General features: G+C 57.3%; 3 protein-coding genes across 3 annotated transcripts in view; 2 read left to right on the top strand and 1 right to left on the bottom strand.

Moving 5' to 3' along the window:
- The first annotated feature begins 20,799 nt into the window (after window positions 1–20,799).
- Window positions 20,800–31,127, top strand: cav4b (caveolin 4b). The gene is made up of 3 exons (XM_043705235.2): window positions 20,800–21,052; window positions 25,776–25,963; window positions 30,404–31,127. The coding sequence occupies exons 1-3, from the start codon at window positions 20,903–20,905 to the stop codon at window positions 30,552–30,554; spliced, it is 489 nt and encodes a 162-aa protein (XP_043561170.1). The 5' UTR covers window positions 20,800–20,902; the 3' UTR covers window positions 30,555–31,127.
- An 8,275-nt stretch (window positions 31,128–39,402) lies between these two features.
- Window positions 39,403–57,311, top strand: LOC122544861 (caveolin-3-like). The gene is made up of 2 exons (XM_087985276.1): window positions 39,403–39,610; window positions 55,216–57,311. Exons 1-2 carry the CDS (start codon window positions 39,512–39,514, stop codon window positions 55,555–55,557), a joined length of 441 nt encoding a protein of 146 aa, XP_087841402.1. The 5' UTR covers window positions 39,403–39,511; the 3' UTR covers window positions 55,558–57,311.
- Window positions 57,312–65,091: 7,780 nt separating this feature from the next.
- Window positions 65,092–69,679, bottom strand: part of LOC122546180 (uncharacterized) — a 71,183-nt gene continuing 66,595 nt past the window's right edge. The window contains exons 4-6 of the mRNA XM_087985228.1: window positions 68,718–68,879; window positions 67,221–67,371; window positions 65,092–65,870 (exon numbers count right to left, since the gene is read on the bottom strand). Coding sequence (XP_087841354.1) covers window positions 65,613–65,870; window positions 67,221–67,371; window positions 68,718–68,879 — 571 coding nt within the window. The 3' untranslated portion in view covers window positions 65,092–65,612. The remainder of the gene's footprint in view (window positions 65,871–67,220; window positions 67,372–68,717; window positions 68,880–69,679) is intronic.

Here is a 69,679-nt window from a genome sequence, read left to right as displayed (position 1 = left end):
TAGTGCCCAGGGATGTACAGGTTAGGGTGGATTGGCCGTGCTAAATTGTCCCGTAGTGCCCAGGGATGTACAGGTTAGGGTGGATTGGCCGTGCTAAATTGTCCCGTAGTGCCCAGGGATGTGCAGGTTAGCGTAGATTGGCCGTGCTAAATTGTCCCCGTAGTGCCCAGGGATGTGCAGGTCAGGGTGGATTGGCTGTGCTAAATTGTCCCGTAGTACCCAGGGATGTGCAGGTTAGGGTGGATTGGCCGTGCTAAATTGTCCCGTAGTGCCCAGGGATGTACAGGTTAGGGTGGATTGGCCGTGCTAAATTGCCCCGTAGTGCCCAGGGATGTGCAGGTTAGGTGAGATTGGCCGTGCTAAATTGTCCCGTAGTGCCCAGGGATGTGCAGGTTAGGGTGGATTGGCCGTGCTAAATTGTCCCGTAGTGCCCAGGGATGTGTAGGTTAGAGTGGATTGGCCATGCTAAATTGTCCCATAGTGCCCAGGCATGTGCAGGTTAGGGTGGATTGGCCGTGCTAAATTGTCCCGGTAGTGCCAAGTGATGTGCTGGTTAGGGTGGATTGGCCGTGCTAAATTGTCCCGTAGTGCCCAGGGATGTGTAGGTTAGAGTGGATTGGCCATGCCAAATTGTCCCATAGTGCCCAGGGATGTGCAGGTTAGGGTGGATTGGCCGTGCGAAATTGTCCGGGTAGTGCCAAGTGATGTGCAGGTTAGGGTGGGATTGGCCGTGCTAAATTGTCCCGTAGTGCCCAGGGATGTACAGGTTAGGGTGGATTGGCCGTGCTAAATTGTCCCCGTAGTGCCCAGGGATGTACGGGTTAGGGTGGATTGGCCGTGCTAAATTGTCCCGTAGTGCCCAGGGATGTGCAGCTTAGGGTGGGATTGGCCGTGCTAAATTGTCCCGTAGTGCCCAGGGATGTGCAGGTTAGGGTGGATTGGCTGTGCTAAATTGTCCCGTAGTGCCCAGGGATGTGCAGGTTAGGGTGGGATTGGCCGTGCTAAATTGTCCCGTTGTACCCAGGGATGTGCAGGTTAGGTTGGATTGGCCGTGCTAAATTGTCCCCGTAGTGCCCAGGGATGTACGGGTTAGGGTGGATTGGCCGTGCTAAATTGTCCCCGTAGTGCCCAGGGATGTGCAGGTTAGGGTGGATTGGCCGTGCTAAATTGTCCCGTTGTACCCAGGGATGTGCAGGTTAGGGTGGGATTGGCCGTGCTACATTGTCCCCGTAGTGCCCATGGATGTGCAGGTTAGGTTGGGATTGGCCGTGCTAAATTGTCCCGTAATGCCCAAGGATGTGCAGGTTAGGGTGGGTTGGCCGTGCTAAATTGTCCCGTAGTGTCCAGGGATGTGCAGGTTAGGGTGGGATTGGCCGTGCTAAATTCTCCGCGTAGTGCACAGAGATGTGCAGGTTAGGGTGGATTGACCGTGCTAAAATGTCCCCGTAGTGCCCAGGGATGTGCAGGTTAGGGTGGATTGGCCGTGCTAAATTGTCCCCGTAGTGCCCAGGGATGTACGGGTTAGGGTGGATTGGCCGTGCTAAATTGTCCCGTAGTGCACAGGGATGTGCAGGTTCGGGTGGGATTGGCCGTGCTAAATTGTCCCATGGTGCCCAGGGATGTGCAGGTTAGGGTGGATTGGCCATGCTAAATTGTCCCATAGTGCCCAGGGATGTGCAGGTTAGGTGGATTTGCTGTGCTAAATTATCCCCGTAGTGCCCAGGGATGTGCAGGTTAGGATGGATTGGCCGTGCTAAATTGTCCCGTCGTGCCCAAGGATGTGCAGGTTAGGGTGGATTGACCGTGCTAAATTTTCCCGTAGTGCCCAGGGATGTGCAGGTTAGGGTCGATTGGCCGTGCTAAATTATCCCCTTAGTGCCCAGGGATGTGCAGGTTAGGGTGGATTGGCCGAGCTAAATTGACACGTAGTGCCCAGGGATGTGCAGGTTAGGGTGGATTGGCCATGCTAAATTATCCCCTTAGTGCCCAGGGATGTGCAGGTTAGGGCGGATTGGCCGTGCTAAATTGTCCCCGTAGTACACAGGGATGTGCGTGTTAGGGTGGATTGGCCGTGCTAAATTGTCCCATAGTGCCCAGGGATGTGCAGGTTAGGGTGGATTGGCCGTGCTAAATTGTCCCCGTAGAGCCCAGGGATGTGCAGGTTAGGGTGGATTGGCCGTGCTAAATTGTCCCGTAGTGCCCAGGGATGTGCAGGTTAGGGTGGATTGGCTGTGCTAAATTGTCCCGTAGTGCCCAGGGATGTGCAGGTTAGGGTGGGATTGGCCGTGCTAAATTGTCCCGTTGTACCCAGGGATGTGCAGGTTAGGGTGGGATTGGCCGTGCTAAATTCTCCGCGTAGTGCACAGAGATGTGCAGGTTAGGGTGGATTGACCGTGCTAAAATGTCCCCGTAGTGCCCAGGGATGTGCAGGTTCGGGTGGATTGGCCGTGCTAAATTGTCCCCGTAGTGCCCTGGGATGTGCAGGTTAGGGTGTATTGCCCATGCTAAATTGTCCCATAGTGCCCAGGGATGTGCAGGTTTGGGTGGATTGGCTGTGCTAAATTGTCCCCGTAGTGCCCAGGGATGTGCAGGTTAGGGTGGATTGGCCGTGCTAAATTGTCCCGTAGTGCCCAGGGATGTGCAGGTTAGGGTGGATTGGCCATGCTAAATTGTCTCTGTAGTGCCCAGGGCTGTGCAGGTTAGGGTGGATTGGCCGTGCTAAATTGTCCCGTAGTGCCCAGGGATGTGCAGGTTAGGGTGGATTGGCCATGCTAAATTGTCCCGTAGTGCCCAGGGATGTGCTGGTTAGGGTGGGATTGGCCGTGCTAAATTGTCCCGTAGTGCCCAGGGATGTGCAGGTTAGGGTGGATTGGCCGTGCTAAATTGTCCCCTTAGTGCTCAGGGATGTGCAGGTTAGGGTGGATTGGCCGTGCTAAATTGTCCCGTAGTGCCCAGGGATGTGCAGGTTAGGGTGGGATTGGCCGTGCTAAATTGTCCCTCAGTGCCCAGGGATGTGCAGGTTAATGTGGATTGGCCGTGCTAAATTGTCCCCTTAGTGCTCAGGGATGTGCAGGTAAGGGTGAATTGGCTGTGCTAAATTGTCCCGTAGTGCCCAGGGATGTGCAGGTTAGGGTGGATTGGTCATGCTAAATTGCCCCGTAGTGCCGAGGGATGTACAGGTTAGGATGGATTGGCCGTGCTAAATTGTCCTGTAGTGCCCAGGGATGTGCAGGTTAGGGTGGATTGGCTGTGCTAAATTGTCCCGTAGTGCCCAGGGATGTGCAGGTTAGGGTGGATTGGCCGTGCTAAATTGTCCCGTAGTGCCCAGGGATGTGCAGGTTAGGGTGGATTGGCCGTGCTAAATTGTCCCCGTAGTGCCCAGGGATGTGCAGGTTAGGGTGGATTGGCTGTGCTAAATTGTCCCCGTAGTGCCCAGGGATGTGCAGGTTAGGGTGGATTGGCCGTGCTAAATTGTCCCGTTGTACCCAGGGATGTGCAGGTTAGGGTGGGATTGGCCGTGCTAAATTCTCCGCGTAGTGCACAGAGATGTGCAGGTTAGGGTGGATTGACCGTGCTAAAATGTCCCCGTAGTGCCCAGGGATGTGCAGGTTCGGGTGGATTGGCCGTGCTAAATTGTCCCCGTAGTGCCCAGGGATGTGCAGGTTAGGGTGTATTGCCCATGCTAAATTGTCCCATAGTGCCCAGGGATGTGCAGGTTCGGGTGGATTGGCTGTGCTAAATTGTCCCCGTAGTGCCCAGGGATGTGCAGGTTAGGGTGGATTGGCCGTGCTAAATTGTCCCGTAGTGCCCAGGGATGTGCAGGTTAGGGTGGATTGGCCGTGCTAAATTGTCTCTGTAGTGCCCAGGGCTGTGCAGGTTAGGGTGGATTGGCCGTGCTAAATTGTCCCGTAGTGCCCAGGGATGTGCAGGTTAGGGTGGATTGGCCATGCTAAATTGTCCCGTAGTGCCCAGGGATGTGCAGGTTAGGGTGGGATTGGCCGTGCTAAATTGTCCCGTAGTGCCCAGGGATGTGCAGGTTAATGTGGATTGGCCGTGCTAAATTGTCCCCTTAGTGCTCAGGGATGTGCAGGTTAGGGTGAATTGGCCGTGCTAAATTGTCCCGTAGTGCCCAGGGATGTGCAGGTTAGGGTGGGATTGGCCGTGCTAAATTGTCCCTCAGTGCCCAGGGATGTGCAGGTTAATGTGGATTGGCCGTGCTAAATTGTCCCCTTAGTGCTCAGGGATGTGCAGGTAAGGGTGAATTGGCTGTGCTAAATTGTCCCGTAGTGCCCAGGGATGTGCAGGTTAGGGTGGATTGGCCGTGCTAAATTGTCCCCGTAGTGCCCAGGGATGTGCAGGTTAGGGTGGATTGGCCGTGCTAAATTGTCCTGTAGTGCCCAGGGATGTGCAGGTTAGGGTGGATTGGCCGTGCTAAATTGTCCCCGTAGTGCCCAGGGATGTGCAGGTTAGGGTGGATTGGCCGTGCTAAATTGTCCTGTAGTGCCCAGGGATGTGCAGGTTAGGGTGGATTGGCCGTGCTAAATTGTCCCCGTAGTGCCCAGGGATGTGCAGGTTAGGGTGGATTGGCCGTGCTAAATTGTCCCCGTAGTGCCCAGGGATGTGCAGGTTAGGGTGGATTGGCCGTGCTAAATTGTCCCGTAGTGCCCAGGGATGTGCAGGTTAGGGTGGATTGGCCGTGCTAAATTGTCCCCTTAATGCCCAGGGATGTGCAGGTTAGGGTGGATTGGCCGTGCTAAATTGTCCCCGTAGGGCCCAGGGATGTGCAGGTTAGCGTAGATTGGCCGTGCTAAATTGTCCCCGTAGTGCCCAGGGATGTACAGGTTAGGGTGGATTGGCCGTGCTAAATTGTCCCGTAGTGCCCAGGGATGTACAGGTTAGGGTGGGATTGGCCGTGCTAAATTGTCCCGTAGTGCCCAGGGATGTGCAGGTTAGCGTAGATTGGCCGTGCTAAATTGTCCCCGTAGTGCCCAGGGATGTGCAGGTCAGGGTGGATTGGCTGTGCTAAATTGTCCCGTAGTGCCCAGGGATGTGCAGGTTAGGGTGGATTGGCCGTGCTAAATTGTCCCGTAGTGCGCAGGGATGTACAGGTTAGGGTGGATTGGCCGTGCTAAATTGCCCCGTAGTGCCCAGGGATGTGCAGGTTAGGGTGGGATTGGCCGTGCTAAATTGTCCCGTAGTGCCCAGGGATGTGCAGGTTAGGCTGGATTGGCCGTGCTAAATTGTCCCGGTAGTGCCAAGTGATGTGCAGGTTAGGGTGGGATTGGCCGTGCTAAATTGTCCCGTAGTGCCCTGGGATGTGCAGGTTAGGGTGGATTGGCCGTGCTAAATTGTCCCGTAGTGCCCAGGGATGTGCAGGTTAGGGTGGATAGGCCGTGCTAAATTGTCCCGTAGTGCCCAGTGATGTGCAGATTAGGGTGGATTGGCCGTGCTAAATTGTCCCGTAGTGCCCAGGGATGTGCAGGTTAGGGTGGATAGGCCGTGCTAAATTGTCCCGTAGTGCCCAGGGATGTGCAGGTTAGGGTGGATTGGCCGTGCTAAATTGTCCCCGTAGTGCCCAGGGATGTGCAGGTTAGGGTGGATTGGCCGTGCTAAATTGTCCCGTAGTGCCCAGGGTTGTGCAGGTTAGGGTGGATTGGCCGTGCTAAATTGTCCCCTTAATGCCCAGGGATGTGCAGGTTAGGGTGGATTGGCCGTGCTAAATTGTCCCCTTAGTGCCCAGGGATGTGCAGGTTAGGGTGGATTGGCCGTGCTAAATTGTCCCCTTAGTGCCCAGGGATGTGCAGGTTAGGGTGGGATTGGCCGTGCTAAATTGCCCCGTAGTGCCCAGGGATGTGCAGGTTAGCGTAGATTGGCCGTGCTAAATTGTCCCCGTAGTGCCCAGGGATGTACAGGTTAGGGTGGATTGGTCGTGCTAAATTGTCCCGTAGTGCCCAGGGATGTACAGGTTAGGGTGGGATTGGCCGTGCTAAATTGTCCCGTAGTGCCCAGGGATGTGCAGGTTAGCGTAGATTGGCCGTGCTAAATTGTCCCCGTAGTGCCCAGGGATGTGCAGGTTAGGGTGGGATTGGCCGTGCTAAATTGTCCCGTAGTGCCCAGGGATGTGCAGGTTAGCGTAGATTGGCCGTGCTAAATTGTCCCCGTAGTGCCCAGGGATGTGCAGGTTAGGGTGGATTGGCCGTGCTAAATTGTCCCGTAGTGCCCAGGGATGTGCAGGTTAGGGTGGATTGGCCGTGCTAAATTGTCCCGGTAGTGCCAAGTGATGTGCAGGTTAGGGTGGGATTGGTCGTGCTAAATTGTCCCGTAGTGCCCAGGGATGTACAGGTTAGGGTGGATTGGCCGTGCTAAATTGTCCCCGTAGTGCCCAGGGATGTACGGGTTAGGGTGGATTGGCCGTGCTAAATTGTCCCGTAGTGCCCAGGGATGTGCAGCTTAGGGTGGGATTGGCCGTGCTAAATTGTCCCGTAGTGCCCAGGGATGTGCAGGTTAGGGTGGATTGGCTGTGCTAAATTGTCCCGTAGTGCCCAGGGATGTGCAGGTTTGGGTGGGATTGGCCGTGCTAAATTGTCCCGTTGTACCCAGGGATGTGCAGGTTAGGTTGGATTGGCTGTGCTAAATTGTCCCCGTAGTGCCCAGGGATGTACGGGTTAGGGTGGATTGGCCGTGCTAAATTGTCCCGTAGTGCACAGGGATGTGCAGGTTCGGGTGGGATTGGCCGTGCTAAATTGTCCCATGGTGCCCAGGGATGTGCAGGTTAGGGTGGATTGGCTGTGCTAAATTGTCCTTTAGTGCCCAGGGATGTGCAGGTTAGGGTGGGATTGGCCGTGCTAAATTGTCCCGTAGTGTCCAGGGATGTGCAGGTTAGGGTGGGATTGGCCGTGCTAAATTCTCCGCGTAGTGCACAGAGATGTGCAGGTTAGGGTGGATTGACCGTGCTAAATTGTCCTGTAGTGCCCAGGGATGTGCAGGTTAGGGTCGATTGGCCGTGCTAAAATGTCCCCGTAGTGCCCAGGGATGTGCAGGTTAGGGTGGATTGGCCGTGCTAAATTGTCCCCGTAGTGCCCAGGGATGTGCAGGTTAGGGTGGATTGGCCGTGCTAAATTGTCCCATAGTGCCAAGTGATGTGCAGGTTAGGGTGGATTGGCTGTGCTAAATTGTCCCCGTAGTGCCCAGGGATGTGCAGGTTAGGGTGGATTGGCCGTGCTAAATTGTCCCGTCGTGCCCAAGGATGTGCAGGTTAGGGTGGATTGACCATGCTAAATTTTCCCGTAGTGCCCAGTGATGTGCAGGTTAGGGTGGATTGGCCGTGCTAAATTATCCCCTTAGTGCCCAGGGATGTGCAGGTTAGGGTGGATTGGCCGTGCTAAATTGTCCCGTAGTGCCCAGGGATGTGCAGCTTAGGGTGGGATTGGCCGTGCTAAATTGTCCCGTAGTGCCCAGGGATGTGCAGGTTAGGGTGGATTGGCTGTGCTAAATTGTCCCGTAGTGCCCAGGGATGTGCAGGTTAGGGTGGGATTGGCCGTGCTAAATTGTCCCGTTGTACCCAGGGATGTGCAGGTTAGGTTGGATTGGCCGTGCTAAATTGTCCCCGTAGTGCCCAGGGATGTACGGGTTAGGGTGGATTGGCCGTGCTAAATTGTCCCGTAGTGCACAGGGATGTGCAGGTTAGGGTGGGATTGGCCGTGCTAAATTGTCCCATGGTGCCCAGGGATGTGCAGGTTAGGGTGGATTGGCTGTGCTAGATTGTCCCGTAGTGCCCAGGGATGTGCAGGTTAGGTTGGGATTGGCCGTGCTAAATTGTCCCGTAGTGCCCAGGGATGTGCAGGTTAGGGTGGGTTGGCCGTGCTAAATTGTCCCGTAGTGTCCAGGGATGTGCAGGTTAGGGTGGGATTGGCCGTGCTAAATTCTCCGCGTAGTGCACAGAGATGTGCAGGTTAGGGTGGATTGACCGTGCTAAAATGTCCCCGTAGTGCCCAGGGATGTGCAGGTTAGGGTGGATTGGCCGTGCTAAATTGTCCCCGTAGTGCCCAGGGATGTGCAGGTTAGGGTGGATTGGCCGTGCTAAATTGTCCCGTCGTGCCCAAGGATGTGCAGGTTAGGGTGGATTGACCGTGCTAAATTTTCCCGTAGTGCCCAATGATGTGCAGGTTAGGGTGGATTGGCCGTGCTAAATTATCCCCTTAGTGCCCAGGGATGTGCAGGTTAGGGTGGATTGGCCGTGCTAAATTGTCCCGTAGTGCCCAGGGATGTGCAGGTTAGGGTGGATTGACCGTGCTAAAATGTCCCCGGAGTGCCCAGGGATGTGCAGGTTAGGGTGGATTGGCCGTGCTAAATTGTCCCCGTAGTGCCCAGGGATGTGCAGGTTAGGGTGGATTGGCCATGCTAAATTGTCCCATAGTGCCCAGGGATGTGCAGGTTAGGTGGATTTGCTGTGCTAAATTATCCCCGTAGTGCCCAGGGATGTGCAGGTTAGGGTGGATTGGCCGTGCTAAATTGTCCCGTCGTGCCCAAGGATGTGCAGGTTAGGGTGGATTGACCGTGCTAAATTGTCCCCGTAGTGCCCAGGGATGTACAGGTTAGGGTGGATTGGCCGTGCTAAATTGTCCCGTAGTGCCCAGGGATGTACAGGTTAGGGTGGATTGGCCGTGCTAAATTGTCCCGTAGTGCCCAGGGATGTGCAGGTTAGCGTAGATTGGCCGTGCTAAATTGTCCCCGTAGTGCCCAGGGATGTGCAGGTCAGGGTGGATTGGCTGTGCTAAATTGTCCCGTAGTGCCCAGGGATGTGCAGGTTAGGGTGGATTGGCCGTGCTAAATTGTCCCGTAGTGCCCAGGGATGTACAGGTTAGGGTGGATTGGCCGTGCTAAATTGCCCCGTAGTGCCCAGGGATGTGCAGGTTAGGTGAGATTGGCCGTGCTAAATTGTCCCGTAGTGCACAGGGATGTGCAGGTTAGGGTGGGATTGGCCGTGCTAAATTGTCCCATGGTGCCCAGGGATGTGCAGGTTAGGGTGGATTGGCTGTGCTAGATTGTCCCGTAGTGCCCAGGGATGTGCAGGTTAGGTTGGGATTGGCCGTGCTAAATTGTCCCGTAGTGCCCAGGGATGTGCAGGTTAGGGTGGGTTGGCCGTGCTAAATTGTCCCGTAGTGTCCAGGGATGTGCAGGTTAGGGTGGGATTGGCCGTGCTAAATTCTCCGCGTAGTGCACAGAGATGTGCAGGTTAGGGTGGATTGACCGTGCTAAAATGTCCCCGTAGTGCCCAGGGATGTGCAGGTTAGGGTGGATTGGCCGTGCTAAATTGTCCCCGTAGTGCCCAGGGATGTGCAGGTTAGGGTGGATTGGCCGTGCTAAATTGTCCCGTCGTGCCCAAGGATGTGCAGGTTAGGGTGGATTGACCGTGCTAAATTTTCCCGTAGTGCCCAATGATGTGCAGGTTAGGGTGGATTGGCCGTGCTAAATTATCCCCTTAGTGCCCAGGGATGTGCAGGTTAGGGTGGATTGGCCGTGCTAAATTGTCCCGTAGTGCCCAGGGATGTGCAGGTTAGGGTGGATTGACCGTGCTAAAATGTCCCCGGAGTGCCCAGGGATGTGCAGGTTAGGGTGGATTGGCCGTGCTAAATTGTCCCCGTAGTGCCCAGGGATGTGCAGGTTAGGGTGGATTGGCCATGCTAAATTGTCCCATAGTGCCCAGGGATGTGCAGGTTAGGTGGATTTGCTGTGCTAAATTATCCCCGTAGTGCCCAGGGATGTGCAGGTTAGGGTGGATTGGCCGTGCTAAATTGTCCCGTCGTGCCCAAGGATGTGCAGGTTAGGGTGGATTGACCGTGCTAAATTGTCCCCGTAGTGCCCAGGGATGTACAGGTTAGGGTGGATTGGCCGTGCTAAATTGTCCCGTAGTGCCCAGGGATGTACAGGTTAGGGTGGATTGGCCGTGCTAAATTGTCCCGTAGTGCCCAGGGATGTGCAGGTTAGCGTAGATTGGCCGTGCTAAATTGTCCCCGTAGTGCCCAGGGATGTGCAGGTCAGGGTGGATTGGCTGTGCTAAATTGTCCCGTAGTGCCCAGGGATGTGCAGGTTAGGGTGGATTGGCCGTGCTAAATTGTCCCGTAGTGCCCAGGGATGTACAGGTTAGGGTGGATTGGCCGTGCTAAATTGCCCCGTAGTGCCCAGGGATGTGCAGGTTAGGTGAGATTGGCCGTGCTAAATTGTCCCGTAGTGCCCATGGATGTGCAGGTTAGGGTGGATTGGCCGTGCTAAATTGTCCCGTAGTGCCCAGGGATGTGTAGGTTAGAGTGGATTGGCCATGCTAAATTGTCCCATAGTGCCCAGGCATGTGCAGGTTAGGGTGGATTGGCCGTGCTAAATTGTCCCGGTCGTGCCAAGTGATGTGCAGGTTAGGGTGGATTGGCCGTGCTAAATTGTCCCGTAGTGCCCAGGGATGTGTAGGTTAGAGTGGATTGGCCATGCCAAATTGTCCCATAGTGCCCAGGCATGTGCAGGTTAGGGTGGATTGGCCGTGCGAAATTGTCCGGGTAGTGCCAAGTGATGTGCAGGTTAGGGTGGGATTGGCCGTGCTAAATTGTCCCGTAGTGCCCAGGGATGTACAGGTTAGGGTGGATTGGCCGTGCTAAATTGTCCCCGTAGTGCCCAGGGATGTACGGGTTAGGGTGGATTGGCCGTGCTAAATTGTCCCGTAGTGCCCAGGGATGTGCAGCTTAGGGTGGGATTGGCCGTGCTAAATTGTCCCGTAGTGCCCAGGGATGTGCAGGTTAGGGTGGATTGGCTGTGCTAAATTGTCCCGTAGTGCCCAGGGATGTGCAGGTTAGGGTGGGATTGGCCGTGCTAAATTGTCCCGTTGTACCCAGGGATGTGCAGGTTAGGTTGGATTGGCCGTGCTAAATTGTCCCCGTAGTGCCCAGGGATGTACGGGTTAGGGTGGATTGGCCGTGCTAAATTGTCCCGTAGAGCACAGGGATGTGCAGGTTAGGGTGGGATTGGCCGTGCTAAATTGTCCCCGTAGTGCCCAGGGATGTGCAGGTTAGGGTGGATTGGCCGTGCTAAATTGTCCCGTAGTGCCCAGGGATGTGCAGGTTAGGGTGGGATTGGCTGTGCTAAATTGTCCCCGTAGTGCCCAGGGATGTGCAGGTTAGGTTGGGATTGGCCGTGCTAAATTGTCCCGTAGTGCCCAAGGATGTGCAGGTTAGGGTGGGTTGGCCGTGCTAAATTGTCCCGTAGTGTCCAGGGATGTGCAGGTTAGGGTGGGATTGGCCGTGCTAAATTCTCCGCGTAGTGCACAGAGATGTGCAGGTTAGGGTGGATTGACCGTGCTAAATTGTCCCCGTAGTGCCCAGGGATGTACAGGTTAGGGTGGATTGGCCGTGCTAAAATGTCCCCGTAGTGCCCAGGGATGTGCAGGTTAGGGTGGATTGGCCGTGCTAAATTCTCCCCGTAGTGCCCAGAGATGTGCAGGTTAGGGTGGATTGGCCATGCTAAATTGTCCCATAGTGCCCAGGGATGTGCAGGTTAGGGTGGATTGGCTGTGCTAAATTGTCCCCGTAGTGCCCAGGGATGTGCAGGTTAGGGTGGATTGGCCATGCTAAATTGTCCCATAGTGCCCAGGGATGTGCAGGTTAGGGTGGATTGGCTGTGTAAATTGTCCCCGTAGTGCCCAGGGATGTGCAGGTTAGGGTGGATTGGCCGTGCTAAATTGTCCCGTCGTGCCCAAGGATGTGCAGGTTAGGGTGGATTGACCGTGCTAAATTTTCCCGTAGTGCCCAGGGATGTGCAGGTTAGGGTGGATTGGCCGTGCTAAATTATCCCCTTAGTGCCCAGGGATGTGCAGGTTAGGGTGGATTGACCGTGCTAAAATGTCCCCGTAGTGCCCAGGGATGTGCAGGTTAGGGTGGATTGGCCGTGCTAAATTGTCCCCGTAGTGCCCAGGGATGTGCAGGTTTGGGTGGATTGGCCATGCTAAATTGTCCCATAGTGCCCAGGGGTGTGCAGGTTAGGTGGATTTGCTGTGCTAAATTATCCCCGTAGTGCCCAGGGATGTGCAGGTTAGGATGGATTGGCCGTGCTAAATTGTCCCGTCGTGCCCAAGGATGTGCAGGTTAGGGTGGATTGACCGTGCTAAATTTTCCCGTAGTGCCCAGGGATGTGCAGGTTAGGGTGGATTGGCCGTGCTAAATTATCCCCTTAGTGCCCAGGGATGTGCAGGTTAGGGTGGATTGGCCGTGCTAAATTGTCCCCGTAGTACCCAGGGATGTGCGTGTTAGGGTGGATTGGCCGTGCTAAATTGTCCCGTAGTGCCCAGGGATGTGCAGGTTAGGGTGGATTGGCCGTGCTAAATTGTCCCCGTAGAGCCCAGGGATGTGCAGGTTAGGGTGGATTGGCCGTGCTAAATTCTCCGCGTAGTGCACAGAGATGTGCAGGTTAGGGTGGATTGACCGTGCTAAAATGTCCCCGTAGTGCCCAGGGATGTGCAGGTTAGGGTGGATTGGCCGTGCTAAATTGTCCCCGTAGTGCCCAGGGATGTGCAGGTTAGGGTGGATTGCCCATGCTAAATTGTCCCATAGTGCCCAGGGATGTGCAGGTTAGGGTGGATTGGCTGTGCTAAATTGTCCCCATAGTGCCCAGAGATGTGCAGGTTAGGGTGGATTGGCCGTGCTAAATTGTCCCGTAGTGCCCAGGGATGTGCAGGTTAGGGTGGATTGGCCATGCTAAATTGTCTCTGTAGTGCCCAGGGCTGTGCAGGTTAGGGTGGATTGGCCGTGCTAAATTGTCCCGTAGTGCCCAGGGATGTGCAGGTTAGGGTGGATTGGCCATGCTAAATTGTCCCGTAGTGCCCAGGGATGTGCAGGTTATGGTGGGATTGGCCGTGCTAAATTGTCCCGTAGTGCCCAGGGATGTGCAGGTTAATGTGGATTGGCCGTGCTAAATTGTCCCCTTAGTGCTCAGGGATGTGCAGGTTAGGGTGGATTGGCCGTGCTAATTTGTCCCGTAGTGCCCAGGGATGTGCAGGTTAGGGTGGATTGGCCGTGCTAAATTGTCCCCGTAGTGCCCAGGGATGTGCAGGTTAGGGTGGGTTGGCTGTGGGAAATGCAGGATTACAGGGATAGGGTTGGGTGATGGGTACTGGTGGGATGCGCATCGAAGGTTCAGTGTGGACCCGATGGGGCAAATGGCCTGCTTTCACACTATCGGGATTCTGTGATGTGTCGATGTGCTTCCTAACATCTCTCCTGAACAGTCCGGCCCTAGTTCATAAAACTATGCCCCCTAGTGCTAGAGTCTCCAATCTGTGAAAATAGTTTATCCTTGTCTATCCTGTCTTTTCCTGTTAATATCTTGAAGACCTCGATCAGTTCACCCTTTAACCTTCTAACACTAAGGCAAACAGGCCTCCTTTGTATAATCTCTCCTCATAACGTAACCCAGGAAGTCCAGGTTTCGTTTTTTGCAAACCTACATTATACTCCCTCCTAGGCTGGTATACCCAGAGCGTGGCGGATATGTGGAATGCTCTGCCCCAGAAGGCTGTGGAGGCCAAGTCTCTGGATACTTTCAAGAAAGAGATGGATATAGCTCTTAAAGGTAATGGAATCGAGGATTATGGGGATAAGGTAGGACCAGGATACTGACTGTGGATGATCAGCCATGGTCATAATGAATGGTGGTGCTGGCTTGAAGGGCCAAATGGCCTACTCCTGCATCTATTGTCTATCCTTCTGAAGGTGCAGTGCCCAGATCTGCTCGCGGTACTCCAAGCAGGGGCTAGTCTGGGGTTTGTATAACTGCAGCACTTACAGAGTCACAGAGATGTACAGCATGGAAACAGACCCTTCGGTCAAACCCGTCCATGCCGACCAGATATCCCAACCCAATCTAGTCCCACCTGCCAGCGCCCGGCCCATATCCCTCCAAACCCTTCCTATTCATATACCCATCCAAATGCCTCTCAAATGTTGTCATTGCACCAGCCTCCACCACTTCATCTGGCAGCTCATTCCATACACGTACCACCCTCTGTGTGAAAAAGTTACCCCTTAGGTCCCTTTTATATCTTTCCCCCTCTCACCCTAAACCTATGCCCTCTAGTTCTGTGTCATTGTACTGCCATCCTCCAGATATAAAGACCAGCATTCCATCAACTTGCTTAATTACTTTCTGTACCTGTTTGTGACATTTTAAAGATCTATGCACCTGAACACCAACCCCCAATCTATTCCCCCTCCCCCACCCATCTATTTGGATGTCCACTGTATTTAACTGTATCATGTCTAGAAAGTACCCTTACTCGGTATAAAATGGATAGCCTCACACTTACTGACGTTAATTATCGCCAAACAATTCATCCAAAGACCCAGGAATTCATTATTCACTTGTGGGACATGGGCGTCACTAGCTGGCTAACACTTACTGCCCCGTCCCTAGTTGCCCCCACTTGAGATAGTATTGATGTGCTGCCTTCTTGAACCGCTGCAGTCTGCTTGCTGTGGGTTGACCCCCAATGCCCTGAGGGAGGGAATTCCAGATTCTGACCCAGCGACAGTGAAGGAACGGCGATATATTTCCGAGTCGGGATGGTGAGGGGCTCGGAGGGGAACTTGGAGGTGGTGGTGTTCCCATGTATCTGCTGCTCTTGTCCTTCCAGTTGGAAGTGTTCGTGGATTTAGAGAGAGCTTTGGTGAATTTCTGCAGAGCATCTTGTAGATGGTACACACTGTTTCCACTGAACGTCGGTGATGGAGGAAGTGAATCTTTGTGGATACGGTACCAATCAAGCAGGAGCTGCTTTGTCCTTGGATAGTATCGAGCTTCTTGAGTGTTGTTGGAGCTGCTCCCATCCAGGCAAGTGGGGAGTCTTCCCTCACCCTCCGGACTTGTGCCTTGTAGGTGGTGGACAGGCTTTGGGGGGAGAGTCAGGAGGAGAATTACTAGCTACAGTATTCCAAGCCTCTGACCCGATCCTATAGTCACTGTCTCTATGTAGCAAATCCAGTTGAGTTTCTGGTCAATAGTAGCCTACCAAGATGATGATACTGGGGGCAGTCAGAGATGAATGTCAAGGTGGTGATAATTAGATTGTCTCTGGTTGGAGATGGCCACCCCAGGATGTTGGTAGTGAAGGATTTGGTGATCATGACACCATTGAACGTCAAGGGGGTGATGGTTAGATTTTCTCTTGTTGGAGATAGTAACCCCCAGATGTTGATAGCGGGGGGATTCAGTGACGGTAACACCATTGAATGTCAAGGGGGCGATGGTTAGATTCTCTTTTGTTGGAGATGGTAACCCCCAGGATGTTGATAAAGGGGGGATTCAGTGATGGTAACGCCTTTGAATGTCAAGGGTTGGTGGTTGGAATCTCTCCTGTTGGAGACGGTAACCCCCAGGATGTTGATAGTGGGGGAAGGGGAATTCAGTGATGGTAACGCCATTGAACATCAAGGGGACGATGGTTAGATTCTCTCCTGTTTGAGACGGTAACCCCCTGGATGTTGATAGTGGGGAAGGGGGATTCAGTGACAGTAACGCCATTGAATGTCATGGGGGCAATAGTTAGATTCTCTCCTGTTGGATACGGTAATCCCCTGGATGTTGATGGGGGGAGGAAGGGGGATTCAGTGATGGTAACGCCATTGTATGTCAAGGGGACAATGGTTAGATTCTCTCCTGTTGGAGACGGTAACCCCCTGGATGTTGATGGGGGGAGGAAGGGGGATTCAGTGATGGTAACGCCATTGTATGTCAAGGGGACAATGGTTAGATTCTCTCCTGTTTGAGACGGTAACCCCCTGGATGTTGATAGTGGGGGAGGGGGATTCAGTGATGGTAACACCATTGAATGTCAAGGGGGCGATGGTTAGATTCTCTCCTGTTTGAGACGGTAACCCCCTGGATGTTGATAGTGGGGAAGGGGATTCAGTGATGGTAACGCCATTGTATGTCAAGGGGACAATGGTTAGATTCTCTCCTGTTGGAGACGGTAACCCCCAGGATGTTGATCGTGGGGGGAGGGGGATTCAGTGATGGTAACACCATTGAATGTCAAGGGGGCAATGGTTAGATTCTCTCCTGTTGGAGACGGTAACCCCCTGGATGTTGATAGTGGGGGGAGGGGGATTCAGTGATGGTAACACCATTGAATGTCAAGAGGGCAATGGTTAGATTCTCTCCTGTTTGAGACGGTAACCCCCTGGATGTTGATAGTGGGGGGAGGGGGATTCAGTGATGGTAACGCCATTGAATGTCAAGGGGGCAATGGTTAGATTCTCTCCTGTTGGAGACGGTAACCCCCTGGATGTTGATAGTGGGGGGAGGGGGATTCAGTGATGGTAACACCATTGAATGTCAAGGGGGCAATGGTTAGATTCTCTCCTGTTTGAGACGGTAACCCCTTGGATGTTGATAGTGGGGAGGGGGATTCAGTGATGGTAACACCATTGAATATCAAGGGGGCGATGGTTAGATTCTCTCCTGTTGGAGACGGTAACCCCCTGGATGTTGATAGTGGGGAGGGGGATTCAGTGATGGTAACACCATTGAACATCAAGGGGGCGATGGTTAGATTCTCTCCTGTTGGAGATGGTCATTGCCCGGCACCTGTGTGGCACGAATGTAGTGGGTAATGGGGACCAAGATTCAAATCACCCCATGGGCAGATGAATTAGACGAAAAATCTGGGATTGAGACTCTGATGACAGTTGTTCTCAGGGGTAGGCCTATCTGGTTCACTAATGTCCCCTTCAACGAAGGAAATCTGCCATCTTCACCCAGTCCAGGCCTACACATGACTCCAGACCTCACAGCAACATGGCTGACTCTGGACAGTGAGAGATGGGACAATGAATGCAGGCCCAACCAGTGATGCCCAACACTCCATGAATTAACTAAAAAACAGTTCATCTCTGACTCTGTTTCACAATAAATCCCGACTTCCACAACCTTCTTTCCCAAGGAAGGGTAAACTGATTACAGGTGGGCAACAGAGGACAGAGGTCTCAAGGATTTGTATAACCTTCTCCTCATGCTGACCCTGACTTCAATTGCGTGCCCCAAACACCGGGGGGCAGTCCTTATCAATTTAACTGATCAATGCTGAGGGAGGAAGCAACAACAACTGGTGTTTCTATAGCACCTTGAGTGCAGCAGAACGTCGCACAGCCCTTTGGGAAATCAGACCTTGAGCCCCACATCGGCGCGAGTCAACACAAGCTCCATCACGGAGCTCAGTTTGAAGGGACATCTTAAAGGAGAGCGAGAGAGAGAGACAGAGAGAGAGAGAGAGAGGGTTAGGGGTGGGAATGCCGGAGTTTGGATAGCCACCCCAGCAGCAGGCAGCTGAAGGCAGGGCCAGTGAAGGCAGGGGAGCATTGGGAATCGGGGGAAATGCAAGACGCCGGGATCGGAGGAGCGCAGAGATCTCGGAAAAACGGACAGAGATAGGGAGGGGATGAAGATGGCTGGAGGAGGGGACGGAGATAGGGAGGGGATGAAGAGGGCTGGAGGAGGGGACGGAGATAGGGAGGGGGTGTAGGGGGCTGGAGGAGGGGATGGAGATAGGGAGGGGGTGTAGGGGATGGAGGAGGGGACAGAGATAGGGAGGGGATGTAGGGGGCTGGAGGAGGTGACAGAGATAGGGAGGGGGTGGAGGGGCTGGAGGAAGGGACAGAGATAGGGAGGGGGTGTAGGGTACTGGAGGAGGGGACGGAGATAGGGAGGGGGTGTAGGGGCTGGAGGAGGGGACAGAGATGGGGAGGGGGTGTAGGGGCTGGAGGAGGGGAGGGAGAAAGGGAGGGGGTGTAGGGGCTAGAGGAGGGGAGGGGGTGTAGGGGCTGGAGGAGGGGACGGGGATAGGGAGGTGGTGTAGGGGCTGGAGGAGGGGACGGAGATAGGGAGGGGGTGTAGGGGCTGGAGGAGGGGACGGAGATAGGGAGGGGGTGTAGGGGCTGGAGGAGGGGACGGGGATAGGGAGAGGGTGTAGGGGCTGGAGGAGGGGACGGAGATAGGGAGGGAGTGTAGGGTACTGGAGGAGGGGACAGAGATAGGGAGGGGGTGTAGGGTACTGGAGGAGGGGACGGGGATAGGGAGGGGGTGTAGAGGCTGGAGGAGGGGACGGGGATAGGGAGGGGGTGTAGGGGCTGGAGGAGGGGACGGAGATAGGGAGGGGGTGTAGGGGCTGGAGGAGGGGACGGAGATAGGGAGGGGGTATAGGGGCTGGAGGAGGGGACGGGGATAGGGAGGGGGTGTAGGGGCTGGAGGAGGGGACGGAGATAGGGAGGGGGTGTAGGGGCTGGAGGAGGGGACGGAGATAGGGAGGGGGTGTAGGGGCTGGAGGAGGGGACGGAGATAGGGAGGGGGTGTAGGGGCTGGAGGAGGGGACGGGGATAGGGAGGGGGTGTAGGGGGCTGGAGGAGGGGACGGGGATAGGGAGGGGGTTTAGGGGCTGGAGGAGGGGACGGAGATAGGGAGGGGATGTAGGGGCTGGAGGAGGGGACGGAGATAGGGAGGGGGTATAGGGGCTGGAGGAGGGGACGGAGATAGGGAGGGGGTGTAGCGGCTGGAGGAGGGGACGGTGATAGGGAGAGGGTGTAGGGGACTGGAGGAGGGGACGGAGATAGGGAGGGGGTGTAGGGGCTGGAGGAGGGGACGGAGCTAGGGAGGAGGTGTAGGGGACTGGAGGAGGGGACGGAGATAGGGAGGGGGTGTAGGGGCTTGAGGAGGGGACGGAGATAGGGAGGGGGTGTAGGGGCTGGAGGAGGGGACGGGGATAGGGAGGGGGTGTAGGGGCTGGAGGAGGGGACGGAGATAGGGAGGGGGTGTAGGGGCTGGAGGAGGGGACGGGGATAGGGAGGGGGTGTAGGGGCTGGAGGAGGGTACGGAGATAGGGAGGGGGTGTAGGGGCTGGAGGAGGGAACGGAGATAGGGAGGGGGTGTAGGGGCTGGAGGAGGGGACGGGGATAGGGAGGGGGTGTAGGGGGCTGGAGGAGGGGACGGGGATAGGGAGGGGGTTTAGGGGCTGGAGGAGGGGACGGAGATAGGGAGGGGATGTAGGGGCTGGAGGAGGGGACGGAGATAGGGAGGGGGTGTAGGGGCTGGAGGAGGGGACGGAGATAGGGAGGGGGTGTAGGGGCTGGAGGAGGGGACGGAGATAGGGAGGGGGTGTAGGGGCTGGAGGAGGGGACGGAGATAGGGAGGGGGTGTAGGAGCTGGAGGAGGGGACGGAGATAGGGAGGGGGTGTAGGGGCTGGAGGAGGGGACGGAGATAGGGAGGGGGTGTAGGAGCTGGAGGAGGGGACGGAGATAGGGAGGGGGTGTAGGGGCTGGAGGAGGGGACGGAGATAGGGAGGGGGTGTATGAGCTGGAGGAGGGGACGGAGATAGGGTGGGGGTGTAGGGGCTGGAGGAGGGGACGGAGATAGGGAGGGGGTGTAGGGGCTGGAGGAGGGGACGGAGATAGGGAGGTATTGGTTGAGAGAATGTGAGCAGTAGTCTGGATGAGGGGGAGCCAGCGGATGTTGTTAATTTGAACTTCCAGAAGACTCTCAATAATGTCCCATTTAAAGTCCACGTGTAAAATTCGAGCATATGGGGAGGGAGGGCCTATGGTGGGTATTGAGTTGGACAGAACGTCTTTTGGCAGACAGCAAACAAAGAGTTGGGATAGAGCGGGTCTTTTTTCTGAGTGGCAGGTAGCGACTAGTGGGGTACCACAATCCTGAGTGCTGGGACCTGGCTATTGACAGTAATTTATTCATGATGTTCATGAGTGAAGTCCACGTAACGTTTCCATGTTTGGAGGGTGAGGGTGTCAGGGAGGATAACCTAAAGTGGGGTTTGGATAGGTTGAGAGAGTGGGCAAACGCAGGGCAGATGCAGTTTCATGTCGGTCAGTGGGAGGTGATTATCCGATCAGCGAGAGATTGGGAAAGGGGCTGCGGTTGGTTGTTACGATGAGGTCGGGTGTTCCTCACACACCCCTCGCAGAACGTAAACATCGCTGAGGGCGAGGAAGGCTAACGGAAGCGCTGGACTCCGTCAGGAGAGTGTTGGAGCCCAGGAGCGAGGGATGTCCCACTGTGGTTGATTGTACAGGGAAAAGACCACCGCTCCCAGAGCATTGTGGGGGCAGTGTCGGGGGGTCTCTGTATCTGAGGGAAGGTAGTTCTGGCTCCAGAGGAAGGCTGATTCATGGGACAGACCGCAGGGAGAGAGACTGGATCAGTCCGGGATTATGTTCACTGGTGTTATTAGAAGAACGAGGAGGGGGATCTGATCAAACTGATCTAATTCTAACAGGACTAGACGGGGGAGTGGTTGGCAGCGCAGCAAGGTTGTTCCTCACCACCTCAGACCCAGGGGGGGCTGAAGGAGACAGGGTTGGACTGAGATGGGGAGAAGCATCTTCACCCAGAGAGTGGGGGGGAGGGAGCCTGTGGGATTCTCTGCGGTCGGGGGCTGGAACATTGCACATTTCCCAGACGGAGTTGGATACAAGGGAGAAAGCGGATAGATAATCAGCCATGATCCTATTGATCAGGCTTGAGGGGCTGAATGGCCTGACTCCTGCACCTGTTTCCCCACAATTATACGACTGATTCCTTGTCAGGCTTCGGGAGTGAAATGCTTGAGTCCCTTTAAGTTGTTTCGAATCCTGGGCCCCTCTGTGTCAGCAAAATGTTGGGAAGTATTGAATTGGTCTCTCAGAATAGAACAGGGTTCATTCCAAAGAGAGAGAGAGAGAGAGAAAGAGAGAGAGAGTGTGGGAGCAAGTCAGCTGAAAGGCAAGGCCCAAGTTGGACTTACACATCAGAGATCCACGCTCTGGTGCTCCCTCTGTTTGCCCTCTGCCCTTTGCGCAGCCTAGTGAGGGCACGTTCTGAACCATGAAGGCCGAGGATTATACAACGGTCAACCTGGAAGGTCAAACCCCAGAGCCTGAGGGCGGGAGGGAACTGAGACCGGAACATCCCCAGCACACTGGCTCCTCGGACAAAGAGGACAGAGACCCCACCGGGATGAATCAGCACCTCAAGGTACCCGCTCTCCTTCTCCAATCCCCGCCCCCCGCCCTCTGGGATGGGAGGGAGGATTCAGGCTGGAGGCTTCAGAGGTGGGGGTGTGGGCAAAACAGCTGAACGCCTGAGGGAGCCTGTAACTGGTGGGGTGGAGTTGGGCGGTGGGATCGGGATCGACGTGGGAATCACACCTGCCGATCTGTGGGGTCACACCCAGGGATCTGTGTGGGGTCGTCCCAGGGGATCTGTGTGGGGTCACCCCCAGGGGATCTGTGTGGGGTCACACCCAGGGGATCTGTGTGGGGTCGTCCCAGGGGATCAGTGTGGGGTCGTCCCAGGGGATCTGTGTGGGGTCACACACGGGGGATCTGTGTGGGGACGTCCCAGGGGATCTGTGTGGGGTTGTCCCAGGGGATCAGTGTGGGGTCACACCCAGGGGATCTGTGTGGGATCGTCCCCAGGGGATCTGTGTGGGGTCACACCCAGGGGATCTGTGTGGGGTCGTCCCAGGGGATCAGTGTGGGGTCACACCCAGGGGATCTGTGTGGGATCGTCCCCAGGGAATCTGTGTGAGATCGTCCCAGGGGATCAGTGTGGGGTCACACCCAGGGATCTGTGTGGGGTCGTGCCAGGGGATCAGTGTGGGGTCACACCCAGGGGATCTGTGTGGGGTCACACCCAGGGGATCTGTGTGGGGTCGTCCCAGGGGATCAGTGTGGGGTCACACCCAGGGGATCTGTGTGGGATCGTCCCAGGGGATCAGTGTGGGGTCACACCCAGGGGATCTGTGTGGGGTCATCCCAGGGGATCTGTGTGGGGTCGTCCCAGGGGATCAGTGTGGGGTCACACCCAGGGGATCTGTGTGGGATCGTCCCAGGGGATCAGTGTGGGGTCGTCCCAGGGGATCTGTGTGGGGTCACACCCAGGGGATCTGTGTGGGGTCATCCCAGGGGATCTGTGTGGGGTCACACCCAGGGGATCTGTGTGGGGTCACATCCAGGGGATCTGTGTGGGGTCACATCCAGGGGATCTGTGTGGGGTCATCCCAGGGGATCTGTGTGGGGTCATCCCAGGGGATCTGTGTGGGGTCACACCCAGGGGATCTGTGTGGAATCGTCCCAGGGGATCAGTGTGGGGTCACACCCAGGGGATCTGTGTGGGTCACCCCCAGGAGATCAGTGTGGGGTCACACACGGGGGATCTGTGTGGGGTCACACACGGGGGATCTGTGTGGGGTCGTCCCCAGGGGATCTGTGTGGGGTCGTCCAAGGGGATCAGTGTGGGGTCACACACGGGGGATCTGTGTGGGGTCGTCCCCAGGGGATCTGTGTGGGGTCACTCCCAGGGGATCTGTGTGGAGTCACACCCAGGGGATCTGTGGGGTCGTCCCAGGGGATCTGTGTGGAGTCACACCCAGGGGATCTGTGTGGGATCGTCCCAGGGGATCAGTGTGGAGTCACACCCAGGGGATCTGTGTGGGGTCATCCCAGGGGATCTGTGTGGGGTCACACCCAGGGGATCTGTGTGGGATCGTCCCAGGGGATCTGTGTGGGGTCACTCCCAGGGGATCTGTGTGGGGTCGTCCCCAGGGAATCTGTGTGGGGTCGTCCCCAGGGGATCTGTATGGGATCGTCCCAGGGGATCTGTGTGGGATCATCCCAGGGGATCTGTGTGGGGTCACTCCCAGGGGATCTGTGTGGGGTCACTCCCAGGGGATCAGTGTGGAGTCACACCCAGGGGTTCTGTGTGGGGTCGTCCCAGGGGATCAGTGTGGGGTCACACCCAGGGGATCTGTGTGGGATCGTCCCCAGGGAATCTGTGTGAGATCGTCCCAGGGGATCAGTGTGGGGTCACACCCAGGGATCTGTGTGGGGTCGTGCCAGGGGATCAGTGTGGGGTCACACCCAGGGGATCTGTGTGGGGTCACACCCAGGGGATCTGTGTGGGGTCGTCCCAGGGGATCAGTGTGGGGTCACACCCAGGGGATCTGTGTGGGATCGTCCCAGGGGATCAGTGTGGGGTCACACCCAGGGGATCTGTGTGGGGTCATCCCAGGGGATCTGTGTGGGGTCGTCCCAGGGGATCAGTGTGGGGTCACACCCAGGGGATCTGTGTGGGATCGTCCCAGGGGATCAGTGTGGGGTCGTCCCAGGGGATCTGTGTGGGGTCACACCCAGGGGATCTGTGTGGGGTCATCCCAGGGGATCTGTGTGGGGTCACACCCAGGGGATCTGTGTGGGGTCACATCCAGGGGATCTGTGTGGGGTCACATCCAGGGGATCTGTGTGGGGTCATCCCAGGGGATCTGTGTGGGGTCACACCCAGGGGATCTGTGTGGGATCGTCCCAGGGGATCAGTGTGGGGTCACACCCAGGGGATCTGTGTGGGTCACCCCCAGGGGATCAGTGTGGGGTCACACACGGGGGATCTGTGTGGGGTCACACACGGGGGATCTGTGTGGGGTCGTCCCCAGGGGATCTGTGTGGGGTCGTCCAAGGGGATCAGTGTGGGGTCACACACGGGGGATCTGTGTGGGGTCGTCCCCAGGGGATCTGTGTGGGGTCACTCCCAGGGGATCTGTGTGGAGTCACACCCAGGGGATCTGTGGGGTCGTCCCAGGGGATCTGTGTGGAGTCACACCCAGGGGATCTGTGTGGGATCGTCCCAGGGGATCAGTGTGGAGTCACACCCAGGGGATCTGTGTGGGGTCATCCCAGGGGATCTGTGTGGGGTCACACCCAGGGGATCTGTGTGGGATCGTCCCAGGGGATCTGTGTGGGGTCACTCCCAGGGGATCTGTGTGGGGTCGTCCCCAGGGAATCTGTGTGGGGTCGTCCCCAGGGGATCTGTATGGGATCGTCCCAGGGGATCTGTGTGGGATCATCCCAGGGGATCTGTGTGGGGTCACTCCCAGGGGATCTGTGTGGGGTCACTCCCAGGGGATCAGTGTGGAGTCACACCCAGGGGTTCTGTGTGGGGTCGTCCCAGGGGATCTGTGTGGGGTCACACCCAGGGGATCTTGTGTGGGATCGTCCCAGGGGATCTGTGTGGGGTCACTCCCAGGGGATCTGTGTGGGGTCACACCCCGGGGATCTGTGTGGGGTCACACACGGGGGATCTTGTGTGGGATCGTCCCAGGGGATCTGTGTGGGGTCACTCCCAGGGGATCTGTGTGGGCTCACACCCAGGGGATCTGTGTGGGGTCACCCCCGGGGATCTGTGTGGGATCGTCCCAGGGGATCTGTGTGGGGTTACTACCAGGGGATCTGTGTGGGGTCGTCCCAGGGAATCAGTGTGGGGTCACACCCAGGGGATCTGTGTGGGGTCACTCCTAGGGGATCTGTGTGGGGTCACTCCCAGGGGATCAGTGTGGGGTCGTCCCAGGGGATCAGTGTGGGGTCACACCCAGGGGATCTGTGTGGGGTCACTCCCAGGGGATCTGTGTGGGGTCGTCCCAGGGGATCTGTGTGGGGTCACACCCAGGGGATCTGTGTGGGATCGTCCCAGGGGATCTGTGTGGGGTCACACCCAGGGGATCTGTGTGGGATCGTCCCAGGGGATCTGTGTGGGGTCACACCCAGGGGATCTGTGTGGGGTCACACCCAGGGGATCTGTATGGGGTCACACCCAGGGGATCTGTGTGGGGTCACACCCAGGGGATCTGTGTGGGGTCATACGCGGGGTGCTGTGTGGGATCGTCCCAGGGGATGTGTGGGGTCACACCCAGGGGATCTGTGTGGGATTGTCCCAGGGGATCAGTGTGGAGTCACACCCAGGGGATCTGTGTGGGGTCATCCCAGGGGATCTGTGTGGGGTCACACCCAGGGGATCTGTGTGGGATCGTCCCAGGGGATCTGTGTGGGGTCACTCCCAGGGGATCTGTGTGGGGTCGTCCCCAGGGAATCTGTGTGGGGTCGTCCCCAGGGGATCTGTATGGGGTCACACCCAGGGGATCTGTGTGGGGTCATACGCGGGGTGCTGTGTGGGATCGTCCCAGGGGATGTGTGGGGTCACACCCAGGGGATCTGTGTGGGATTGTCCCAGGGGATCTGTGTGGGGTCACACCCAGGGGATCTGTGTGGGGTCACTCCCAGGGGATCTGTGTGGGATCGTCCCAGGGGATCTGTGTGGGGTCACACCCAGGGGATCTGTGTGGGATTGTCCCAGGGGATCTGTGTGGGATTGTCCCAGGGGATCTGTGTGGGGTCACACCCAGGGGATCTGTGTGGGGTCACTCCCAGGGGATCTGTGTGGGATCGTCCCAGGGGATCTGTGTGGGGTCACACCCAGGGGATCTGTGTGGGATTGTCCCAGGGGATCTGTGTGGGGTCACACCCAGGGGATCTGTGTGGGGTCACTCCCAGGGGATCTGTGTGGGATCGTCCCAGGGGATCTGTGTGGGATCGTCCCCAGGGGATCTGTGTGGGATCGTCCCAGGGGATTTGTGTGGGATCGTCCCCAGGGGATCTGTGTGGGGTCACACCCAGGGGATCTGTGTGGGGTCACACACGGGGTGCTGTGAGATTCCAACTGATTCTGACCGAGGGTGTTCCTGACCCAGAACATGGGGAGGCGAGAGAGAGAGAGAGGGAAGGGCACAGTGGCTCAGGGAGAGAGGAATAAATGCCAAGGACAAGAGGGACAACTGGGGAACGAAGTGGAGAGGGAGAGAGGGTGAAAGGACATGCATGGACCCTTCACTGAAGAGGCTGTGCCTAAAGTCTCTCCACCCTTGTTACAGGTGGATTTCCCGGAGATTATTGCTGAACCTTCCACCACTCACAGTTTCGACAGGGTCTGGGCCTGGAGTAATGTTAGCTTCGAGGTCTGCAAACTGTGGAGTTATCGGATCATCTCTCTGCTCTGTGCAATCCCCGCTTCCATCCTCACCGGCTGCCTCTTCTCCTTCGTCACTTGTCTACGCATATGGTGAGTGTTTGTCCCCAGGGAGACCGGGCCCGAGGCCTCACGCGGGACAGGTAGACCAGGCCCGAGGCCTCACGTGGCAGGGAATCCAGGCCCGAGGCCTCAGGGTTCAGGGAATCCAGGCCCGAGGCCTCAGGGGTCAGGTAGACCAGGCCTGAGGCCTCACGGGGCAGGGAGTCCAGGCCCGAGGCCTCACAGTGCGAAGAGACCAGGCCCGAGGTCTCACAGGGCAGGTAGACCAGGCCCGAGGCCTCACAGGGCAGGGAGACCAGGCCTGAAGCCTCACAGAGCGAAGAGACCAGGCCCGAGGACTCACAGGGCAGGTAGACCAGGCCCAAGGCCTCACAATGCATGGAGACCAGGCCCGAGGCCTCACGGCGCATGGAGACCAGGCCCCAGGCCACACGAGAAAGGAAGACCAGGCCCGAGGCCTCGTGATGCAGGGAGACCAGGCCCGAGGTCTCACAGTGGTGAGACCAGGCCCGAGGTCTCATGATGTAGGGAGACCAGGCCCCAGGCCTCACGATGCAGGGAGACAAGGCCCCAGGCCTCACAATGCAGGGAGACAAGGCCTGAGGCCTCACAGGGCAGGGAGACCAGGCCCGAGGCCTCACGGGGCAGGAAGACCAGGCCCGAGGCCTCGTGATGCAGGGAGACAAGGCCCGAGGCCTCATGGGGCAGGGAGTCCAGGCCCGAGACCTCACTGTGCAGGGAGACCAGGCCCAAGGCCTCACGGGGCAGGGAGACCAGGCCGGAGACCTCACGGTGCAGGGAGACCAGGCCCGACGCCTCACAGTACAGGGAGCCTAGCCCGAGGCCTCACGATGCAGGGAGACCAGGCCCTAAGCCTCACAATGCATGGAGTCCAGGCCCGAGGCCTCACGGTGCAGGGAGACCAGGCCAGAGGCCTCACAGGGCAGGGAGACCAGGCCCGAGGCCTCACGGGGCTAGGAGACCAGGACCAAGGCCTCACAAGGCAGAGAGACCAGGCCCGAGGCATCACGGGGCAGGGATAACAGGCCCAGTCCTTACGGGGCTAGGAGACCAGGCCCAAGGCCTCACAAGGCAGAGAGACCAGGCCCGAGGCCTCACGGGGCAGGGAGCCCAGGCCCGTTGCCTCACGGGGCAGGGGGACCAAGCCCAAGGCTTCACGGGGCAGGGAGAGCAGGCCCAGGCCTTACGGGGCTAGGAGACCAGGACCAAGGCCTCACAAGGCAGAGAGACCAGGCCCGAGGACTCACGGTGTAGGGTGTCCAGGCTGGAGGCCTCACAATGCAGGGACACAAGGCCTGAGGCCTCACAGGGCAGGGAAACCAGGCCCGAGGCCTTACGGGGCAGGGAGACCAGGCCTGAGGCCTCATGCAGAAGGGAGACGAGGCCCGAGGCCTCATGGGGCAGGGAGTCCAGGCCCAAGACCTCACTGTGCAGGGAGACCAGGCCCGAGGCCTCACGGGGCAGGGAGACCAGGTCTGAGGCCTCATGCAGAAGGGAGACGAGGCCCGAGGCCTCATGGGGCAGGGAGTCTAGGCCGGAGACCTCACGGTGCAGGGAGACCAGGCCCGACGCCTCACAGTACAAGGAGCCTAGCCCGAGGCCTCACGATGCAGGGAGACCAGGCCCTAAGCCTCACAATGCATGGAGTCCAGGCCCGAGGCCTCACGGTGCAGGGAGACTAGGCCTGAGGCCTCACAGGGCAGGGAGACCAGGCCCGAGGCCTCATGGGGCAGGAAGACCAGGCCCAAGGCCTCGTGATGCAGGGAGACCAGGCCCGAGGCCTCACGGGGCAGGGAGACCAGGCCCGAGGCCTCATGCAGAAGGGAGACGAGGCCCGAGGCCTCATGGGGCAGGGAGTCTAGGCCGGAGACCTCACGATGCAGGGAGACCAGGCCCGACGCCTCACAGTACAGGGAGCCCATCCCGAGGCCTCACGATGCAGGGAGACCAGGCCCTAAGCCTCACAATGCATGGAGTCCAGGCCCGAGGCCTCACGGTGCAGGGAGACTAGGCCTGAGGCCTCACAGGGCAGGGAGACCAGGCCCGAGGCCTCATGGGGCAGGAAGACCAGGCCCGAGGCCTCATGGGGCAGGAAGACCAGGCCCGAGGCCTCGTGATGCAGGGAGACCAGGCCCGAGGCCTCACGGGGCAGGGAGACCAGGCCCGAGGCCTCATGCAGAAGGGAGACGAGGCCCGAGGCCTCATGGGGCAGGGAGTCTAGGCCAGAGACCTCATGATGCAGGGAGACCAGGCCCGACGCCTCACAGTACAGGGAGCCTAGCCCGAGGCCTCACGATGCAGGGAGACCAGGCCCTAAGCCTCACAATGCATGGAGTCCAGGCCCGAGGCCTCACGGTGCAGGGAGACTAGGCCTGAGGCCTCACAGGGCAGGGAGACCAGGCCCGAGGCCTCATGGGGCAGGAAGACCAGGCCAGAGGCCTCATGGGGCAGGGAGACCAGGCCCGAGGCCTCATGGGGCAGGGACTCCAGGCCTTTGACCTCACAGTGCAGGGAGACCAGGCCCGAGGCATCACGGGGCAGGGATAACAGGCCCGAGGCCACACGGTGCAGGGAGACCAGGCCCAAGGCCACACGGTACAGGGAGACCAGGCACGAGGCCTCACGGGGCAGGGAGACCAGGCCCGAGGCCACATGATGCAGGGAGACAAGGCCCGAGGCCACATGATGTAGGGAGACCAGGCCTGAGGCCTCAGGGTGCAGGGAGACCAGTCCCGGAGCCTCATGGTGCAGGGAGACCAGGCCCGAGCCCTCACGATGCAGGGTGACTAGGCCTGAGGCCTCACGATGCAGGGTGACTAGGCCTGAGGCCTCACCGTGCAGGGAAACAAGGCCCCAGCCATCACGGGGCAGGGTGACCAGGCCCAAGGCCTCACGATGCAAGGAGACCATGCCCCAGGCCTCGTGATGCAGGGAGACCAGGCCCCAGGCCTCACGACGAAGTGAGTCCAGGCCCGAGGCCTTATGGTTCAAGGAAACCAGGCCCCAGGCCTCATGATGCAGGGAGTCCAGGCCTGAGGCCTCACAGTGCAAGGAGACCAGGCCCAAGGCCTCACGGGGCAGGGAGACCAGGCACGAGGCCTCACGGGGCAGGGAGACCAGGCCCAAGGCCTCATGTGGCAGGGATACCAGGCCCGAGGCCTGACAGTGCAGGGAGACCAGGCCCGAGGCCTCACGGGACAGAAAGACCACGCCCGAGGCCTGACAGTGCAGGGAGACCAGGCCCGAGGCCTCACGGGACAGGGAACCCAGGCCTCACATTACAGAGAGACCAGGCCCCAGGCCTCATGGGGCAGGGATACCAGGCCCGAGGCCTCACAGTGCACGGAGACCAGGCCCGAGGCCTCACGGGACAGGGAACCCAGGCTCCAGGCCTCACATTGCAGAGAGACCAGGCCCCAGGCCTCATGGGGCAGGGATACCAGGCCCGAGGCCTCACAGTGCACGGAGACCAGGCCCGAGGCAGCACAGGGGAAGGGAGACCAGGCCCGAGGCCTCACGTTGCAGAGAGACCAGGCCCTAGAGCTCATGGTGCAGGGAAACCAGTCCCAAGGCCTCACGGTGCAGGGAGACCAGGCCCAGGCCTCACGGGGCAGGGAGACCAGTCCCGAGGCCTCATGGGGCAGGGAGACCTGGCCTGAGGTCTGACTGCAGGGAGACCAGGCTCAAGGCCTCTCGGGACAGGTAGACCAGGCCCAAGGTCTGACAGTGCAGGGAGACCAGGCCCGAGGCCTCAAGGGACAGAGAGACCACGCCCGAGGCCTGACCGTGCAGGGAGACCAGGCCCGAGGGCTCATGGTGCAGAGAGACCAGGCCTGATGCCTCATGGTGCAGGGAGACCAGGCATGAGGCCTCACACAACAGGGAGGCCAGGCCCAGGCCTCAAGAGGCAAGGAGACCAGGCCCGAGGCCTGACAGTGCAGGGATACCAGGCCCGAGGCCTCACGGGACAGGGAGACCAGGTCTGAGGCCTCACGGGACAGAGAGACCAGGCCCGAGGCCTCATGGTGCAGGGAGACCAGGCCTGAGATCTCACTGTACAGGGAGACCAGGCCCGATGCCTCATGATGCTCGGAGACCAGGCCACAGGCCTCATGGTGCAGGGAGATCAGGCCTGAGGCCTCACAGTGCAGGGAGACCAGGCCCCAGGCCTCCCAGTGCAGGGAGACCAGGCCCGAGGCCTCGGTGCAGGGAGATCAGGCCTGAGGCCTCACAGTGCAGGGAGACTAGGCCCCAGGCCTCATGGGTTAGGGAGACTAGAGAAAGGCCTGAGACCTCGTGTTGAAAATTGAGAGTGTGTTTCTCGGTTGGCGATTGGGAGTTGGGAAGGTGGGGAGGTGTGATGCTGCTGTGGGATTGATGGATATGTCAGAAGTTGTCAAGCTGGAGTGGATGTACGTGCCGGCGATCCTGTCTCTCTCCTGTTTCTAGGTGCCTGGTGCCTTGTGTGAGGATCTGTCGCCTCTGCCGGCCTACCTGCCAGGAGGTCTGCCATATCCTGACGGACATCATTGTCAGCCCGTTCTGTACCAGCGTGGGCCGCTGTTTCCGGAGAGTTCACCTTATTGTGGCCAGATACTAGTCCCACTCCCTGTCCGCACCTCCAGCTGAGGCCTCTCCCAGGGCCTCTACCTGCTGTAACAGACCCCTCTCACTGACGTCCAGTCCACAGGCATCAGTTCCAAACCCATATTCCCTCTCCCAGACTCCAGGGGCAATACTCACTCTCCCAGGGCCACACCCACTCTCCCAGAGTCACACCCACTCTCCCAGGGCCACACCCGCTCTCCCAGGGCCACACCCACTCTCCCAGAGCCACACCCACTCTCCCAGAGTCACACCCACTCTCCCAGGGCCACACCCTCTCTCCCAGGGCCACACCCACTCTCCCAGAGTCACACCCACTCTCCCAGGGCCACACCCTCTCTCCCAGGGCCACACCCACTCTCCCAGAGCCACACCCTCTCTCCCAGGGCCGCACTCACTCTCCCAGAGTCACACCCACTCTCCCAGGGCCACACCCACTCTCCCAGGGCCACACCCACTCTCCCAGAGTCACACCCACTCTCCCAGAGTAACACCCACTCTCCCAGGGCCACACCCACTCTCCCAGGGCCACACCCACTCTCCCAGGGCCACACCCACTCTCCCAGAGTCACACCCACTCTCCCAGGGCCACACCTGCTCTCCCAGGGCCACACCCACTCTCCCAGAGTCACACCCACTCTCCCAGAGCCACACCCTCTCTCCCAGGGCCACACCCACTCTCCCAGGGCCACACCCACTCTCCCAGGGCCACACCCAGTCTCCCAGATTAACACCCACTCTCCCAGGGCCACACCCACTCTCCCAGGGCCACACCCACTCTCCCAGAGCCACACCTGCTCTCCTAGGGCCACACCTGCTCTCCCAGGGCCACATCCACTCTCCCAGATTAACACCCACTCCCCCAGAGCCACACCCACTCTCCCGGAGCCACATCCACTCTCCCAGGGCCACACCCACTCCCCCAGAGCCACACCCACTCTCCCAGGGCCACACCCACTCTCCCAGATTAACACCCACTCTCTCAGAGCAACACCCACTCTCTCAGAGCCACACCCACTCTCCCAGAGTCACACCCTCTCTCCCAGGGCCACACCCACTCTCCCAGAGCCACACCCACTCTCCCAGGGCCACACCCACTCTCCCAGAGCCACACCCACTCTCCCAGAGCCACACCCTCTCTCCCAGAGTCACACCCTCTCTCCCAGAGTCACACCCACTCTCCCAGAGCCACACCCACTCTCCCAGAGCCACACCCTCTCTCCCAGAGTCACACCCTCTCTCCCAGAGCCACACCCTCTCTCCCAGGGCCACACCCACTCTCCCAGGGCCACAGCCACTCTCCCGGAGCCACACCTGCTCTCCTAGGGCCACACCCACTCTCCCGGAGCCACACCCACTCTCCCAGGGCCACACCCATTCTCCCAGAGTCACACACACTCTCCCAGAGCCACACCCACTCTCCCAGAGCGCACCCACTCTCCCAGGGCCACACCCACTCTCCCAGGGCCACACCCACTCTCCCAGATTAACACCCACTCTCTCAGAGCCACACCCACTCTCCCAGAGCCACACCCACTCTCCCAGGGCCACACCCATTCTCCCGGAGCCACACCCACTCTCCCAGGGCCACACCCACTCTCCCAGAGCCACACCCACTATCCCAGAGCCACACCCTCTCTCCCAGAGTCACACCCGCTCTCCCAGGGCCACACCCGCTCTCCCAGAGTCACACCCACTCTCCCAGGACCACACCCGCTCTCCCAGAGTCACACCCACTCTCCCAGGGCCACACCCACTCTCCTGGAGTCACACCCACTCTCCCAGGGCCACACCCACTCTCCCAGATTCACACCCACTCTCCCAGAGACACACCCACTCTCCCAGATCCACACCCACTCTCCCAGAGTCACACCCACTCTCCCAGAGCCACACCCACTCTCCCGGAGCCACACCCACTCCCCCAGAGCCACACCCACTCTCCCGGAGCCACACCCACTCTCCCAGAGCCACACCCACTCTCCCAGGGCCACACCCACTCTCCCAGAGCCACACCTGCTCTCCCAGGGCCACACCCACTCCCCCAGAGCCACACCCACTCTCCCAGATTAACACCCACTCTCCCAGGGCCACACCCACTCTCCCAGAGCCACACCCACTCCCCCAGAGCCACACCCACTCTCCCGGAGCCACACCCACTCTCCTAGGGCCACACCCACTCTCCCAGGGCTACACCCACTCTCCCGGAGCCACACCTGCTCTTCCAGGGCCACACCCACTCTCCCAGGGCCACACGCACTCTCCCAGAGTCACACCCACTCTCCCAGGGCCACACCCACTCTCCTGGAGTCACACCCACTCTCCCAGGGCCACACCCACTTTCCCAGAGTCACACCCACTCTCCCAGAGACACACCCACTCTCCCAGAGACACACCCACTCTCCCAGATCCACACCCACTCTCCCAGAGTCACACCCACTCTCCCAGGGTCACACCTGCTCTCCCAGGGCCACACCCACTCTCCCAGAGCCACACCTGCTCTCCCAGGGCCACACCCACTCTCCCAGAGCCACACCCACTCTCCCAGGGCCACACCCACTCTCCCAGAGAAACACCTGCTCTCCCAGGGCCACACCCACTCCCCCAGAGCCACACCCACTCTCCCAGATTAACACCCACTCTGCCAGGGCCACACCCACTCTCCCAGAGCCACACCCACTCCCCCAGAGCCACACCCACTCTCCCGGAGCCACACCCACTCTCCCAGGGCCACACCCACTCTCCCAGAGCCACACCCACTCCCCCAGAGTCACACCCACTCTCCCAGAGCCACACCCACTCTCCCAGGGCCATACCCACTCTCCCAGAGCCACACCTGCTCTCCCAGGGCCACACCCACTCCCCCAGAGCCACACCCACTCTCCCAGATTAACACCCACTCTCCCAGGGCCACACCCACTCTCCCAGGGCCACACCCACTCTCCCAGAGCCACACCCACTCCCCCAGAGCCACACCCACTCTCCCGGAGCCACACCCACTCTCCCAGAAACACACCCACTCTCCCAGAGCCACACCCACTCCCCCAGAGCCACACCCACTCCCCCAGAGCCACACCCACTCTCCCGGAGCCACACCCACTCTCCCAGGGCCACACCCACTCTCCCAGATTAACACCCACTCTCTCAGAGCCACAGCCACTCTCCCAGAGCCACACCCACTCTCCCAGAGCCACACCCACTCCCCCAGGGCCACACCCACTCTCCCAGAGTCACACCCACTCTCCCGGAGCCACATCCTCTCTCCCAGGGCCACACCCTCTCTCCCAGAGCCACACCCACTCTCCCAGGGCCACACCCACTCTCCCAGAGTCACACCCACTCTCCCAGATTAACACCCACTCTCTCAGAGCCACACCCACTCTCCCAGAGCCACACCCACTCTCCCAGGGCCACACCCATTCTCCCGGAGCCACACCTGCTCTCCCAGGGCCACACCCACTCTCCCAGATTAACACCCACTCTCTCAGCCACACCCACTCTCCCAGAGCCACACCCACTCTCCCAGGGCCACACCCATTCTCCCAGGGCCACACCCACTCTCCCAGAGCCACACCCACTCTCCCAGAGCCACACCCTCTCTCCCAGAGTCACACCCTCTCTCCCAGAGTCACACCCACTCTCCCAGAGCCACACCCACTCTCCCAGAGCCACACCCTCTCTCCCAGAGTCACACCCTCTCTCCCAGAGCCACACCCTCTCTCCCAGGGCCACACCCACTCTCCCAGGGCCACAGCCACTCTCCCGGAGCCACACCTGCTCTCCTAGGGCCACACCCACTCTCCCGGAGCCACACCCACTCTCCCAGGGCCACACCCATTCTCCCAGAGTCACACCCACTCTCCCAGAGCCACACCCACTCTCCCAGAGCGCACCCACTCTCCCAGGGCCACACCCACTCTCCCAGGGCCACACCCACTCTCCCATATTAACACCCACTCTCTCAGAGCCACACCCACTCTCCCAGAGCCACACCCACTCTCCCAGGGCCACACCCATTCTCCCGGAGCCACACCCACTCTCCCAGGGCCACACCCACTCTCCCAGAGCCACACCCACTATCCCAGAGCCACACCCTCTCTCCCAGAGTCACACCCTCTCTCCCAGGGTCACACCCGCTCTCCCAGAGTCACACCCACTCTCCCAGGACCACACCCACTCTCCCAGAGTCACACCCACTCTCCCAGGGCCACACCCACTCTCCCAGGGCCACACCCACTCTCCCAGGGCCACACCCACTCTCCCGGAGCCACACCTGCTCTCCCAGGGCCACAACCACTCTCCCAGGGCCACACTCACTCTCCCAGGGCCACACCCACTCTCCCGGAGCCACACCTGCTCTCCTAGGGCCACACCCACTCTCCCAGGGCTACACCCACTCTCCCGGAGCCACACCTGCTCTCCCAGGGCCACACCCACTCTCCCAGGGCCACACCCACTCTCCCAGAGTCACACCCACTCTCCCAGGGCCACACCCACTCTCCTGGAGTCACACCCACTCTCCCACGGCCACACCCACTCTCCCAGAGTCACACCCACTCTCCCAGAGACACACCCACTCTCCCAGATCCACACCCACTCTCCCAGATCCACACCCACTCTCCCAGAGTCACACCTGCTCTCCCAGAGCCACACCCACTCTCCCAGAGCCACACCTGCTCTCCCAGGGCCACACCCACTCTCCCAGAGCCACACCCACTCTCCCAGGGCCACACCCACTCTCCCAGAGCCACACCTGCTCTCCCAGGGCCACACCCACTCCCCCAGAGCCACACCCACTCTCCCAGATTAACACCCACTCTCCCAGGGCCACACCCACTCTCCCAGAGCCACACCCACTCCCCAGAGCCACACCCACTCTCCCGGAGCCACACCCACTCTCCCAGAGCCACACCCACTCCCCCAGAGCCACACCCACTCCCCCAGAGCCACACCCACTCTCCTGGAGCCACACCCACTCTCCCAGAGCCACACCCACTCTCCCAGGGCCACACCCACTCTCCCAGAGCCACACCTGCTCTCCCAGGGCCACACCCACTCCCCCAGAGCCACACCCACTCTCCCAGAATAACACCCACTCTCCCAGGGCCACACCCACTCTCCCAGAGCCACACCCACTCCCCCAGAGCCACACCCACTCCCCCAGAGCCACACCCACTCTCCCGGAGCCACACCCACTCTCCCAGGGCCACACCCACTCTCCCAGGGCCACACCCACTCTCCCAGATTAACACCCACTCTCTCAGAGCCACAGCCACTCTCCCAGAGCCACACCCACTCTCCCAGAGCCACACCCACTCCCCCAGGGCCACACCCACTCTCCCAGAGTCACACCCACTCTCCCGGAGCCACATCCTCTCTCCCAGGGCCACACCCTCTCTCCCAGAGCCACACCCACTCTCCCAGGGCCACACCCACTCTCCCAGAGTCACACCCACTCTCCCAGAGTAACACCCACTCTCCCAGATTAACACCCACTCTCTCAGAGCCACACCCACTCTCCCAGAGTCACACCCACTCTCCCAGAGTCACACCCACTCTCCCAGATTAACACCCACTCTCTCAGAGCCACACCCACTCTCCCAGAGCCACACCCACTCTCCCAGGGCCACACCCATTCTCCCGGAGCCACACCTGCTCTCCCAGGGCCACACCCACTCTCCCAGATTAACACCCACTCTCTCAGAGCCACACCCACTCTCCCAGAGCCACACCCACTCTTCCAGGGCCACACCCATTCTCCCAGGGCCACACCCACTCTCCCAGGGCCACACCCACTCTCCCAGAGCCACACCTGCTCTCCCAGGGCCACACCCACTCTCCCAGAGCCACACCTGCTCTCCCAGGGCCACACCCACTCTCCCAGAGCCACACCCGCTCTCCCAGGGCCACATCCACTCTCCCAGGTCCACACCCACTCTCCCTGAGCCACACCCTCTCTCCCGGAGCCACACCCACTCTCCCAGGGCCACACCCACTCTCCCAGGGCCACACCCACTCTCCCAGAGCCACACCTGATCTCCCAGGGCCACACCCACTCTCCCAGAGCCACACCTGCTCTCCCAGGGCCACACCCACTCTCCCAGAGCCACACCCACTCTCCCAGGGCCACACCCACTCTCCCAGAGCCACACCTGCTCTCCCAGAGCCACACCCACTCTCCCAGGGTCACACCCACTCTCCCAGGGCCACACCCACTCTCCCAGAGTCACACCCACTCTCCCAGGGCCACACCCACTCTCCCAGGGCCACACCCACTCTCCCAGGGCCACACCCACTCTCCCAGAGCCACACCTGCTCTCCCAGGGCCCAGGCATATGTCCCCCCGGACAGTCCCCAGTCTCCCACACTCACACTTTGCCCTCTCCTCCCAGGGTCCCCAGATCCCCTTGAACAAGCTCTGAACCACTGGAGGCCTGGGGAGCAAGCCCAGGAGGAGTTAGCTCCTTCCCAATCAGTTTGCGGAGGATGGGGTGGGGGGTTGCATCAGCCAAATGAACACCATCAGTTTTGACAGTGGGTTTGGATGTTGGGAGCAGTCAGTAGTCACCCAAACACCTCATGCCCCACGCCTGGTCTCACCTGTAACCACAGTGGGTACAGAATGGGGGCCGAGTGCAGGCGAAATATCCACACGGGGGCAGGAGGTGAAATCATGAACTGGATGGGGAGGAAGTAATTCAGAGCAAGCCCCCACCATCACTAACAGAGGGGCAGCTCAGTCCAGAGAGGGTATCCGAGGGAGCTCTGAATCCGGAGTGAGGTGATCCTCTTGACTCTGGCATGCTCCGTCTCACAGAGCATCCGGCTCCCACCTCACATCACATTGTCCAACCCCTGCAATCCCCACCATAGGGAGTTCCTGTTCACCCTCCCACACCTCCCCTAACTCGAACCGTCCATGCTCACTAACCCCACACCAGCTCCTGGTCTGGCAGCAGTCCCGATCAACAACTCTCATCCTGGTTTCAAATACCTCCTCACCTCCAGCACCCTACACCCCCTCCCTATCCCCGTCTCCTCCTCCAGCCCCCTACACCCCCTCCCTATCCCCGTCCCCTCCTCCAGCCCCTACACCCCCTCCCTCTCTCCGTCCCCTCCTCCAGCCCCCTACACCCCCTCCCTATCTCCGTCCCCTCCTCCAGCCCCTACACCCCCTCCCTATCTCCGTCCCCTCCTCCAGCCCCTACACCCCCTACCTATCTCCATCTTCTCCTCCAGCCCCTACACCCCCTACCTATTTCCATCTTCTCCTCCAGCTCCTACACCCCCTCCCTATCCCCGTCCCCTCCTCCAGCCCCTACACCCCCTCCCTATCCCCGTCCCCTCCTCCAGCCCCTACACCCCCTCCCTATCTCCGTCCCCTCCTCCAGCCCCTACACCCCCTACCTATCTCCATCTTCTCCTCCAGCCCCTACACCCCCTACCTATCTCCATCTTCTCCTCCAGCCCCTACACCCCCTCCCTATCTCTTTGAACTCCTCCAGCCCCTACACCCCCTCTCTATCTCTGTCCCCTTCTATGACCCCAAGATATCGGGGCTTCCTCGATTCCCAACGCTCCGCAATTGGGGACCGTACCCTCAGCTGCCCAGGCTAGTAGGGGGCAACGCAAGCTCTGGAATTCGCTCCTGAATTCTCTCCACCCCAGGCACTCCCTCTGTGGGGTAGTTTAAGTGAGCGTTCATGTGACCATCTTAGATACCCCTCCCCCACACACACACACACAAAATTGCCCTGGCTGTGATTCGATTTCCTGGTTTTAAAGGTGTGACGAATTATTGTTCCAGTCGATTGATTAAACAGTGAACTGGTGGTTGTCAAATTATCCTCTGGTCTGTCTTTCAAATGTACCGCCTGGGATTGGTGAGTCCGTAGGGTTTGTGTTCTTAACCGAGTCTGATCACGGCTGGCCATTCGGACAGGTTACTTCCTACACCAACCTTCGGTAGTGCAGAGAGACCTCCAGAAACTCTCCGTCTCCATCTGCCGCATCAGAACTCTTCTTCTCATCCTCTCACTGAGCTCTCTATCTCTGACCCACCCCTCTCTCGAATCTCTGTGTCTGATACCCACCACTCCCTGAGTTCCACTCTCTGAGACCTCTCACTCTCCCCAAGAGCTCACCGATGCCCTATATTCTCTCTGATTCCCCTCTCCTTGACCCCTCCCTCTCTTTGATTCCTCCCTCTCTGATCTCTCCTTCCCTCTCTTTGATCCTTCTATCTCTTTCTGACCCCTCCACCTGTGATCTCCCCTTTTTCTAAACCCTCTTCATTGCTAATACCCCTCTTCGTATCCCTGTGTCTCTGATTCCTCTCTCTCTGAGCATTACTCCTTTCCCACTCTGCTGTCCCGCACTCTCTGATGCCTTTCGCTCTCTCTCTCTGTCTCTCTTTCTCTATCTCTCTCTCTCTATCTCTCTCTCTCTATCTCTCTGTCTCTCTATCTCTCTCTCCCTGTCACTCTGTCTCTCTCTCTCTCTCTCTCCGTCTCTCTCTCTGTCTCTCTCTCTGTCTCTCTCTCTCTATCTCTCTGTCTGTCTCTCTCTATCTCTCTGTCTCTCTATCTCTCTGTTTCTCTATCTCTCTGTCACTCTCTCCCTGTCACTCTATCTCTCTCTCTCTCTCTCTCTCTCTCTGTCGCTCTCTCTGTCTCTCTCTCTCTCTCTCTCTCTCTCCCCCCTCTGCTCCCTCCACCATTGATCATATTACAAACATTTCAGGACTGTTGGCAGGGTTAACAACGGGGCGGGGAGCGAGATCCAATTTATCCAGCGTCCGCACCTTCCCCCCCCCCCCCCCGCCTCGCCCACCACCCCAGGGGATCAGCTGTGTCAAAGTCCTGCAGAACCAGTGGGCCCTGACTTCTCTCCCTCCCAACTCTGAGCAGGGAGAAAGGGATCGAGGGGAGGCGGGTGTGTAAGCAACCGGCCACTATGGCTGAGACCAGGGAAAGCTGCCAATTTGACCAACTCAACAAGGAGATCGATTTGGTGAACAGAGATCCCAAGCAGCTCAGTGATGGAATTGTGAGAGTAAGTTCCCAGGACCTGGACTAATCCCGTAACTGGCCAGCTCTATATTTAAGAGTTGGATATGCCCAGGGTTACCGGTACCTCGTCGTATTCAACCGCGGAACGCGCTGGCTACACCCCCACCTCCTTCAACTGCTGTCGTTCTCCCCCACCAACCAATGTGGTGTAGGGACACAGTGCCCCATTAAGGAGGGAGGTACAGGATTCAGACCCTGAATCATTCCAAGTTGACAAGGTGTGCATGTGTTTGTGTGTGATGTGTGCACACGCGCGTGTTCAGGCGTGCATGTGTGTTGTGTGTGCACGCGCATGTCTGTGTGCGTGATATGTGCATGCGTGTGTGATAATGTGTGTGTGTGGTGTGAGCGCATGTGTGTTTGTGTGGTGTGTGGGTTTGGAGGGGAACTTGTAGGGAGTGATGTTCCCATGTATCTGCTGCCCCCTTGTCCTTCCAGATGGAAGTGGTCGTGGGTTTGGAAGGAGCTGCCTGAGGATGAGTTACTGCAGTGCGTCTTGTAGATGGTACTCACCGCTGCTCCTGAGGGAGCAGTGAGGGAGGGAGGGGACGTTTGTGGATGTGGGGCCCATCGAGTGAGGGGCTGCTCTGTCCCTGGACGGTGTCGAGCTTCTCGAGTGTTGTCAGAGCTGCCTCTGTCCAGGGCGAGTATTCCCTCCCCCTCCCTGACTCGTGCCTTTGGGGGGGGAAGAGTCAGGAGGGGAGTTACTCGCTGCAGGATTCCCAGCCTCTGACCCGATGGGGGGAGAGTCAGGAGGGGAGTTACTCGCTGCAGGATTTCCAGCCTCTGACCCGATGGGGGGAGAGTCAGGAGGGGGGTTACTCGCTCAAGGATTCCCAACCTCTGACCCGATGGGGGGAGAGTCAGGAGGGGAGTTACCCGCTGCAGGATTCCCAGCCTCTGACCCGATGGTGGGAGAGTCAGGAGGGGAGTTACTCGCTGCAGGATTCCCAGCCTCTGACCCGATGGGGGGAGAGTCAGGAGGGGAGTTACTCGCTGCAGGATTCCCAGCCTCTGACCCAATGGTGGGAGAGTCAGGAGGGGAGTTACTCGCTGCAGGATTCCCAGCCTCTGACCCGATGGGGGGAGAGTCAGGAGGGGAGTTACTCGCTGCAGGATTCCCAGCCTCTGACCCGATGGTGGGAGAGTCAGGAGGGGAGTTACTCGCTGCAGGATTCCCAGCCTCTGACCCGATGGGGGGAGAGTCAGGAGGGGAGTTACTCGCTGCAGGATTCCCAGCCTCTGACCCGATGGGGGGAGACTCAGGAGGGGAGTTACTCGCTGCAGGATTCCCAGCCTCTGACCCGATGAGGGGAGAGTCAGGAGGGGAGTTACTCGCTGCAGGATTCCCAACCTCTGACCCGATGGGGGGAGAGTCAGGAGGGGAGTTACTCGCTGCAGGATTCCCAACCTCTGACCCGATGGGGGGAGAGTCAGGAGGGGAGTTACTCGCTGCAGGATTCCCAGCCTCTGACCTGCTCCTGGAGCCGCTGGATTGATATGGGGCTGGGTCCAGTTCAGTTTCTGGTCAACGGTAGCCCCCAGGATGTTGATAGTGGGGGGGGGGGGGATTCAGTGATGGTAACGCCCTTGAACGTCAAGGGGGCGATGGTTAGATTCTCTCTCTCGTTGGAGATGGTAACCCCCAGGATGTTGAGAGTGGGGGAAGGGGAATTCAGTGACGGTAACGCTATTGAATATCAAGGGGACGATGGTTAGATTCTCTCTTGTTGGAGACGGTAACCCCCAGGATGTTGATGGTGGGGGGGATTCAGTGATGGTAATGCTGTTGAACGCCAAGGGGGTGATGGGTAGATTCTCTCTCTTGTTGGAGATGGTAACCCCCAGGATGTTGATGGTGGGGGGGATTCAGTGATGGTAATGCTGTTGAACGCCAAGGGGGTGATGGGTAGATTCTCTCTCTTGTTGGAGACAGTAACCCCCAAGATGTTGATGGTGGGGGGGAATTCAGTGATGGTAATGCTGTTGAACGCCAAGGTTAGATTCTCTCTCCTGTTGGCGATGCTCACAGCCTGGCCCCTGTGTGGGCTGAATGTTCCCTGCCCCTTGCCAGCCCAAACCTGGGTATTGTCCAGATCTTGCTGCATTTGGACCCGGACTGCTTCAGTATCTGAGGGAGGAGGGGGGCAATGGTGCTGGACAATGTACAACCATCGGGGAACACCCAACTTCTGACCCTTCAATGGAGGGAAGGTCATGGATGAAGCAGCTGAGGATGACTTGGGCCGAGGACACTCCCCTGAGGGAGTCCCGCAGAGACGTCCTGGAGTTGAGGTGACTGACCCTCTAACAACCACGACCTCTGTGCCAGGTATGACTGCAACCAGCAACTCTGTATCTGGGAGTGGGGGACAGTGTAGAGGGAGCTTTACTCTGTATCTAACCCCCTGTCCCTGGGAGTGGGGGACAGTGTAGAGGGAGCTTTACTCTGTATCTAACCCCTGTCCCTAGGAGTGGGGGATGGTGTAGAGAGAGCTTTACTTTGTATCTAACCCCCTGTCCCTGGGAGTGGGGGATAGTGTAGAGGGAGCTTTACCCTGTATCTAACCCCCCTGTCCCTGGGAGTGGGGACCGTGTAGGGGGAGCTTTACTCTGTATCTAACCCCCTGTCCCTGGGAGTGGGGGACAGTATAGGGAGAGCTTTACTCTGTCTCTAACCCCCTGTCCCCGGGAGTGGGGACCATGTAGAGGGAGCTTTACTCTGTATCTAACCCCCCTGTCCCTGGGAGTGGGGACCGTGTAGAGGGAGCTTTACTCTGTATCTAACCCCCTGTCCCTGGGTGTGGGGACCGTGTAGAGGGAGCTTTACTCTGTATCTAACCCCCTGTTCCTGGGAGTGGGGACCGTGTAGTGGGAGCTTTACTCTGTATCTAACCCCCTGTCCCTGGGAGTGGGGGACGGTGTAGAGGGAGCTTTACTCTGTATCTAACCCCCTGTCCCTGGGAGTGGGGACCGTGTAGAGGGAGCTTTACTCTGTATCTAACCCCCTGTCCCTGGGAGTGGGGGACGGTGTAGAGGGAGCTTTACTCTGTATCTAACCCCCTGTCCCTGGGAGTGGGGGACAGTATAGGGAGAGCTTTACTCTGTATCTAACCCCCTGTCCCTGGGAGTGGGGGACAGTATAGGGAGAGCTTTACTCTGTCTCTAACCCCCTGTCCCCGGGAGTGGGGACCATGTAGAGGGAGCTTTACTCTGTATCTAACCCCCTGTCCCTGGGAGTGGGGGACGGTGTAGAGGGAGCTTTACTCTGTATCTAACCCCCTGTCTCTGGGAGTGGGGACCGTGTAGTGGGAGCTTTACTCTGTATCTAACCCCCTGTCCCTGGGAGTGGGGGACAGTATAGGGAGAGCTTTACTCTGTCTCTAACCCCCTGTCCCCGGGAGTGGGGACCATGTAGAGGGAGCTTTACTCTGTATCTAACCCCCCTGTCCCTGGGAGTGGGGACCGTGTAGAGGGAGCTTTACTCTGTATCTAACCCCCTGTCCCTGGGTGTGGGGACCGTGTAGAGGGAGCTTTACTCTGTATCTAACCCCCTGTCCCTGGGAGTGGGGACCGTGTAGTGGGAGCTTTACTCTGTATCTAACCCCCTGTCCCTGGGAGTGGGGGACGGTGTAGAGGGAGCTTTACTCTGTATCTAACCCCCTGTCCCTGGGAGTGGGGACCGTGTAGAGGGAGCTTTACTCTGTATCTAACCCCCTGTCCCTGGGAGTGGGGGACGGTGTAGAGGGAGCTTTACTCTGTATCTAACCCCCTGTCTCTGGGAGTGGGGACCGTGTAGAGGGAGCTTTACTCTGTATCTAACCCCCTGTCCCTGGGAGTGGGGACCGTGTAGAGGGAGCTTTACTCTGTATCTAACCCCCTGTCCCTGGGAGTGGGGACCGTGTAGAGGGAGCTTTACTCTGTATCTAACCCCCTGTCCCTGGGAGTGGGGACCGTGTAGAGGGAGCTTTACTCTGTATCTAACCCCCTGTCCCTGGGAGTGGGGACCGTGTAGAGGGAGCTTTACTCTGTATCTAACTTGCTGACGAGGGAGCAGTTCCAATTTAATAGACTTTTCAAATAGATCTGTTTCACCTCCCCTTACTTCGAGTCAAGGTGTTGCTAGGAAACACTGAGTGATGGCCACATCTGCTAATGTCTTAACACGACATGGAACCTGATTTAAACTCTCTGCCGTCCCCATGGAGACACAGAGCTGTAAATTGTTCTCAAAGCTCACTCCATTTCTCACTGTAATCCCTCAGCAAGACTAAATTAAACACAGTACAGCACATGGGCTGTATGGGGAAAGATTTGCCATTCTCAGTGTCAGCTCCTGTACAGCGTGTGTGTGAGTCTGTGTGTGTGTGTGCGTGTGTGCATCTGTGTGCGTGTGTGTGTGTAAGAGAGAGTGTGTGCGTCTGTGTGTGTGTGTGAGAGAGTGTGTGTAAGAGAGAGTGTGCGCGTGTGTGTTGAGTCTGTGTGTATGTGTAAGAGTGTGTGTGTGCATCTGTGTGTGTGTAAGAGAGTGTGCGCGCGTGTGTGCGTCTGTGTGTGTGTAAGAGAGAGTGTGTGCATCTGTGTGTGTGTGTAAGAGAGAGTGTGCGTGTGTGTGAGTCTGTGTCTGTAAGAGTGTGTGTGTGTGTGTGTATAAGAGAGTGTGTGTGAGTGTGCGCGTGTGTGTGAGAGAGAGAGAGAGTGTGTGTGTGTGTCTCTGTGTGATTACAGAATAGATTTCCAAACAATACAGAGCAGTACAGACCCTTCGGCCTCTCGATGTTGTGCTAACCTGTGGAACCAGTCTGAAGCCCATCTAACCTACACTAATCCATTCTCATCCGTATGTCTATCCAATGCCCATTTAAATGCCCTTAAAGTTGGCGAGTCTGCTACTGTTGCAGGCAGAACATTCCAAGCCCCTCCTACTCTCTGAGTAAAGAAACTACCTCTGACATCTGTCCTATATCTGTCACCCCTCAAATTTAAAGCTATGCCTCCTCATGCTAACCATCACCATTCGAGGAAAAAGGCTCTCACTGTCCACCCTACCTAACCCTCTGATTAGCTTATATTTCTCAATTAAATCACCTCTCTACCTTCTCTCTAACGAAAACAGCCTCAAGTCCCTCAGCCTTTCCTCCTAAGACCTTCCCTCCATACCAGGCAACATCCTGGTAAATCTCCTCTGAACCCTTTCCAAAGTTTCCACATCCTTCCTATAATGCAGTGACCAGAACTGGACACAATACTCCGAGTGCAGCCGCACCAGAGTTTTGTACAGCTGCAGCATAACCTCATGGCTCTGAAATTCAGTCCCTCTCCCAATAAAAGCTAACACACCGTACGCCTTCTTAACAACCCTATCAACCTGGGGTGGCAACTTTCAGGGATCTATGTACATGGACACTGAGATCTCTCTGCTCATCCACAATACCAAGAATCTTACCATTAGCCCAGTACTCTTTATTCCTGTTGCTCCTTCCAAAGTGAATCCCCTCACACTTTTCCACATTAAACTCCATTTGCCACCTCTCAGCCCAGCTCTGTAGATTATCTATGTCCCTCTGTAACCTGCAACATCCTTCGTCACTATCCACAACTCCGCCGACCTTAGTGTCATCCGCAAATTTACTAACCCATCCTTCTCTGCCCTCATCCAGGTCATTTATAAAAATGACAAACAGCAGTGGCCCCAAAACAGATCCTTGTGGTACCCCACTAGTAACTGAACTCCAGGATGAACATTTCTCATCACCCACCCTCGGTCTCCTTTCAGCTCGCCAATTTCTGACCCAAACCCCTAAATCCCCCTCAATCCCAGGCCTCTGTATTTTGTGCATAGCCTACCGTGGGGAACCTTATCAAACACCTCACTGACATCCATATCCACCACATCAACAACTTTCCCCTCATCTACCTGTTTGGTCACCATCTCAAAGAACTCCATAAGGTTAGTGAGGCACGGCCGACCCTCCACAAAACCGTATTGACTATCCTGAATCAACTTATTCCGTTATAGACGATTAAAGATACAGGTGAGGTGCCGGAGGACTGGAAGGTTGCTCATGTTGTCCCCCTGTACAAGAAGGGTAGTAGGGATATTCCGGGTAACTACAGACCAGTGAGCCTAACGTCGGTGGTGGGGAAGTTGCTGGAGAAGGTACTGAGGGACAGGATCTATTTATATTTGTAAAGGAATGAGCTTATCGGTGATGGGCAACATGGTTTTGTGCGGGGGAGATTGTACCTTACCAACTTGATAGAGTTCTTTGAGGAAGTGACCAAGTTGTTAGATAAAGGAAGGGCTGTAGATGTCATATACATGGCCTTTAGTAAGGTGTTTGATAAGGTTCCCCATGGTAGACTAATGGAGAAAGTGAAGCCACATGGTGTGCAGGGTGTCCTAGCTGCGTGGATAAAGAACTGGTTGAGCAACAGGAGACAGAGAGTAGTAGTTGAAGGGAGTTTCTCGGAATGGAGAAAGGTGCCCAGTGGTGTTCCACAGGGGTCAGTGTTGGGGCCTCTATTGTCTGTAATACACATAAATGATCTGGAAGAGGGCACTGTTGGTCTGATCAGCAAGTTTGCAGATGACACCAAGATTGGTGGAGTAGCAGAAAGCATAAGGGACTGTCAGAGAGTACAGGAGGATATAGATAGGCTGGAGAGTTGGGCGGAGAAGGGGCAGATGGTTTTCAATCCAGACAAATGTGAGGTGATGCATTTAGGGAAGTCTAATTCTAGAGCGAATTATACAATGAACGGAAGGGCCTTGGGAAAAGTCAATGGGCAGAGAGACCTGGGAGTGCAGGTCCATTGTACCCTGAAGGTGGCTGTACAGGTGGATAGAGTGGTCAAGAAGGCATATAGTCTGCTGGCCTTCATCGGACGGGGTGTTGAGTATAACAGCTGGCAGGTCGTGTTAACGTTGTACACGACGTTGGTTCGGCCATATTTAGAATACTGTGTACAGTTCTGGTCACCACATTCCCAAAAGGATGTGGACGCTTTGGAGAGGGTGCAGAGGAGGTTTACGAGGAGGTTGCCTGGTCTGGAAGGTGCTGGCTATGAAGGGAGGTGGAGTCGGTTAGGTTTATTTTCATTAGAAACAAGGAGATTGGGGGGGGACCTGATTGAGGTTTACAAAATCATGAAGGGTATCGACAGGGTGGATAGAGACAAGCTTTTTCCCCAGGGTGAAGGTCACGCTTTCAAGGTGAGAGGTGAAAGGTTTAAGGAGGATACACACGGCAAGTACTTCACACAGAGGGGGGTGGGTGCCCAGCAGAGATGGTAGAGGCAGGTACGGTAGATTCATTTAAGGTGTGTCTGGACAGATGCGTGAGGAGGTGGGGAGCAGAGGGACACAGATGCTTAGGAATTGACCGACAGGTTTAGACAGTGGATTTGGATCAGCTCAGGCTTGGAGGGCCGAAGGGCCTATTCCTGGGCTGTACATTTTCTCTGTTCTTTGTTCTATATCTCGTATAATCCTTTCCAACACCTCACCCACAATTAAGGCTCACTGGTCTATAATTTCCAGGGTTGTCTCTACTCCCCTTCTTGAACAAGGGAACAACATTTTCCGTCCTCTAGTCTTCTGGCACTATTCCTGTCGACAATGACGATATAAAGATCAAGGCTCTGCAATCCCCTCCCTGGCTTCCCTGAGAATCCTCGGACAAATCCCATCCGGCCCTGGGGACTTATCTATTTTCACACTTTCCGGAATCGCTTCCACCTCCTCCCTATGAACCTCAATCCCGTCTGGTCTAGTAGCCTGAACCTCAGTATTCTCCTCCACAACATTATCTTTTTCCAGTGTGAATAATGACAAAAAATATTAATTTAGCGCTTCCTGTATCTCTTTGGACTCCAGGCACACCTTCCCACCACTCTCTGTGATTGGTACTAATCTTTCTGTGGCCAATCGTTTATTCCTGATGTACCTATAGAAAGCTTCAGGGGTTTCTACCTGCCATAGACTTCTCATGTCCCCTCCTGGCTCTTCTTAGCTCTCTCTTTCGGTCTTTCCTGACTAACCTGTAACTCTCAAGCGCCCTAACTGAGCCTCCACGTCTCATCCTAACATAAACCTCCTTCCTCCTCTTGACAAGCGATTCAACTTCCTTATTAAACCACGACTCCCTCTCTCGACCACTTCCTTCCTGCCTGACAGGTACAGACTTATCAAGGACACGCAAGGAGCTGTTTCTTGAATAAGCTCCACATTTCAATTGGGCCCATCCCCTGGAGTCTCCTTCCCCATCCCATGCATCCTAAATCTTGCCTAATTGCATCGTAATTGCCTTTAACTCTTGCCCTGCGGTGTACACCTGTCCCTTTGTACCGCTAAAGTAAACATAACCGAACTGTGATCACTATCACAAGTTCTCACTTCCCTCCAAATCTAACACCTCATTCCTCAGTACCTGTGGCCTGGCCCCTTGTTGGCCTGTCTACATACTGGGTGTGTGTGTGTGTGTGAGTGTGAGAGAGAGTGTGTGTGTGTACTCCTTCCTGTACTCTCTGTATGATCAGTGCACACACCATATGAAGGTGTCCTGAGGGAGTGTCTCTGGGGACCCAGCAAGCAGCAGTTTCAGGAATGAGGGGACAGATTGAAATGGGGCTTGGCCTGTGACAGAGAGTAGATTCCTTTCACACCCTCTGTGTTTGTCCCCTTTTCCTCGCTCTCTCTTCATCTATGTCCCTCTGTCTCCCTGTCCCCACCCCCAACTCTCCCCATCTCTCTCTCTCTCTCTGAACCTCTCGAACTGTGTCCCTCTCCCTCTCTCTCTCTCTCTGTCTGTTTCCCCCTCTGTCTCCCTGTCCCCACTCCAACTCTCCCCATCTCTCTCTCTCTCTCTGAACCTCTCGATCTGTGTCCCTCTCCCTCTCTCTCTCTCTGTGTCTGTTTCCCCCTCTGTCTCCCTGTCCCCACCCCCAACTCTCCCCATCTCTCTCTCTCTCTCTGAACCTCTCGATCTGGGTCCCTCTCCCTCTCTCTCTCTCTCTGTCTGTTTCCCCCTCTCTCCCTGTCCCCACCCCCAACTCTCCCCATCTCTCTCTCTCTCTCTCTGAACCTCTCGATCTGTGTCCCTCTCCCTCTCTCTCTTCATCTATGTCCCTCTCTCTCCCTGTCCCCACCCCCAACTCTCCCCATCTCTCTCTCTCTCTCTGAACCTCTCGATCTGTGTCCCTCTCCCTCTCTCTCTCTCTGTCTGTTTCCCCCTCTCTCTCCCTGTCCCCACCCCCAACTCTCCCCATCTCTCTCTCTCTCTCTCTGAACCTCTCGATCTGTGTCCCTCTCCCTCTCTCTCTCTCTGTCTGCTTCCCCTCTGTCTCCCTGTCCCCACCCCCAACTCTCCCCATCTCTCTCTCTCTGAACCTCTCGATCTGTGTCCCTCTCCCTCTCTCTCTCTCTGTCTGTTTCCCCCTCTCTCTCCCTGTCCCCACCCCCAACTCTCCCCATCTCTCTCTCTCTCTCTGAACCTCTCGATCTGTGTCCCTCTCCCTCTCTCTCTTCATCTATGTCCCTCTCTCTCCCTGTCCCCACCCCCAACTCTCCCCATCTCTCTCTCTCTCTGAACCTCTCGATCTGTGTCCCTCTCCCTCTCTCTCTCTGTCTGTTTCCCCCTCTCTCTCCCTGTCCCCACCCCCAACTCTCCCCATCTCTCTCTCTCTCTCTGAACCTCTCGATCTGTGTCCCTCTCCCTCTCTCTCTCTCTGTCTGCTTCCCCCTCTGTCTCCCTGTCCCCACCCCCAACTCTCCCCATCTCTCTCTCTCTCTCTGACCCTCTCGATCTGTGTCCCTCTCCTCTCTCTCTCTCTCTCTCTCTCTGTTTCCCCCTCTGTCTCCCTGTCCCCACCCACAACTCTCCCCATCTCTCCCCATCTCTCTCTCTCTCTGACCCTCTCGATCTGTGTCCCTCTCCTTCTCTCCCTCTCCGTCTCTCTCTCTGTCTGTTTCCCCCCGTCTCCCTGTCCCCACCCACAACTCTCCCCATCTCTCTCTCTCTGACCCTCTCGATCTGTGTCCCTCTCCTCTCTCTCTCTCTTCCTGTTTCCCCCTCTGTCTCCCTGTCCCCACCCACAACTCTCTCCATCTCTCTCTCTCTCTGACCCTCTCGATCTGTGTCCCTCTCCCTCTCTCTCTCTGTCTGTTTCCCCCTCTGTCTCCCTGTCCCCACCCACAACTCTCTCCATCTCTCTCTCTCTCTCTGACCCTCTCGATCTGTGTCCCTCTCCTCTCTCTCTCTCTCTCTCTCTGTTTCCCCCTCTGTCTCCCTGTCCCCACCCCCAACTCTCCCCATCTCTCTCTCTGACCCTCTCGATCTGTGTCCCTCTCCTTCTCTCCCTCTCTCTCTCTGTTTCCCCCTCTGTCTCCCTGTCCCCACCCACAACTCTCCCCATCTCTCTCTCTCTCTGACCCTCTCGATCTGTGTCTCTCTCCTCTCTCTCTCTCTCTCTTCCTGTTTCCCCCTCTCTCTCCCTGTCCCCACCCCCAACTCTCCCCATCTCTCTCTCTGACCCTCTCGATCTGTGTCCCTCTCCTCTCTCTCTCTCTCTTCCTGTTTCCCCCTCTGTCTCCCTGTCCCCACCCCCAACTCTCCCCATCTCTCTCTCTGACCCTCTCGATCTGTGTCCCTCTCCTTCTCTCCCTCTCTCTCTCTCTCTCTCTCTGTTTCCCCCTCTGTCTCCCTGTCCCCACCCCCAACTCTCCCCAACTCTCTCTCTCTCTGACCCTCTCGATCTGTGTCCCTCTCCCTCTCTCTCTCTCTCTGTCTGTTTCTCCCTCTGTCTCCCTGCCCCTTGCCCTGTTTTGTCTCTCTAATGTGTCTCATCCCTTTTGATTTGCTCCCCATTTCTCTCTCTCCCATCTTCCTCCCCCTTTCTCATCACTCCCTCTCTCACGTCCCACCTGTTAACCCCTCTCTCTCTCTCAACTCTGTCTTTCTCTCCCTCTTCACCCTGTCTCTCTGACCCTTTCTCCCCCTCACTCTCTCCTCTCTCACCCCTTATTCACACCCTCTTCCCCCTCTCCTCCCCCATTCACCTCTCTCTCTCTGTGCCCACTCTCTCTCACTCCCCAATATTCACCTCTTCTGTCTCACCTCTCTAATTTTCTATTCTCCACTCTCTGTATCCCCCTTCCCTTCTCTTGGGCACCCCCCCCCCCCCCCCCCCACCCCACCCCATCGCTCACACTCTCTCTCCTCTCCCTCACTCTCACCTCCCTCCTCTCTGTCCCCCTCTATGCACTCACTCCCTCTCTCCCCCTCTCCCACTCTCACCCCACTCCTCTCTGTCTCCATCTACCCACTCCCTCTCTCTCCCACTCTCATCCCCCTCCTCTCTGACCCCTTCTACCCACTCCCTCTCTCTCTTCCCCTCTCCCACTCTCACCCCCCTCCTCTGTCTCCATCTACCCACTCCCTCTCTCTCTCCCCCTCTCACCCCCCTCCTCTCTGACCCCTTCTACCCACTCCGTCTCTCTCTCCCCCCTCCCACTCTCACCCCACTCCTCTCTGTCTCCATCTACCCACTCCCTCTCTCTCTCTCCCCCTCTCACCCCCCTCCTCTCTGACCCCTTCTACCCACTCCCTCTCGCTCTCCCCTCTCCCACTCTCACCCCTCTCCTCTCTATCCCCCTCTACCCACTCCCTCTCTCTCTCCCCCTCTCACTCTCACCCCCCTCCTCTCTGACCCCCTCTACCCACTCCATCTCTCTCCCCCTCTCCCACTCTCACCCCCCTCCTGTCTGACCCCTCTACCCACTCCGTCTCTCTCCCCCTCTCCCACTCTCACCCCCCTCCTGTCTGACCCCTCTACCCACTCCCTCTCTCTCTCTCCCACTCTCACCCCCCTCCTCTCTGTCTCCATCTACCCACTCCGTCTCTCTCTCTCTCTCTCCCACTCTCACCCCTCTCCTCTGTCTCCATCTACCCACTCCCTCTCTCTCTCCCCCTCTCACCCCCCTCCTCTCTGACCCCTTCTACCCACTCCGTCTCTCTCTCCCCCCTCCCACTCTCACCCCACTCCTCTCTGTCTCCATCTACCCACTCCCTCTCTCTCCCCCTCTCACTCTCACCCCCCTCCTCTCTGACCCCTTCTACCCACTCCGTCTCTCTCCCCCTCTCCCACTCTCACCCCTCTCCTCTCTGTCCCCCTCTACCCACTCCCTCTCTCTCTCCCCCTCTCACTCTCACCCCCCTCCTCTCTGACCCCTTCTACCCACTCCCCCTCTCTCTCCCCCTCTCCCACTCTCACCCCTCTCCTCTCTGTCCCCCTCTACCCACTCCCTCTCTCTCTCCCCCTCTCACTCTCACCCCCCTCCTCTCTGACCCCTTCTACCCACTCCCTCTCTCTCCCCCTCTCCCACTCTCACCCCACTCCTCTCTGTCTCCATCTACCCACTCCCTCTCTCTCCCCCTCTCACTCTCACACCCCTCCTCTCTGACCCCTTCTACCCACTCCCTCTCTCTCCCCCTCTCCCACTCTCACCCCTCTCCTCTCTGACCCCTCTACACACTCCGTCTCTCTCTCCCTCTCCCACTCTCACCCCCTCCCACTCCCACCCCCCTCCTCTATGTCTCCCTCAACCCACTTCCTCTCTCTCTCTCCCCCTCTCCCTCTCTCACCCCCCTCCTCTCTGACCCCTCTACCCACTCCGTCTCTTTCCCCCTCTCCCACTCTCACCCCCCTCCTCTCTGACCCCTCTACACACTCCGTCTCTCTCTCCCTCTCCCACTCTCACCCCCTCCCACTCCCACCACCCTCCTCTCTGTCTCCCTCAACCCACTTCCTCTCTCTCTCTCCCCCTCTCCCTCTCTCACCCCCTCCTCTCTGACCCCTCTACCCACTCCGTCTCTTTCCCCCTCTCCCACTCTCACCCCCCTCCCCTCTGACCCCTCTACACACTCCGTCTCTTTCCCCCTCTCCCACTCTCACCCCCCTCCTCTCTGACCCCTCTACACACTCCGTCTCTCTCTCCCTCTCCCACTCTCACCCCCTCCCACTCCCACCACCCTCCTCTCTGTCTCCCTCAACCCACTTCCTCTCTCTCTCTCCCCCTCTCCCTCTCTCACCCCCCTCCTCTCTGACCCCTCTACCCACTCCATCTCTCTCCCCCCTCCCACTTTCACCCCCCTCCTCTGTCTCCATCTACCCACTCCCTCTCTCTCTCTCCCACTCCCACCCCCTCCTCTCTGTCTCCCTCTACCCACTCCGTCTCTCTCCCCCCTCCCACTCTCACCCCCCTGCTCTCTGACCCCTCTACCCACTCCATCTCTCTCTCTCTCCCCCTCTCCCCCCCCTCCTGTCTGACCCCTCTACCCACTCCGTCTCTCTCTCCCCCCTCCCACTCTCACCCCCCTGCTCTCTGACCCCTCTACCCACTCCATCTCTCTCTCTCTCCCCCTCTCCCACTCTCACCCCCCTCCTCTCTGACCCCTTCTACCCACTCCCCCTCTCTCTCCCCCTCTCCCACTCTCACCCCTCTCCTCTCTGTCCCCCTCTACCCACTCCCTCTCTCTTTCCCCCTCTCACCCCCCTCCTCTCTGTCCCCCTCTACCCACTCCCTCTCAATCTACACCTCTCACTCTCACCCCCCACCTCTCTGTCCCCCTCTACCCACTCCCTCTCTCTCTCCCCTCTCACTCTCACCCCCCTCCTCTCTGACCCCTTATACCCACTCCGTCTCTCTCTCCCCCTCTCACCCTCCTCCTCTCTGTCTCCCTCTACCCACTCCCTCTATCTCTCCCACTCTCACCCCCCTCCTCTCTGACCCCCCTACCCACTCCCTCAATCTCTCCCACTCTCACCCCTCTCCTCTCTGTCCCCCTCTACCCACTCCCTCTCAATCTCCACCTCTCACTCTCACCCCCCACCTCTCTGTCTCCCTCTACCCACTCCGTCTCTCTCCCCCCTCCCACTCTCACCCCCCTGCTCTCTGACCCCTCTACCCACTCCATCTCTCTCTCTCTCCCCCTCCCACTCTCACCCCCCTCCTCTGTCTCCATCTACCCACTCCCTCTCTCTCCCCCTCCCACTCTCACCCCCCTCCTCTCTGTCTCCATCTACTCACTCCGTCTCTCTCTCTCCCACTCACACCCCTCTCCTCTGTCTCCATCTACCCACTCCCTCTCTCCCCCTCTCCCACTCTCACCCCCCTCCTCTCTGTCTCCATCTACCCACTCCCTCTCTCTCTCACTCCCCTCCTCTCTCACCCCTCTACCCACTCCGTCTCTCTCTCCCCCTCTCCCACTCTCACCCCTCTCCTCTCTGACCCCTCTACCCACTCCCTCTCTCTTTTCCCCCTCTCACCCCCCTCCTGTCTGACCCCTCTACCCACTCCGTCTCTCTCTCCCCCTTTTCCACTCTCACCCCCCTCCTCTCTGTCTCCATCTACCCACTCCCTCTCTCTCTCACTCCCCTCCTCTCTCACCCCTCTACCCACTCCCTCTCTCTCTCACTCCCCTCCTCTCTCACCCCTCTACCCACTCCGTCTCTCTCTCCCCCTCTCCCACTCTCACCCCTCTCCTCTCTGACCCCTCTACCCACTCCGTCTCTCTCACCCCCTTCCACTCCCACCCCACTCCTCTCTGTCTCCATCTACCCACTCCCTCTCTCTCTCCACCTATCCCCCTCTCACCCCCCTCCTCTCTGACCCCTTTACCCACTCCGTCTCTCTCTCCCCTCCCACTCTCACTCCCCACCTCTCTGTCCCCCTCTACCCACTCCCTCTCTCTCCCCCCCCCACTCTCACCCCCCTCCTCTCTGACCCCTTCTACCCACTCCCTCTCTCTTTCCCCCTCTCACCCCCCTCCTCTCTGACCCCTCTACCCACTCCGTCTCTCTCTCCCCCTCTCACTCTCACCCCCCACCTCTCTGTCCCCCTCTACCCACTCCCTCTCTCTCCCCCCTCCCACTCTCACCCCCCTCCTCTCTGTCCCCCTCTACCCACTCCGTCTCTCTCTCCCCCTCTCACTCTCACCCCCCACCTCTCTGTCCCCCTCTACCCACTCCCTCTCTCTCCCCCCTCCCACTCTCACCCCCCTCCTCTCTGACCCCTTCTACCCACTCCCTCTCTCTCTTCCCCCTCCCACTCTCACCCCTCTCCTCTCTGTCCCCCTCTACCCACTCGTCTCTCTCTCTCCCCCCTCCCACTCTCACCCCCCTCCTCTCTGACCCCTCTACCCACTCTGTCTCTCTCTCTCCCCCTTTCCCACTCTCACCCCCCTCCTCTCTGTCCCCCTCTACCCACTCCCTCTCTCTCTCTCCCCCCTCCCACTCTCACCCCCCTCCTCTCTGACCCCTCTACCCACTCTGTCTCTCTCTCTCCCCCTTTCCCACTCTCACCCCCCTCCTCTCTGTCCCCCTCTACCCACTCCCTCTCGCTCTCTCCCTCTCACCCCCCTCCTCTCTGACCCCTCTACCCTCTCCCTCTCTCTCCCCCACTCTCACCCCCCTCCTCTCTGACCCCCCTACCCACTCCGTCTCTCTCTCTCCCCCTCTCACCCCCCTCCTCTCTGACCCCTCTACCCTCACCCTCTCTCTCTCCCCCTCCCCCTCCCCCTGGTGCAGGTGGAGTTTGAGGAGGCGGTGGCTGAGCCGGATGGATCCTACAGTTTCCCCTCGGTGTGGAGTCTCAGTCGGAGAGCCTTCAAGGTCTCGGGTTACTGGAGTTACAGGATGCTGACGGCCCTGTGCGGGGTGCCCATGGCCGTGCTCTGGGGTTTCCTGTACGCCTGTATCTCCTTCGCCCAGGTCTGGACGGCCGTGCCATGTCTGCGCTGTTTCCTCCTGGAGATGGAGTGTCTGGCAGTCACCTTCCCGGTCTGCATCCGAGCAATCTGTGACCCCTTCTTCCACGCTGCGGGGGGACTGCTGCTCAGTATACGCCTGGCACTCAGGAAGGAGCCCTAGCAGCATTCACCAACCCCCCTCCACACCCCCAAAACAAAAGCACAGGGCTCACAGCAGCAACAGACTCGTCACGCACATCGGCGCTGGAATGCACGGACTACACTCCCTCCGAAAGGAATTGGACCCCGGGCCCGTATCTCGCAGTACCCCACACCTCCCAGGAAAATATCTGTACACTGACTGGTGTCTCTCAGTCCCCTCTCTCTCAGGGAGATATCTGTACACTGACTGGTGTCTCTCAGTCCCCTCTCTCTCTCTCTCAGGGAGATATCTGTACACTGACTGGTGTCTCTCAGTCCCCCCTCTCTCTCTCAGGAAAATATCTGTACACTGACTGGTGTCTCTCAGTCCCCCCTCTCTCAGGGAGATATCTGTACACTGACTGCTGTCTCTCAGTCCTCTCTCTCTCTCTCAGGGAGATACCTGTACACTGACTGGTGTCTCTCAGTCCCCCCTCTCTCAGGGAGATATCTGTACACTGACTGGTGTCTCTCAGTCCCCCCTCTCTCTCTCTCAGGGAGATATCTGTACACTGACTGGTGTCTCTCAGTCCCCTCTCTCTCTCTCAGGGAGATATCTGTACACTGACTGGTGTCTCTCAGTCCCCCCTCTCTCTCTCAGGGAGATATCTGTACACTGACTGGTGTCTCTCAGTCCCCCCTCTCTCTCTCAGGGAGATATCTGTACACTGACTGGTGTCTCTCAGTCCCCCCTCTCTCTCTCAGGGAGATATCTGCACACTGACTGGTGTCTCTCAGTCCCCCCTCTCTCTCTCTCAGGGAGATATCTGTACACTGACTGGTGTGTCTCAGTCCCCCCTCTCTCTCTCTCAGGGAGATATCTGTACACTGACTGGTGTCTCTCAGTCCCCTCTCTCTCTCTCAGGGAGATATCTGTACACTGACTGGTGTCTCTCAGTCCCCCCTCTCTCTCAGGGAGATATCTGTACACTGACTGGTGTCTCTCAGTCCCCCCTCTCTCTCTCTCAGGGAGATATCTGTACACTGACTGGTGTCTCTCAGTCCCCTCTCTCTCAGGGAGATATCTGTACACTGACTGGTGTCTCTCAGTCCCCTCTCACTCTCTGGGAGATATCTGTACACTGACTGGTGTCTCTCAGTCCCCTCTCTCTCTCAGGGAGATATCTGTACACTGACTGGTGTCTCTCAGTCCCCCCCCCCTCTCTCTCAGGGAGATATCTGTACACTGACTGGTGTCTCTCAGTCCCCTCTCACTCTCTGGGAGATATCTGTACACTGACTGGTGTCTCTCAGTCCCCCCCTCTCTCAGGGAGATATCTGTACACTGACTGGTGTCTCTCAGTCCCCTCTCTCTCTCACTCTCTGGGAGATATCTGTACACTGACTGGTGTCTCTCAGTCCCCTCTCTCTCTCAGGGAGATATCTGTACACTGACTGGTGTCTCTCAGTCCCCCCCCCCTCTCTCTCAGGGAGATATCTGTACACTGACTGGTGTCTCTCAGTCCCCTCTCACTCTCTGGGAGATATCTGTACACTGACTGGTGTCTCTCAGTCCCCCCCTCTCTCAGGGAGATATCTGTACACTGACTGGTGTCTCTCAGTCCCCTCTCTCTCTCTCTCTCAGGGAGATATCTGTACACTGACTGGTGTCTCTCAGTCCCCTCTCTCTCTCAGGGAGATATCTGAACACTGACTGGTGTCTCTCAGTACCCCCTCTCTCTCTTTCAGGGAGATATCTGTACACTGACTGGTGTCTCTCAGTCCCCCCTCTCTCTCTCTCAGGGAGATATCTGCACACTGACTGGTGTCTCTCAGTCCTCTCTCTCTCAGGGAGATATCTGTACACTGACTGGTGTCTCTCAGTCCCCTCTCTCTCAGGGAGATATCTGTACACTGACTGGTGTCTCTCAGTCCTCTCTCTCTCAGGGAGATATCTGTACACTGACTGGTGTCTCTCAGTCCCCCCCTCTCTCTCTCAGGGAGATATCTGTACACTGACTGGTGTCTCTCAGTCCTCTCTCTCAGGGAGATATCTGTACACTGACTGGTATCTCTCAGTCCCCTCTCTCTCTCAGGGAGATATCTGGACACTGACTGGTCTCTCTCAGTCCCCCCCCCTCTCTCTCTCTCTCTCTCAGGGAGATATCTGTACACTGACTGCTGTCTCTCAGTCCCCTCTCTCTCTCAGGGAGATATCTGTACACTGACTGGTGTCTCACAGTCCCCCCTCTCTCAGGGAGATATCTGTACACTGACTGGTGTCTCTCAGTTCCCCCTCTCTCTCTCTCTTAGGGAGATATCTGTACACTGACTGGTGTCTCTCAGTCCCCCCTCTCTCTCAGGGAGATATCTGTACACTGACTGGTGTCTCTCAGTCCCCTCTCTCTCAGGGAGATATCTGTACACTGACTGGTGTCTCTCAGTCCCCCCTCTCTCTCTCAGGGAGATATCTGTACACTGACTGGTGTCTCTCAGTCCCCTCTCTCTCTCTCAGGGAGATATCTGTACACTGACTGGTGTCTCTCAGTCCCCTCTCCCTCAGGGAGATATCTGTACACTGACTGGTGTCTCTCAGTCCCCTCTCTCTCTCAGGGAGATATCTGTACACTGGCTGGTGTCTCTCAGTCCTCTCTCTCTCTCAGGGAGATATCTGTACACTGACTGGTGTCTCTCAGTCCCCTCTCTCTCTCTCAGGGAGATATCTGTACACTGACTGGTGTCTCTCAGTCCCCTCTCTCTCTCTCAGGGAGATATCTGTACACTGACTGGTGTCTCTCAGTACCCTCTCTCCGAAAATAAAATAGCCATCTCTCTGCAAACTTTATGTTTATTTAAGACATATTCAAATATAAGTGCGGAATATATGAAAACAATTTTAAACACAATGCCAAACATCAGTCGAATTTACAATCAGAAAGCAGGAACTTACACAACCAAATACACCGAGAGAAACAGCAAGTGGTCAGTATTACATTGTAGGGTGTGGCGTACATCAGGGTGTTACAGTGAGGGGTGTGGGGTACATCAGGGTGTTACAGTGAGGGGTGTGGGGTATATCAGGGTGTTACAGTGAGGGGTGTGGGGTACATCAGGGTGTTACAGTGAGGGGTGTGGGGTATATCAGGGTGTTACAGTGAGGGGTGTGGGGTATATCAGTGTGTTACAGTGAGGGGTGTGGGGTATATCAGGGTGTTACAGTGAGGGGTGTGGGGTATATCAGGGTGTTACAGTGAGGGGTGTGGGGTATATCAGGGTGTTACAATGAGGTGTGTGGGGTATATCAGTGTGTTACAGTGAGGGGTGTGGCGTACATCAGGGTGTTACAGTGAGGGGTGTGGGGTACATCAGGGTTGTACAGTGAGGGGTGTGGGGTATATCAGTGTGTTACAGTGAGGGGTGCGGGGTATATCAGGGTGTTACAGTGAGGGGTGTGGGGTATATCAGGGTGTTACAGTGAGGGGTGTGGGGTATATCAGTGTGTTACAGTGAGGGGTGTGGGGTATATCAGGGTGTTACAGTGAGGGATGTGGGGTATATCAGGGTGTTACAGTGAGGGGTGTGGGGTATATCAGGGTGTTACAGTGAGGGGTGTGGGGTACATCAGGGTGTTACAGTGAGGGGTGTGGGGTATATCAGTGTGTTACAGTGAGGGGTGTGGGGTATATCAGGGTGTTAGTGAGGGGTGTGGGGTACATCAGGGTGTTACAGTGAGGGGTGTGGGGTATATCAGGGTGTTACAGTGAGGGGTGTGGGATATATCAGTGTGTTACAGTGAGGGGTGTGGGGTATATCAGTGTGTTACAGTGAGGGGTGTGGGGTATATCAGGGTGTTACAGTGAGGGGTGTGGGATATATCAGGGTGTTACAGTGAGGGGTGTGGGGTATATCAGTGTGTTACAGTGAGGGGTGTGGGATATATCAGGGTGTTACAGTGAGGGGTGTGGGTTATATCAGTGTGTTACAGTGAGGGGTGTGGGATATATCAGGGTGTTACAGTGAGGGGTGTGGGGTATACCAGTGTGTTACAGTGAGGGGGGTGGGGTATATCAGTGTGTTACAGTGAGGGGTGTGGGGTATATCAGGGTGTTACAGTGAGGGGTGTGGGGTATATCAGGGTGTTACAGTGAGGGGTGTGGGGTATGTCAGGGTGTTACAGTGAGGGGTGTGGGGTATGTCAGTGTGTTACAGTGAGGGGTGTGGGGTATATCAGTGTGTTGCAGTGAGGGGTGTGGGGTATATCAGGGTGTTACAGTGAGGGGTGTGGTGTATACCAGTGTGTTACAGTGAGGGGTGTGGGATATATCAGTGTGTTACAGTGAGGGGTGTGGGGTATACCAGTGTGTTACAGTGAGGGGTGTGGGGTATATCAGGGTGTTACAGTGAGGGGTGTGGTGTATACCAGTGTGTTACAGTGAGGGGGGTGGGGTATATCAGTGTGTTACAGTGAGGGGTGTGGGGTATATCAGGGTGTTACAGTGAGGGGTGTGGGGCATATCTGTGTGTTACAATGAGGGGTGTGGTGTATATCAGTGTGTTACAGTGAGGGGTGTGGGGTATATCAGTGTGTTACAGTGAGGGGTGTGGGGTACATCAGGGTGTTACAGTGAGGGGTGTGGCGTACATCAGGGTGTTACAGTGAGGGGTGTGGGGTACATCAGGGTGTTACAGTGAGGGGTGTGGGGTATATCAGGGTGTTACAATGAGGTGTGTGGGGTATATCAGTGTGTTACAGTGAGGGGTGTGGTGTATATCAGTGTGTTACAGTGAGGGGTGTGGGGTATATCAGTGTGTTACAGTGAGGGGTGTGGGGTACATCAGGGTGTTACAGTGAGGGGTGTGGGCTATATCAGGGTGTTACAGTGAGGGGTGTGGGGTATATCAGGGTGTTACAGTGAGGGGTGTGGGGTATATCAGGGTGTTACAATGAGGTGTGTGGGGTATAACAGTGTGTTACAGTGAGGTGTGTCGGGTATGTCAGGGTGTTACAGTGAGGGGTGTGGGGTATATCAGGGTGTTACAGTGAGGGGTGTGGGGTATATCAGGTTGTTACAGTGAGGGGTGTGGGGTATATCAGTGTGTTACAGTGAGGGGTGTGGGATATATCAGGGTGTTACAGTGAGGGGTGTGGGGTATATCAGGTTGTTACAGTGAGGGGTGTGGGGTATATCAGTGTGTTACAGTGAGGGGTGTGGGGTATATCAATGTGTTACAGTGAGGGGTGTTGGGTATATCAGGGTGTTACACTGAGGGGTGTGGGGTATATCAGTGTGTTACAGTGAGGGGTATGGGGTAATCAGTGTGTTACAGTGGGGGGTGTGGGGTATATCAGTGTGTTACAGTGAGGGGTGTGGGGTATATCAGTGTGTTACAGTGAGGAGTGTGGGGTATATCAGTGTGTTACAGTGAGGGGTGTGGGGTATATCAGTGTGTTACAGTGAGGGGTATGGGGTAATCAGTGTGTTACAGTGAGGGGTGTGGGGTATATCAGGGTGTTACAGTGAGGGGTGTGGGGTATGTCAGTGTGTTACAGTGAAGGGTGTGGGGTATATCAGAGTGTTACAGTGAGAGGTGTGGGGTATATCAGAGTGTTACAGTGAGGGGTGTGGGGTATATCAGTGTGTTACAGTGAGGGGTGTGGGGTATATCAGTGTGTTACAGTGAGGGGTGTGGGGTATATCAGGGTGTTACAGTGAGGGGTGTGGGGTATATCAGGGTGTTACAGTGAGGGGTGTGGGGTATATCAGTGTGTTACAGTGAGGGGTGTGCGGTATATCAGTGTGTTACAGTGAGGGGTGTGGGGTATAGCAGGGTGTTACAGTGAGGGGTGTGGGGTATATCAGTGTGTTACAGTGAGGGGTGTGGGGTATATCAGTGTGTTACAGTGAGGGGTGTGGGGTATATCAGGGTGTTACAGTGAGGGGTGTGGGGTATATCAGGGTGTTACAATGAGGTGTGTGGGGTATATCAGTGTGTTACAGTGAGGGGTGTGGCGTACATCAGGGTGTTACAGTGAGGGGTGTGGGGTACATCAGGGTTGTACAGTGAGGGGTGTGGGGTATATCAGTGTGTTACAGTGAGGGGTGCGGGGTATATCAGGGTGTTACAGTGAGGGGTGTGGGGTATATCAGGGTGTTACAGTGAGGGGTGTGGGGTATATCAGTGTGTTACAGTGAGGGGTGTGGGGTATATCAGGGTGTTACAGTGAGGGATGTGGGGTATATCAGGGTGTTACAGTGAGGGGTGTGGGGTATATCAGGGTGTTACAGTGAGGGGTGTGGGGTACATCAGGGTGTTACAGTGAGGGGTGTGGGGTATATCAGTGTGTTACAGTGAGGGGTGTGGGGTATATCAGGGTGTTAGTGAGGGGTGTGGGGTACATCAGGGTGTTACAGTGAGGGGTGTGGGGTATATCAGGGTGTTACAGTGAGGGGTGTGGGATATATCAGTGTGTTACAGTGAGGGGTGTGGGGTATATCAGTGTGTTACAGTGAGGGGTGTGGGGTATATCAGGGTGTTACAGTGAGGGGTGTGGGATATATCAGGGTGTTACAGTGAGGGGTGTGGGGTATATCAGTGTGTTACAGTGAGGGGTGTGGGATATATCAGGGTGTTACAGTGAGGGGTGTGGGTTATATCAGTGTGTTACAGTGAGGGGTGTGGGATATATCAGGGTGTTACAGTGAGGGGTGTGGGGTATACCAGTGTGTTACAGTGAGGGGGGTGGGGTATATCAGTGTGTTACAGTGAGGGGTGTGGGGTATATCAGGGTGTTACAGTGAGGGGTGTGGGGTATATCAGGGTGTTACAGTGAGGGGTGTGGGGTATGTCAGGGTGTTACAGTGAGGGGTGTGGGGTATGTCAGTGTGTTACAGTGAGGGGTGTGGGGTATATCAGTGTGTTGCAGTGAGGGGTGTGGGGTATATCAGGGTGTTACAGTGAGGGGTGTGGTGTATACCAGTGTGTTACAGTGAGGGGGGTGGGGTATATCAGTGTGTTACAGTGAGGGGTGTGGGGTATATCAGGGTGTTACAGTGAGGGGTGTGGGATATATCAGTGTGTTACAGTGAGGGGTGTGGGGTATACCAGTGTGTTACAGTGAGGGGTGTGGGGTATATCAGGGTGTTACAGTGAGGGGTGTGGTGTATACCAGTGTGTTACAGTGAGGGGGGTGGGGTATATCAGGGTGTTACAGTGAGGGGTGTGGGGCATATCTGTGTGTTACAATGAGGGGTGTGGTGTATATCAGTGTGTTACAGTGAGGGGTGTGGGGTATATCAGTGTGTTACAGTGAGGGGTGTGGGGTACATCAGGGTGTTACAGTGAGGGGTGTGGCGTACATCAGGGTGTTACAGTGAGGGGTGTGGGGTACATCAGGGTGTTACAGTGAGGGGTGTGGGGTATATCAGGGTGTTACAATGAGGTGTGTGGGGTATATCAGTGTGTTACAGTGAGGGGTGTGGTGTATATCAGTGTGTTACAGTGAGGGGTGTGGGGTATATCAGTGTGTTACAGTGAGGGGTGTGGGGTACATCAGGGTGTTACAGTGAGGGGTGTGGGCTATATCAGGGTGTTACAGTGAGGGGTGTGGGGTATATCAGGGTGTTACAGTGAGGGGTGTGGGGTATATCAGGGTGTTACAATGAGGTGTGTGGGGTATAACAGTGTGTTACAGTGAGGTGTGTCGGGTATGTCAGGGTGTTACAGTGAGGGGTGTGGGGTATATCAGGGTGTTACAGTGAGGGGTGTGGGGTATATCAGGTTGTTACAGTGAGGGGTGTGGGGTATATCAGTGTGTTACAGTGAGGGGTGTGGGATATATCAGGGTGTTACAGTGAGGGGTGTGGGGTATATCAGGTTGTTACAGTGAGGGGTGTGGGGTATATCAGTGTGTTACAGTGAGGGGTGTGGGGTATATCAATGTGTTACAGTGAGGGGTGTTGGGTATATCAGGGTGTTACACTGAGGGGTGTGGGGTATATCAGTGTGTTACAGTGAGGGGTATGGGGTAATCAGTGTGTTACAGTGGGGGGTGTGGGGTATATCAGTGTGTTACAGTGAGGGGTGTGGGGTATATCAGTGTGTTACAGTGAGGAGTGTGGGGTATATCAGTGTGTTACAGTGAGGGGTGTGGGGTATATCAGTGTGTTACAGTGAGGGGTATGGGGTAATCAGTGTGTTACAGTGAGGGGTGTGGGGTATATCAGGGTGTTACAGTGAGGGGTGTGGGGTATGTCAGTGTGTTACAGTGAAGGGTGTGGGGTATATCAGAGTGTTACAGTGAGAGGTGTGGGGTATATCAGAGTGTTACAGTGAGGGGTGTGGGGTATATCAGTGTGTTACAGTGAGGGGTGTGGGGTATATCAGTGTGTTACAGTGAGGGGTGTGGGGTATATCAGGGTGTTACAGTGAGGGGTGTGGGGTATATCAGGGTGTTACAGTGAGGGGTGTGGGGTATATCAGTGTGTTACAGTGAGGGGTGTGCGGTATATCAGTGTGTTACAGTGAGGGGTGTGGGGTATAGCAGGGTGTTACAGTGAGGGGTGTGGGGTATATCAGTGTGTTACAGTGAGGGGTGTGGGGTATATCAGTGTGTTACAGTGAGGGGTGTGGGGTATATCAGTGTGTTACAGTGAGGGGTGTGGGGTATATCAGTGTGTTACAGTGAGGGGTGTGGGGTATATCAGGGTGTTACAGTGAGGGGTGTGGGGTATATCAGTGTGTTACAGTGAGGGGTGTGGGGTATATCAGTGTGTTACAGTGAGGGGTGTGGGATATGTCAGTGTGTTACAGTGAGGGGTGTGGGGTATATCAGGGTGTTACAGTGAGGGGTGTGGGGTATATCAGTGTGTTACAGTGAGGGGAGTGGGGTATATCAGTGTGTTACAGTGAGGGGTGTGGGGTATATCAGGGTGTTACTGTGAGGGGTGTGGGGTATATCAGTGTGTTACAGTGAGGGGTGTGGGGTATATCAGGGTGTTACAGTGAGGGGTGTGGGGTATATCAGTGTGTTACAGTGAGGGGTGTGGGGTATATCAGTGTGTTACAGTGAGGGGTGTGGGGTATATCAGGGTGTTACAGTGAGGGGTGTGGGGTATATCAGTGTGTTACAGTGAGGGGTGTGGGGTATATCAGGGTGTTACAGTGAGGGGTGTGGGGTATATCAGTGTGTTACAGTGAGGGGTGTGGGGTATATCAGGGTGTTACAGTGAGGGGTGTGGGGTATATCAGTGTGTTACAGTGAGGGGTGTGGGGTATATCAGTGTGTTACAGTGAGGGGTGTGGGGTATATCAGGGTGTTACAGTGAGGGGTGTGGGGTATATCAGTGTGTTACAGTGAGGGGTGTGGGGTACATCAGTGTGTTACAGTGAGGGGTGTGGGGTATATCAGTGTGTTACAGTGAGGGGTGTGGGGTATATCAGGGTGTTACAGTGAGGGGTGTGGGGTATATCAGTGTGTTACAGTGAGGGGTGTGGGGTATATCAGGGTGTTACAGTGAGGGGTGTGTGGTATATCAGTGTGTTACAGTGAGGGGTGTGTGGGTATATCTGTGTGTTACAGTGAGGGGTGTGGGGTATATCAGGGTGTTACAGTGAGGGGTGTGGGGTATATCAGTGTGTTACAGTGAGGGGTGTGGGGTATATCAGGGTGTTACAGTGAGGGGTGTGGGGTATATCAGTGTGTTACAGTGAGGGGTGTGGGGTATATCAGGGTCTGAGTGTGAGGAAGTGAGAGGGTGTCAGTGAGTGGGAGTGAGCGAGTGTCTGTGGGCGAGTGAGAGGGGGACTGAGCAGGAGGGAGGGTGAGGGAGGGAGTGAGTAAACAAGTGAGGGACAGTGAGCGAGGGCACCGCGTGCTGAGGACCGAGGGCAGGAAGTTGCGAGGATGCTGAGTGCGTGGCGATGGGACATTTGGCCCGCGTGCTTCGATGCTGTCTCACCGCGAGCCGGCGTGTGATGTGAGGGAGTGAGTTTGCTGACCCCCCCTCCCGATCCCTCCCCCCAGCCCCGGGGCGGGGGGGGGGCTCGGTCTGTCAGCTACCCCCCACCCACCCCAGCCCCAGGGTCTCCAGTTACCTAGGGGGTGCCGTCTGCTGTGCCCCCGCCTGAGGGTTTGAACAGTGCGGCTGCTCTGGCCTTCATGCCTTGCTTGGAGGGGGGTCCCTGTTTAATGGGTGGCCTGTCTAAAGCCCCACTGCTGCTCCTGCGCAGCTCCGTGCCCTGGGACACCGGAGTTTCCGCTTTCCTGGGATCCTGAACCTCCTCCGAGCTCGACTTGTGACGCCTGGACTGCAGGAGTTCACGAAAGACCGAGTCCATGTTCCTCACCATGTCCTGGGGGTGGGGATGAGAGAGACACAGCGGTGACTAACTCCCCCCTCCTCTGCCTGGCTCAGGACTGTGGGGTCCTGAATCTGCCCCCACAAAGCCCTGTCCCCCCACCATCGACAAGGCACGAGTCAGGAGGGTGAGGGAATACACCCCACTTGCCCTGGACGGGTAGCTGAGCTCATTAGGAATGCTCGGCTGAGCTCCAACACTCCCACCCATGAGGTAGCTGGGCTCATGAGGAATGCCAGGCTGAGCTCCAACACTCCCTCGCACCCCCTCCCCTCCGAGGTAGCTGGGCTCATTAGGAATGCCAGGCTGAGCTCCAACACTCCCTCGCACCCCCTCCCCTCCGAGGTAGCTGGGCTCATTAGGAATGCCAGGCTGAGCTCCAACACTCCCTCGCACCCCCTCCCCTCCGAGGTAGCTGGGCTAATTAGGAATGCCAGGCTGAGCTCCAACACTCCCTCGCACCCCCTCCCCTCCGAGGTAGCTGGGCTCATGAGGAATGCCCGGCTGAGCTCCAACACTCCCTCGCACCCCCTCCCCTCCGAGGTAGCTGGGCTCATTAGGAATGCCCGGCTGAGCTCCAACACTCCCTCGCACTCCCCCCCCCCACCGAGGTAGCTGGGCTCATTAGGAATGCCCGGCTGAGCTCCAACACTCCCTCGCACTCCCCCCCCCCCCACCGAGGTAGCTGGGCTCATTAGGAATGCTCGGCTAAGATCCAACGCTCCCACCCATGAGGTAGCTGGTCTCATTAGGAATGCCCGGCTGAGCTCCAACACCGACGCAGAGGGGCAGCAGTGTGTACCGTGGACGGACTGCAGTGAGGCTCCTCCGACAATCCACCCCTGGCAGCAGACGTTGGGCGGGGGGGGGGGGGGGTGATCCCCAGCTCCTGCAAGTTCTCCTCAGAGACCAACAGCACCCCGACTGGGAATGATAATCGGCTGTCCCTTCAGGGACAGAATCCAGTGGAAGGGAGGGGAACTGCAGTGGGACTGGGCGATAAATACTGGGCCCAGTCGGTGACGCCTCGCTCAGCCTGTCAGGAGCTCGGCTTTCAATAACTACCACGATGCAGCTTTTGGCACACATCAGGACAATTTGCAAGAGTGCCACATCGCAACAATTTACGCTGCACCGAGGGGTGGCGAGATTGTGGTTGGCCAAGGTGTTGCCACAGCGAGGGCACCTATGGGTTGCACACAATCAGCTCCAGAAAAACACACAGCTCCACGGGTTTAGCTGCCCTTCTGCAACTGGGCAGCACCAGATCAATAAGCCCAAATGCTTCGGGTTCAGGGCAGAACTCCAGGGCAAGGGCCTGAAGGGCAAGGCCAGCAGACCCACCTTGTTGAGCTCGGCTATCGGCCTCTCGGAATGCTGCCGATCCAGTTTCCCGGCCGCCCCAGCGGCTGTCCGCACCGGCTTGGGGCTGTGGGTCAGCTGGTATAGGTCGAGGGTATTCCTCCGCTCCTGGATCCCAGCAGCCAGGCTGAGTCTGTCAGAGAGATCACCAAGTGATGGCCAAGAGAGAGGGACAGACCACCCGCCAGGGGGCGGACACACACCCACACACACACACTCACGCTCACTCACACTCACACGCACACACACACGCTCACACACACACACACACTCGCTCACACACACACTCGCTCACGCTCACACACATACTCACACACACTCATGCACACACACGCTCACGTACACACACGCTCACATACACACACACGCTCACATACACACACACGCTCACACTCACACACGCTCACTCACACACGCTCACTCACACACACACACGCTCACACTCACTTACACACATACACAGTCACACACACACATACATACACATGTGCTCACACTCACACACGCTCACACACACACTCGCTCACACACACTCGCTCACACACATACACTTACACACACACACACACACACTCGCTCACACACACACACACGCTCACTCACACATACTCACACACACTCATGCACACACACACGCTCACGCACACACACGCGCTCACATACACACACACGCTCACACTCACACACGCTCACTCACACACGCTCACTCACACACGCTCACACTCACACATACATACACACAGTCACACTCACACACATACATACACACGTGCTCACACTCACACACGCTCACACTCACACACAGTCACACACACACACATATGCTCACATTCACACACACATACACATACACTCACACACACACTCACCCACACTTACATACACACATACATACACATACATTCACTCACACACATACACTCACACCCACACATACACCCACACACTCTCTCACACACATACACCCACACACACATACACCCACACACACACACACATACTCACACACACATATACACACTAACACTGAAACACACTGACACTCTCGAAATTAAACACTGACACACACACTCAGAGAACTGACCAGCCAACCTTCATCGCTCGCTCCTGCCCTCACTGTAGCACCGACACAGAGGGGCAGCAGTGTGTACCCTCGATTGGACGCACTGCAGAGACTCCCCTCCGACAGCACCTTCCCTACCCCCCACCCCTCCCCCCAACCCCGGAAGGACGAGGGGAAGCAGGCACCAGCCCCTGCAGGTTCCCCTCTGAGAACCTCACCCCACCCCACCCCCCGACTCCTCACCATCCCGACTGGGAATGATACAGGCTGTTCGTTCAGGGTCCGACTCCCTAACGTGGGGGGGGGGTGGGCACGGTGCCCGTTACAACACACGGGGAGGGGAGAGAACAACAGCAGTAACAGTTGGGCCCCTCCAGCACGGGCACCCGCGACCCCCACCCACCCCGGCGTCTCACCTCTCCTCCAGGGCCGGGCTCCGACACGGCAGCGGCCTAGGGGCACTCGGCTGGAAAACTGGGATCCGCACAGCACCGTCGGGAAACCTCCTCCTGATCGGGCTGCTCCCGCTTCGTTTCCTCGGGACGGGCTCGCTCTCCGAGTCACTCAGCGACGCAACTCTAATCACAGCACGGCAGGGGGTTAGAGACAGGGGAAAGCTCCCTCTACACCCTCCCCCACTCCCAGGGACAGGGGGTTAGAGACAGGGGAAAGCTCCCTCTACACCCTCCCCCACTCCCAGGGACAGGGGGTTAGATACAGAGTAAAGCTCCCTCTACACCGTCCCCCACTCCCAGGGACAGGGGGTTAGAGACAGGGGAAAGCTCCCTCTACACCGTCCCCCACTCCCAGGGACATGGGGTTAGAGACAGGGGAAAGCTCCCTCTACACCGTCCCCCACTCCCAGGGGCAGGGGGTTAGAGACAGGGGAAAGCTCTCTCTACACCGTCCCCCACTCCCAGGGACATGGGGTTAGAGACAGGGGAAAGCTCCCTCTACACCGTCCCCCACTCCCAGGGGCAGGGGGTTAGAGACAGGGGAAAGCTCTCTCTACACCGTCCCCCACTCCCAGGGGCAGGGGGTTAGAGACAGGGGAAAGCTCCCTCTACACCGTCCCCCACTCCCAGGGACAGGGGGTTAGAGACAGGGGAAAGCTCTCTCTACACCGTCCCCCACTCCCAGGGACAGGGGGTTAGAGACAGGGGAAAGCTCCCTCTACACCGTCCCCCACTCCCAGGGACAGGGGGTTAGAGACAAGGGAAAGCTCCCTCTACACCGTCCCCCACTCCCAGGGACAGGGGTGTTAGAGACAGGGGAAAGCTCCCTCTACACCGTCCCCCACTCCCAGGGACAGGGGGTTAGAGACAGGGGAAAGCTCCCTCTACACCGTCCCCCACTCCCAGGGACAGGGGGTTAGATA

Source organism: Chiloscyllium plagiosum, unplaced genomic scaffold (assembly GCF_037043375.1).
Source record: "Chiloscyllium plagiosum isolate Xiang-an unplaced genomic scaffold, Cpla_swu_hap1 HiC_scaffold_51, whole genome shotgun sequence".
In the NCBI taxonomy this organism is placed as follows: domain Eukaryota; kingdom Metazoa; phylum Chordata; class Chondrichthyes; order Orectolobiformes; family Hemiscylliidae; genus Chiloscyllium; species Chiloscyllium plagiosum.
The sequence above is the reverse complement of the archived record's forward strand: the minus strand, read 5'-3'. Positions and strand labels throughout refer to the sequence as shown.

Excerpts from the sequence above, each read along its gene's own strand:
- cav4b (XM_043705235.2), top strand. The coding sequence starts at position 20,903 with ATGAAGGCCGAGGATTATACAACGGTCAACCTGGAAGGTCAAACCCCA. Across the intron at positions 21,053-25,775 it reads GGATGAATCAGCACCTCAAG|GTGGATTTCCCGGAGATTAT; the intron begins GTACCCGCTCTC and ends CCCTTGTTACAG. Across the intron at positions 25,964-30,403 it reads GTCACTTGTCTACGCATATG|GTGCCTGGTGCCTTGTGTGA; the intron begins GTGAGTGTTTGT and ends TCCTGTTTCTAG.
- LOC122544861 (XM_087985276.1), top strand. The coding sequence starts at position 39,512 with ATGGCTGAGACCAGGGAAAGCTGCCAATTTGACCAACTCAACAAGGAG. Across the intron at positions 39,611-55,215 it reads TCAGTGATGGAATTGTGAGA|GTGGAGTTTGAGGAGGCGGT; the intron begins GTAAGTTCCCAG and ends CCCCTGGTGCAG.